Here is a 72,089-nt window from a genome sequence, read left to right as displayed (position 1 = left end):
CAGCTGCAGAGTCAGCATTGATTAGCAAATCACCACGCACACACACACACAGGCCTTGTAGTCAGAGTGAGCTTCCTGGAAGAGGAGGCATTTTACATTCTGATACTCATTAAGTTTACAGACTGACATGAGGTGCAATTTAGTACTAACATCTACATATCACCAAAAATCTGACAACCTTCATAATCAGCAATTACTTCTCATACCAGCCACATTTTGTGGTCACTTTTCCTCTAACAAGTTTATGTTTATAGGAGCATAAAATTAATAGATCACATAGAAGAGAAATGTCCAATCACTGGCCCAATGCCTATACAAGGGAATTCTTAATATCTTTCCTTCGATTACTTTTTTTTTCTGCTATGTAACTCTGTATTCAATGTAAGCTCATCAGGAAGGAACATCATTAGCGTTCTCCACGTGTTCACTTCTCTGCCAGCACCCACTCGCATTTCTTACTGAATTCCGTGTAAAATCAATACAACTCACTTCTTCATTTCCCCAGTAACTGATAAAGTCTCTACCGCCCTGCTCTGTGTTCTGAATCTGCTGCAGGGATCGTATGTACACGTGCAAGGAGCAAATAAAGGAGAGACTGAGGGATGGATGAGTTCACAGAAGTCAAGACACACTAATTGCAGGATTGGCCTGGACTCAAATCTCAAACTGAATATCACAAGAAATGAGAGAACGCTTTCATGGTGCTGGAGAGAGACAGGTTTTCTTAAACAGGACTCCAAAGTATGCAAAATATGTGGTCAACAAGAGATTGACTACAAAATTGAGGAACTCTGTTTAATCAAAGTGCTTTACACCAACTTTAGACAGAAGATAGATTAGCTCAGGATATTTGTGATAGGTAAAACTCACAAGAGATAAACACCTAAGAGACATAAATACATTCAAGTCAACAAGTAATTAATGACAATTACTATAATCTTAATTTTAATAATTTAATGTATATATCATTTTGTCTTTATTTGCTTTTATAATATATTTATAATAATGTGTTATAATAATATTTGTATTATGCATATTTGTATTTATAAGATTAATAAGTTATTATTAATATTAAATATAATCATAACTAACAAATTTCATTTGCCCAACACGGTCCTTACTGTTCTGCATGTTGTACATTATTAAATCTTCATGAACCTTTGAGGTAGCTGCTGATTTTCCTGTCTGCAGATGAGGAGCTGAGAAACAGCGGTAGGAGCACTGACTCCAGGGCTCACAGGCAGGACATGGGGGGCCCGGCAACAGCACAGGAGGCCTGGCTCTGCTGTGCGCTGTAGCCTCTGCGAGCCAGCCTCCCCTTTGCTGCACCTAAAGCACACGGAGAAGCTCGTCTCTGAGGGAGACACTTCATGGACACCCGGTGTAAACAGAGACCCTCAGCTTCCTCATCATCAGACAGGAGCCCAGAACCTCCTCAGACAACGTGATGCTGTGTGGGAGCCCTCAGGCTGGTAAAAACTTCGCTGTCAGATAACAGGATGGACGGCGGTTATGGAAAACGTGGATGTGTATTTCCCGGGACCAGCAACCCTGGGATGAGATTCCCGGGGAAATGCTTACTCCCAGCGTGCAGAGCTCCTGAGCTGTCGGTGACAGGCTTGTTGGTGAAGCCAGCCTGGGCAGCAGTACGAGTGTCTGTCACTGTCAGTGGATGAATTAACGCAGTGGCTATAGCCAGGGGCACCAGGAGCAGTACCGAGGAGCAGTGAACTGGGGGACAGACAGATGGACAGACACGGATTGACAGGAATGCTATGCCATTTATATAAACGTAAATATGCATTATTCACAAGCAAATCTCTGTAGTTTTCACAGGTACGTAAGAGACCAAACATATCAGTCGATCCTCTCATTTGAGGCTGGGAAATGGGGGTCATGCAAGGATGAGCCATTTTCCCAGATGTACCAAGCACACTGAGTACAGAGTTGGAAAAACGGGTTTCCTGGCTAGTATTTCTGGGCCCTTTCCCTCATTAAACTGATCTTTGCTGTAATAGACTACTTCACTTACCGGGCCTCCAATAGACTATAAGGTGTGTGTCATACCTACAATGGCCAGCAGGGGGAGATAGAAGTCAGTGTAAGGAACAAGCAAAATACTGTAGTTTCTAAGTGGGAAGCTCATTACTGAAAACAAATGGGAAGTCTAACAAGATCACATTTGCATTCAAAGCAACAGCTCAGTGAGGACAGAAATCAATCCCTGAATCACAAACATCTTAGCAGGTTACATAGGACACAGGCTTTGAGAGCCTGTGTGACTTGAAGTTCTTGGTGTGCTCGGTCTTAGCTGGACAATCTCAAGTAAGTTACCCAACCTACCTAATCCTCTGTCTCATCTGCAGAATAGGATGAATATCACCTGCATTATGCTTGCAGGGAAGGAATCAATATGCACAATGTTTCACATTCAATAAAGTATATTTGTTATTATTCAGTGATTTCTGTGATGACCTTTAAAAAGTTAGTCTGGTTTCTAGGCCCCGCCTTGACTCTTCTGGAAACTGTCCTGGGCCAGCCCTTCCACAACACTAGCAGGAGATGGGGTTGCTTTCTGGGAAGCTGCGGGGCGGCACCGAGGAGCACCGGGCCCGGGAGCAGGAACTGGGCCCTCGTCTGGCTTCGTCTCTCCTCCACCGTCAACCCCTATTTTAGTCCAGTGTGTTGAGTCGTGATTTGCATAAAGTCACGTTTCCTTCCAAGTCTCAGCCCAGACTGACTACATGAAAATCCTATTCACTGACAGTTTCTCCTCATCCTCTATGCAAGAAGCAGAGTGTGTAATTCAGTTTTATTAACACTCTTGTACGAAACTTCTAAAGCATACATTATTTCATACATATATATTAAACATAGCCTCTTCCAGGCATTTCTCCAAGTGCTCACCATACAGAGGTGTGTGCCCTCACAAAGCTCATTAAGAACACAATAGACCAGCCACCCTGTGGTCAGAAAACAATATATAGAGAGAGACCCATTTACAGGTCATGAAATCGTAGGACGGTCATGATAAACAGACTATTTCTCATACTGTTCCTAGGTAGCACATCGCAGCCAGCTGAGGTAGAATTATAAGCACTAGTGTGTATGTGATGACCTTGTCCCTGAGATAGTAATGTTGGTGACAGTTCTATCACCGCCATCATCATTCAGATGTCTTGACATATAATAGGTGTGATCATCAGGAGAAGCCAAAGGAAAAAATGTACATTTCTGAACTTGGACCCATCCCGCCACCATCCCGAGCATCCCACAGGCCCCAGGAGACCAGACAAGAGGACCAGAGAGAAGAAAGGGAGGATGGACAGAAGAGGCTCATATGAAGACAGTGCCGAGAGCAGCAGACTGTGGTCATCAGAGAGATGACACAGATGGAATGACATAGAATTTAAAGTAGCTACTGAGGCCACGGAAAGAGGGGTAGAGAGATAGAGATAGAATGTAAAATAGATAAGAGAGATGTCAATAGATGAAGGAACTAGGGAGTAGAGATGGGCAGACGTCGGGAGACAGAAGTACAAAGACAGATGAGAGACATAGAGAGAGACACAGAGAGAGAGAGATCAGGAGGAGATAGAGGAGAGATAAAGAGAAAGAAAGCAGGAGAAGGAGACCCAGCTAGAACAGGAGACGGAGAGAGAAAGACTCAGAGGGACGGAGAGCAACAGGACAGGAGACAAAGAAACAGTGTGGACACAGCCATGGGGACAGAGGGAGGTGAGGAGGGGGCAGCAGTGGGGGGAGGGACACAGAAGGGCAGCGGGAGCAGCCCCAGTGCCAGTGAGGGAGCTGGGGACTCCCTGGGACACTGGTCTGGTCCAGTGTCTCATTAGAGGGTGCCTGGGGGCGATTTCCTAATTCTCGAATTCTCTCTGATTCCTCCTGCACTTAGTGGTGGTAATAATTCCATAGAGAAGAGCTGTCATTCACAAGCTCTGTGTAGCCTGAAACATAGTCTGTATGGAAACGGGCAGGTAAGTGATTGATTCTTTTATGATTGTGTCATTTCTCAACTGAGGCCTGATACTTGTGGTAAGAAAGGGTATTTGATACCACAACATAGACGCTTGGAGTGCTCGTGTCTGGATTATTACTGCTTTCTTTTCTTTTTCTTTTTCTTTTTTTCCAGTGGTTAGCTAAAATGAGTATTTTTTAGAGGAAATAGATTCAAATTATAGACCATAGAGTTTTTACTAAACATGAAAAATTATATATTTGCATTTTTCCCTTACACTGAAATCTTTCTAATACTATCAACATGAATTTATAAAAATATACATATAAACAACATTATAATCACCACTAACAACATAAGGCCTGGAGGATGAAATTTAAGATTTTTCCACTCCCTCTCTCCCCACATCGTTTCTAGGGTCCCCTGGGCTCCACGAATAAAGTCTAGTGTCAACAGTGCACACTTTTCAGTGCTGTAGCCTATGACTTCTTTTAACAGTTTGGTGGAGGAGATTTCTCTTAGATCTTTTTTATTTTAAGAATTTTCCTTGAGGCACCTTGGTGGCTCAGTCGGTTAAGCATCCGACTCTTGGTTTACACTCGGGTCATGATCTCAGGGTCCTGGGATTGAGCCTTGCGTCAGGCTCCACCCGCCGTGCAGTCTGCTGGAGATTCTTTCTCCCTCCCTCTCCCTCTGCTCCTCCCCCTGTTTGTGGTCTCTCTCTCTCTGAAATTAATTTTTTTAAAAAAGAATTTTCTTCCTACTCTAGTGTGACAGCAGTTTTACTTTCTTAATTTTGGAACCATCAGACTTCCGTCCCAGCAAGGATTTTCCGGGACTGCAAGACACTGCGCTTGCCTGGGAACATCTGCTCTCAGAGCTGCTCCTGGGACAGCCTCCTGTCCCCCGCACATGGGGTCCCTGAGCAAAGGACGGTCACCCCGAGTCCCTGTGTCCCTCACCTCCCAGCTTCTGTGATGACACTTGGTATTTGTACTCTTTTTGACAATAGCCATTCAAACAGGTGTGAGTGATATCTCATTGTGGATTTGATTTCTTGTAACTTATGCCCCAAATATTGTATAACACATTGCACTTTTTCCCCATTAACTCTGGGAACCCTATGTGAGGCAAACTTTTGGCTTTAGAGGAACAGAAATCCTCTGTCAAACGGATTTGCTATGTGCTCACGTACACACACACACATTTAGCTTTGAGGAGAGCCAAAGTGGACCAACATAACTGATCCTAATTTCTTCTAATAAAGCAGGTTCAGTGATTATCAGAATTGATAATCTTTTTAGAGGAGTCCTTGGTGAAGAATGTCCAAAAGCCTGTCATTCTCTGTTGGCTGACAATACTCATGTGTGCTTCATAGATTTTATTATTTTCATGGTTACAAAATTGAAGTTAATGTTTGAAAGGGGCCTGGCCCCATGCCTGATGGGAGGTGGGTGCTCTGCATGTAGTGACTGAGTTTGAAATACCAGGTCCACTCAATGAGAGGTGCGCACAGTAGAGAGAAGGGGGTAGGAGTTCTAATCCCACCTCAGCCGCTCATGGTCCTGTCATATTGAATGAGTCTCCTGCTTTTTGGAAGCTGTTTTCTCATCTTTAAAGATGAGGAACAATGAGGCTTCTGGAGGGAAGGCTTTCCTTTTGTTGCGGAAAGACCTTCCTTCCCTTTTGGTCCTTCTAGCTGGACTTAGAATCAAATTGATATGAGACAGATTAACAGAAGAAAATCAAATTTAATAGAAATATGTATGGGGAGTTCACATAGGCATGGAAATTCTAAGACAATGAGGCAGTAGGAAGCTTATATGAGCTAAGGAGAGAGGCAGGGTCTGAGGACACAAAGTGGGGCCAGGAGCAGGAAGGTGAGAGGAGGTGTTTGGAAGAACAACATTGCCCAGTTATGCAGAAGAGTTCCAGTGTAAATTTCTAGTGTAAATTTCTGCAGTTCAGGGGGAGGCAGAAGCTTTTCCTGCATCTGCTGGGTTTTGTTGATTTTAACTAAGAATAATCTTTAATTCAGAATAATCTGAAGTAGTCCATCATGGGCAGCCTGCCCTGGGCCCCTACACTTTTCATCTTTAAGTTCTAAGTTTCTGTGATTCCATAGCAAAGTGTAATTCCCCAGGATGACACTAATGACTTGATTTTAAACATGAGGCTATTTGTCTAACAAAGAAAAATTATTTTTTAACTGTTTTTTCAACACATAGTGTTATAAAGGTATAAGTTGAAGATAAAAGAAAGAATATTTTACCCACAATCCTCTCATCAAAATATATCAATGACTTTCCTGTTTTGGATTTTCTGGCCTTGTCCCGTTCACTAGGTGTTGACAGCACACGTACATCTAATTTATTCCCTGTGACTAAGGGAAGAAGTCAAACTGGATGAGATCTCAGATTCTCCATGGTTAGAAGGGAGCTGTCCCAGGTCGGGGAAAGCATGCCAGCCTCTCAGAGGTTCAATGGAAAGGTCCAAGCTTCAGCACCTGGCTCTTTACACAGGGTCTGCCTGAGTCCACACCTGCTCTGACCCCCGTCTCTCCCCTGGGGCTGAGGTCTGGGGCCATCAGAGCAGTTTCATTCATGGCAGCAGCGGAATGACCTGGGGGGACAGGAAGTGCTGCTCCCTCAAGAGCCACCTGATTTCTTTCTTCCTGGAGACCATGGGGTCTTGCTCACAACTCTCCACTCTCACATTGGTGGAGGGGGGGACACTTGACAACTCTTTCTGTGTTGCTCAAGAGTTTTCTCCTTTTTAAACATGTGTCAATTTCAGAGAAATATAACCTTTTGGCACTACTTAGAGAAGAGCACAGAAGTACCACAGCAGGAAGAGAATGAGGACAGGAAGACAATTGTCACCTGTTGAAATGTATTTCCAGGCCCAGGATGGAGGCGATCCTGCCTGGGGTGCCAAGTCAGCAAACTGAACTTAACTGAACTTAACTTTCCTGTCCCTGTAAGTGCTGCCCTTGACCAGAAACACCGTATATCCCAGCCAGCCAGGTCCCAAACATGAGGAATCTGTCATGATTTCCCTGTTATAAATAAGATCAGATATGCAACCCCAGCCAATCAACCTAAGCCAAACACTATCTCCTTATTCCCTGATTGACCTGCTGGCCTTGTAAGGAAATCCCTGACCTTCCAGCTAATCCTGCCTGTTCCCTCTGACCCAAAATCCCTGGAGCAGAGTGTTCCCCTGCTTGTGAGACACTGAACTCCCCAATCCATGGATAGTTCTCCTTTGAATAAAGGACATCAAGGTCTACAGATTAAATTGTTTTACTTTTGTCATTTGACACACCCAAGAGAGTATTTGGCAGACTTCATTACACACTAAGGCTGGTCATGGCCAACAGGTGTTTGAATAAAAACAATAATTGAGAGAAACAGAGTTTTGAATGCTGACAATGTGACATAAAATTTATTTTCATTAAGCAATAGATGGTTGAGCATTATCCCCCCAAAAATAAGATTTTCATATTGGTAGATTTCTAAAAAAATAGAAAGAAAAGAGGTTACCCAGTTTCTCACCATGCACATTGCTCACCTTCTATCTTCAGACACTTCTCACCTGTCATTTTCCTGTGCAGATGTCACCACCCCCCAATCGTCACCCTCTTTTTCACTTAACATTGTAGCACAGCTGCCCTAGACATCTGCTGAGGGTCTGAATGATGGGCCTGGAATATTCTTTTAGCAGAGTAACCTAGTCAACACCTCACCAACTCAGCACAACCTCAAAGCTTACATTTTGGGACACCTGGGCCTCAAATCTTGATTTTAGCTCAGCATGTCTGCCTCTCAGTTTTTACCAAGAGGAGGAGCTCAGGAGCTGGGTCTGGTACTGAGTATGAAGGACTCAAACCTCCCTGCCCCAGCCACGTCCCCTTCCTGGCCATCCTCCCCTGCCTTCTCCCTCCAGGTTAATAGTCTATAATTACCATAACTAATGAACATCACAGTACCCATGAGGCCCTGGTATACTGGCACAAAAAAAAGAATGTTCATTTCAGGAAGGTCAATGCTACCTTGATTAAATTGAATTTTCATTTCAGATGCATTTCTCAGCTGACCCTTCCTGAGGCCCTACCTTTACCATTTCTGAGGATCTGACACTGGAACTGCAAGACCTGGTCCTGCCTCCTGGTCTGCACTGCCCCTGGCTCAATGCAGGTTTTTTCCTCTGGCCACACACATGCACACACACACACACTCACACACACCTGATTTTCCAAGACTGTAATATTTCCTGAAATTCTACACTAGAGGACCCAGAAATCATGTACTGCAACCAGTCCAGTTTCGATCCCCAATCCCCAACATTTCTTGAGCATTTTCTATGCATCCGGGACAGGCAACATGCATTGCTCACATTCCCTGCTTACTCTGCATGCAACCAAATGAGGTCCCTTTGACATATGAGCTTGTCCAAGACTACACAGCAGTCATGTCAGGGCATTTGAATCTTCTGAGGAGACCTCTGGGAGAAATGCCCCAGTGCTAGCTCAGGGGGCCTGCTGCCTTTTCAGCAGGGATCTCTGCTCTGTGCTTGTCCCTGCATCCCAAGCAGCCTGCACACCCATCGCTCTGTCAGTACTGAGTGGCCATTTGAGGCTTGAGATTTGTCTCCAGGGAGACCTGGCTCACATCCTCATTACCTAATTTGCCTTAAGCATGCTGCCTTGGAAGCGTTACTTAAAATACCAACCAGGCTTTCCCCATTTCTAAATTGAGGGTAGTAGCATTCATCCCACAGGGTGATTTTCAGGATGTGATCAAACAATGAGCAGAAAACAATTAGTGCTGTGCTCAGGTGTAGTTGATCTCCAATCAAAGATTGCTATTATTGGAGGAGCAAGATGGCAGAGGAGCAGGAGACCTGGATTTCGTCTGGTCTCGGGAATTCAGCTGGATAGGGATCAAACCATTCTGAACACCTACGAACTCAACAGGAGATCGAAGAAAAGAATAGCAACAACTCTCTGAACAGAAAAGTGACCACTTTCTGGAAGGTAGGACGTGCGGAGAAGTGAATCCGAGGCGATATTCGGGAGGATAGACGGTGGGGGAGGGGCCTCCATCGGCCACTTCTGGCAAGTGATAGAGCCGCGGAGCACAAAATCAGAACTTTTAGAAGTCGGCTCTGCTGAGGGACGTCACTCCAGTGGCTAAGCGGGGGGTGGAACCCTCATCGGACAGTGTGGTCTCAGGACCCTCGGGGTCACAGAAAGACCGGGGGTGCCTGAGTGCGGCAGAGCTCCCAGGTATCAGAGCAGGGAAGCCGGCTGTAGAGACAGAGCCAAGGCGCGGGCTCTCAGCTCGGGGTTGCCATAAACCATGATCCGCGGCACAGTCGGGCCACTGCTCCTCCAGCAGGGACCCAACAAGTGGCAGATCCGGGGAGACTCTCCTTCCTCCCCTGGGAGGAGAGGCGTGGGAGCGCACCGCAGGGATCTGCTGGGTTTGAAGACTCCACACAGGGTCGGGCGCCAGAGATAGAAATGCACGGTCACAAGCCGGGTGAGGCCGGAGACCAGGGAGTCAGGAGTGACTGACAGCTTTTCTCTGGGGGTTCACTGAGGAGTGGGGCCCCGAGTTCTGGGCTCCTCCGGGGCGGAGATTGGGAGGCCACCATTTCACTCCCATCCTCCAAAGCTGGACGGAAAGCTTGCAGGCAACAAAAGCACCCGAGAGCAAACCCGAGCAGATTACTTAGCCCGGACCCTGCAAGGGCGGGGCAATTCCGCCTCCGGCAAAGACATTTGGGAACCACGGCAACAGGCCCCTCCCCCAGAAGATCAGCAAGAACTGCCAGCCAAGACCAAGTTTACCGATCAATGAGAACGGCAGAACTCCAGCGCTAGGGGACTACTGCACATAGAATCCATGGCTTTTTCCCCATGATTCTTTAGTCTTTCAAAGTTAATTTCTTTAATTTTCTTTTTTTTTCGAATTTTTCTTTTTCCCTTTTTCAACCAACATCTTAACAATCTCTTTTTTTAAAAAATCTTTTTTATTTTTCATTTTTAGAGTCATATTCTATCCCTTCATAGTAGTTACCCTTATTTTTGGTATATATGTATATATAAGTTGTTCTCTCTTTAAAATTTTGGGATACAGTTTCTTCTAACAGACCAAAATATACCCTAAATCTTTAGTGTATGGCTTTGTTCTAGTCTACTCCCTGATCACATTCTCTCCCTTTATTTTTTAATCTTCTTCTTTCTTTTTTCAACCAACTTCTTATCAATTCCCTTTATGAAATCTTTTATAATTTTCATCTTTACAGTCATATTCCATCCCTTCATCGTATTTACCCTTATTTTTGTACATATATAAGCTTTTCTTTCTTTAAAATTTTGGGAGGCACTTTCTTCTAACAGACCAGAATATGCCCAAAATCTAATGTGTGGCACTGATCTATGCACCAGCCTGATCATATTTGTTCATATTCTGTTTTTGTTTGTTTTTTATCTTTTTCTTTTTTCTTTCTTTCCCTTTCTTTTCCCCTGGTTTCAGGTCTCTTCTGATTTGTTTAGTGTATATTTTCCTGGGGTCGTTGTTACCCTGTTAGCATTTTGTTCTCTCATTCATTTCTTCTCCTCTGGACAAAATGACAAGACAGAAAAAATCACCTCAAAAAAACAAACAAACAAACAAAAAAAACAAGAAGCAGTACCGACTGCCGGGGACCTAATCAATACGGACATTAGTAAGATGTTGGAACTAGAGTTCAGAATGACGATTTTAAAGATACTAACTGGGCTTAAGAAAAGCATGGAAGATATTAGAGAAACCCTTTCTGGAGAAATAAAAGAACTAAAATCTAACCAAGTTGAAATCAAAAAGGCTATTAATGAGGTGCAATAAAAAATGGGGGCTCTGACTGCTAGGACAAATGAGGCAGAAGAGAGAATTAGTCATATAGAAGACCAAATGATGGAAAATAAAGAAGCTGAGAAAAAGAGAAATAAACAACTACTGGATCACGAGGGCAGAATTCGAGAGATAAGTGATACCATTAGATGAAACAACATTAGAATAATTGGGATCCCAGAAGAAGAAGAAAGAGAGAGAGGGGCAGAAGGTATTGGAGCAAATTATAGCAGAGAACCTCCCTAATTTGGGGAAGGAAACAGGCATCAAAATCCAGGAAACACAGAGAACCCCCCTCAAAATCAATAAAAATAGGTCAACACCCCGACATCTAATAGTAAAACTTACGAGTCTCAGAGACAAAGAGAAAATCCTGAAAGCAGCTCAGGAGAAGAGATCTGTAACCTACAATGATAGAAACATTAGATTGGCAACAGACCTATCCACAGAGACCTGGCAGGCCAGAAAGGACTGGCATGATATATTCAGAGACTAAATGAGAAAAACATGCAGCCAAGAATACTATATCCAGCTAGGCTGTCATTGAAAATAGAAAGAGAGATAAAAAGCTTCCAGGACAAACAAAAACTAAAGGAATTTGCAAACACGAAACCAGCCCTACAAGAAATCTTGAAAGGGGTCCTCTAAGCAAAGAGAGAGCCTAAAAGTAACATAGACCAGAAAGGAACACAGACAATATACAGTAACAGTCACCTTACAGGCAATACAATGGCACTAAATTCATCTCTTTCAATAGTTACCCTGAATGTAAATGGGCTAAATGCCCCAATCAAAAGACACAGGCTATCAGATTGGATAAAAAAACAAGACCCATTGATATGCTGTCTGCAAGAGACTCATTTTACACCCAAAGACACCCCCAGATTGAGGGGATGGAAAACCATTTACCATGCTAATGGACACCAAAGCAAAGCTGGAGTGGCAATCCTTTTATCAAACATTTTAGATTTTAAACCAAAGACTGTAATAAGAGATGAGGAAGGACAGTATATCATACTTAAAGTGTCTACCCAACAAGAAGATCTAACAACTGTAAATATCTATGCCCCTAACATGGGAGCAGCCAATTATATAAGGCAATTAATAACAGAAGCAAAGAAACACATCGACAACAATACAATAATAGTGGGGGACTTTAACACTCCCCTCACTGAAATGGACAGATCATCTAAGCAAAAGATCGACAAGGAAATAAAGACTTTAAATGACACACTGGACCAAATGGACTTCACAGACATATTCAGAACATTCCATCCCAAAGCAACAGAATACACATTCTTCTCTAGTGCCCATGGAACATTCTCCAGAATAGATCACATCCTAGGTCACAAATCAGGTCTCAACCGGTACAAAAAGATTGGGATCATTCCCTGCATATTTTCAGACCACAATGCTTTGAAACTACAACTCAATCACAAGAGTAAAGTTGGAAAGAACTCAAATACATGGAAGCTAAAGAGCATCCTACTAAAGAATGAATGGGTCAACCAGGAAATTAAAGAAGAATTAAAAAAATTCATGGAAACAAATGAAAATGAAAACACAACTGTTCAAAATCATTGGGATGTAGCAAAGGCAGTCCTAAGAGGAAAGTATAGAGCAATACAAGCCTTTCTCAAGAAACAAGAAAGGACTCAAATACACAACCTAACCCTATACCTAAAGGATCTGGAGAAAGAACACCAAATAAAGCCTAAACCCAGCAGGAGAAGAGAAATAATAAAGATCAGAGCAGAAATCAATGAAATAGAAACTAAAAGAACAATAGAACAGATCCACAGAACTAGGAGCTGGTTCTTTGAATGAATTAACAAGATTGATAAACCCCTGGCCAGACTTATCAAAAAGAAAAGAGAAAGGACCCAAATAAATAAAATCATGAATGAAAGAGGAGAGATCACAACCAACACCAAAGAAATACAAATAATTATAAGAACATATTATGAGCAACTCTATGCCAGCAAATTAGATAATTTGGAAGAAATGGATGCATTCCTAGAGATGTATCAACTACCAAAACTGAACCAGGAAGAGATAGAAAACCTGAACAGACCTATAACCACTAAGGAAATTGAAGCAGTAATCAAAAATCTCCCAACGAACAAGAGCCCAGGGCTAGATGGCTTCCCAGGGAAATTCTACCAAACATTTCAAGGAGAATTAATATCTATTCTTCTGAAACTGTTCCAAAAAATAGAAATGGAAGGAAAACTTCCAAACTTGTTTTATGAGGCCACCATTACCTTGATCCCAAAACCAGACAAAGACCCCATCAAAAAGGAGAATTGCCAATATCCTTGATGAACATGGATGCAAAAATTCTCACCAAAATACTAGCCAATAGGATCCAACAGTACATTAAAAGGATTATTCACCACGACCAAGTGGGATTTATCCCTGGGCTGCAAGGTTGGTTCAACATCCGCAAATCAATCAATGTGATACAATACATTAATAAAAGAAAGAACAAGAACCATATGATCCTCTCAATAGATGCAGAAAAGGCATTTGACAAAGTACAGCATCCTTTCTTGATCAAAACTCTTCAGAGTATAGGGATAGAGGGTACATACCTCAATATCATAGAAGTCATCTATGAAAAACCCGCAGTGAATATCATTTTCGATGGGGAAAAACTGAGAGCTTTCCCCCTAAGGTCAGGAACATGGCAGGGATGTCCACTATCACCACTACTATTCAACATAGTATTAGAAGTCCTAGCCTCAGCAATCAGACAACAAAAAGAAATAAAGGGCATCCAAATTGGCAAAGAAGAAGTCAAACTCTCACTCTGTGCACATGATGTGATACTTTATGTGGAAAATCCAAAAGACTCCACCCCAAAACTGCTAGAACTCATACAGGAATTCAGTAAAATGGCAGGATATAAAATCAATGCACAGAAATCACTTGCATTCCTATACACCAACAACAAGACAGAAGAAAGAGAAATTAAGGAGTCGATCCCATTTCCAATTGCACCCAAAACCATTGGTTACCTAGGAATAAATCTAACCAAAGAGGCAAAGGATCTGTACTCAGAAAACTATGAAATACTCATGAAAGAAATTGAGGAAGACACAGAGAAATGGAAAAATGTTCCATGCTCATGGATTGGAAGAACAAATATTGTGAAGATGTCAATGCTACCTAGAGCAATCTACGCATTCAATGCAATCCCTATCAAAATACCATCCACTTTTTTCAAAGAAATGGAACAAATAATCCTAAAATTTGTATGGAACCAGAAAAGACCCCGAATAATCAGAGGAATATTGAAAAAGAAAAGCAAAGCTGGTGGCATCACAATTCCGGACTTCCAGCTCTATTACAAAGCTGTCATCATCAAGACAGTATGGTACTGGCACAAAAACAGACACATAGATCAATGGAACAGAATAGAGAGCCCAGAAATGGACCCTCAACTCTATGGTCAACTAATCTTTGACAAAGCAGGAAAGAACGTCCAATGGAAAAAAGACAGTCTCTTCAACAAATGATGTTGGGAAAATTGGACAGCCACCTGCAGAAGAATGAAGCTGGACCATTTCCTTACACCACACAGAAAAATACACTCAAAATGGTTGAAAGACCTAAATGAGACAGGAGTCCATCAAAATCCTAGAGCAGAACATAGGCAGCAACCTCTTCAACCTCAGCCGCAGCAACTTCTTCCTAGAAAAATCGCCAAAGGCAAGAGAAGCAAGGGCAAAAATGAAGTATTGGGACTTCATCAAGATAAAAGGCTTTTGCACAGCAAAAGAAACAGTCAACAAATCCAAAAAACAACCGACAGAATGGGAGAAGATATTTGCAACGTGAATGGAACTGGAGGGTATTATGCCAGCAAAATAAGGCAATCAGAAAAAGACATGAATCATATGTTCTCACTGATACGAAGAATTCTTAATCTCAGGAATCAAAGTGAGGGTTGCTGGAGTGGTTGGGGGTGGGAGGGATGGGGTGGTTGGGTGATAGACATTGGAGAGGGTATGTGCTATGGTAAGCGCTGTGAATTGTGTAAGACTGTTGAATCAGACCTGTACCTCTGAAACAAATAATATATGTTAAAAAAAAAAAAAAGAAGAAGATAGCAGGAAGGGAAAATGAAGGGGGAGGGGAATCAGAGGGGGAGATGAGCCATGAGAGACTATGGACTCTGAGAAACAAACTGAGGGTTCTAGAGGGGAGGGGGTCGGGGGAGGGGTTAGCCTGGTGATGGGTATTAAAGAGGGCCCTTACTGAATGGAGTACTGGGTGTTATATGCAAACAACGAATCAGGGAACACTACATCAAAAACTAACGATGTAATGTATGGTGATTAACATAACATAATAAAATTAAAAAAAAATAAAGCAAAAAGAAAAAAGAATTGCTATTATTGCTGGTGCTCTCGAGCACCAACATTCCTCAGTGTTTCTCGTGGCCCTGACCATTGATAGTCCGCCCCGCCCCCTTGTGGTCAGACTAGTCCCTGATTTCAGGCCCCTCCTTCCCTGCAGGGTCTGACTCACCAGTACCTGCAGGTGCCTCAGGAAGCAGAGGCTCAGACCCTTACCCGCCTTCTGCCACCACCCAGGTGGTCTCCTGCCAGCAGGAGCAGCTGTGAGGTCCCCCTAGGCTTTTCTCCCCCTGGTGGGAAGGAGAGTCATGCTGGGCCCCCTTGCTGTCCTTTGTGTCATCCTGTTTCCCGGTAAGTCCTGACTCCCTCCCTGGTGTAGGGTGCGTGGGGTGCCCTCAGGCTCCTGCCACCGCCTCACCGATGTCCCCCTTGCAGGTGGCCATGCAGAGACCAGGCTGGAGCAGCCAGCAGTAGTGGTGGCGCGTGAGGGTAGCTCAGCCACCCTGCTCTGTGCAGCGAACACTAAGGTCAGCTACATCCACTGGTACATCCACCAGGAGGGAAAGGCCCCACAGAGGCTCCTCCGCCTGGCCAGGTACCAATCGGATGTCCAGTGGGATTCGGTCGAGAAAGCGGATAAAGTCAACGCCATAGAGGCCAAGGATGGTTATAGCTGTACCCTGTTATTGCTGAAGCTGGAGAAACGTGACGAGGGCTTGTACTACTGCGCTGCCTGGGAAGCGCACAGCACTCCTGCTCCCCAGGTCCCTGAGCAAAAAGGTCTCTGTCTCCCAGGGTGCTCCATGCCTGGCACCTTCCACCGGCTCTGGGTCCCTGGAGTTGCCCTGGGGTCAGCCTCAGCACCCCGGACTCTCTCTAACACCCCCTCCGCAGGTCCACTGCACAGAACCCTGCAGGCTAAGGAGCCCTGGCGCGCAGGTTGGCGCAGACCCAGGGAGCTGTCCAGTCTGGAGAGACTTTTCTGAAGATCATCCAGCGCAGCGTTTCTGAAGCATTTGGAGCAGAATCTGTTCTGTTCAATGCAGTAGTCATGAGCCACTAGCCACATGTGGCTCCTGAGCATGTGAAATATACCTAGTCCACTAGTCCAAGCTGAGATGGGCTGCTTGTGTAACATACAAACCATTATTTCAAAGACTACAAAAAGAAGATTAAAAATCTCATTAATCTCTATATTAATTAGTTTTTTTAAAGATTTTATTTATTTATTTGAGAGACAGACAGACAAGAGCACAAGCAGGGGGAGCTGCAGGCAGAGAGAGAAGCAGGCTCTCCACTGAGCAGGGAGCCGGATGCGAGACTCGATCCCATGACCCTGAGATCATGACCTGAGAGGAAGGCAGATGCTTAACAACTGAGCCACCCAGGCGTCCCTGATTAAATGTTTCAAATGACTTCAGATATCTTGGATTACTAAATAAAAATGGTCCTAAAGTGAATTTTACTTCTTTTTACTTTTTTAATGTAGCAGTTATAGAATTTTTATTCTTGGCTCCAGTTGCTGACCCACATTTTTTTCTATTAAACAGCACTCTTATACACTGGTAATTTAAAAATCACTATGCCCTGAAGAATGTGCAAATAAAATATTGTGCAAATAATGTCAAGGGTGAAGGACTCTTTGGAGATTTACCATAAAAATGATTGAAAACTGAGATTGAAAGTCGCCTCCTGATTCCAGTTTCTAAGTTGCTGCCCCACCCACTGCTAGTTCCTTTACAGTGGAGCATCAGGGATCAAAAGCACAGAAAACAGTAGGGCTAACTTCTCAGCATCCTCATGCACTGGCATGCTTGGTGCTCAACTCCTGTGGGGGGACATGATCCTCAGGCAGGTTGATGGATCAGCCCTGGGTGAGACCAGGGGCCCTCCACCTTCCACTTCTCCTTGAATGCTACTCCATATGGGATTTTGGGACCAGATTCTCTGGACTTCTGTTCTCTCATCTGTAAAATGAGGACATTTAATGGTTAAAATTACGTGACTGATTTCTGTATATAGCAAAATTACATAAGTATCACTATGTTCACTACCTTCTCATAAAGGTAGTCAACTGATTCAAAAGACCAAAAAAAGAAAGAAAAGAAAACTGGTATTACTGATCCTCTAGCCCCAAACAGGAAAACTCCTGTGGCTATATGAGGGGAAGAAGAAAAAGCTCTCTGAAGAGGTCTAAGCTGAATCAAACAAATTTTCAACTGAAATTTCAAAGTCTAATATACCTTAGTTGCATTGCTAAACATGATTATTCAAAGTTTAGATGATCTCAAGGAAATTGGTCCCTAGGGTTCACTGACTCATCTATCTCCCTGAGCTTCTGTTTTTGTGGTAGGAGATTTTTAATTTAGACATGCCTTCTTTTGAAAGAGCCCAACTAACACCCTGACCCTCTACTGAAGGCTGGGTCAAGGTTAACACCTTCAGCATGTGCAGGAAAGGGTGGGTATGGAGGGGCAGAAATTTATCTTCATCCTGTTTTGGGGGATCTTCCTTCATCTGTCTTCCCCATTTCCTATTACAACCATACCCTTTCCTCTTGTTCCTCCCTCTCAGTGCCTGACTCCACAGATAAGTGACTCTGAGATGTGACTATTACAGTTTAGTTAGAGAGAAATTAGCTATGTATGAAGACACTTTCATGAGAAGTCATCCCAATCAATTAAAATCCAAGTTGTCAACATGATTCCATAGTGCTTTTGAGTTACACGTAACTAGAAGGACAGTGACCTTGTGCACAGAGCAAACAACCCTATGGTGGGGTGGGGGAAGTACAACTTTAGAGACATTTACTGCTCCTGCCCTTCTCCTTGTGGCTAAGGTGAGCTTTACCAAGGACACTTTGGCCACACACAGCAAAGGCAAACCAGCCAGAGGCCAACCAGCCCTCCTGTCCTAAGTAAACATTTGTTAATTAAATGGTCGTTTAAATGTCTGATTCATAAAAACACTGAAAGCTTCTTATTTGAGTAGAGTGGTGACTCCATTAATATCTGTTGAAGTGAGATTGGTATTTTGACTATTAGAGAGGGGCTCACATTACCTCATGGGTGGGGGGTTTTGCATAGATGGATGTTCAAAATCTCCTGATAATTTGGGTTCAACTCATTTTCTTTCATTCCTGAGGTGGGTGAGACACAATGAGTTTGAATAATTTGACCAACATTATGTTATATTAAAGCTGATTAAGTTTAAGAACATCTTAAATATCATGATTTCATAGTTACATTATCCTTTACCAACTGACCATACAGAGTAGTACTGTGTAAAAATTGATGTCTGTTACCTCAGAGTCACTTTGTAAAAATCACAATTCTAAAAATAGCCTGGCACACCTGGAAATTCACGTTGACTCTTTTGTGTTGGGTGCTCTTTATGTTCAGGTTCAGGGATGCAGCCTGGGACAGAGGAAAGGGCACAACTTTGGAGAGGTCACTTCTAAACATTTGGGATCAGGATAGTTTTTTCTGTCACTTCCACATTCCCTGAATTGTCACATAGAAACCTTGTATTGCTTTTGAATTTTACTTTAAAATTTAATTTTAAAAAGAATTCACATGGCCCCCGGCCTCAGTCCCTAGGCGGTGGTGGATTATATAGTCATGGTCAAGATTAAGGCTCCAGACCTTCCTGGCAAAAAGAAGGAGGAGCTGCTTAAACAGCAGGAAGACTTGAAGGTGGAGCTGTCCAGCTATGCCTCAATAAAGTGACAGGAGGCGCTGTTGCCAAGCTCTCCAAGAACAGAGTTGTTCACAAATCCATCACCTGTGTTCTCACCATCATCAATCAGACTCAGAAAGAGAACATCAGGAAATTACAAGGGTAAGAAGTACAAGCCCAAGATATGGATCTGCAGCCCAAGAAGACAGGTGCCTGGGCCGCTGGCTGAACAAGCAGGAGGAAAACCTGAGGACCAAGAAGCAGCTGTGGAAGGAGCAGCTGTCCTGGCTGAAGAAGTACGTGGTCAAGACCTGAGCACTAGCATCAGTAAAACACAAACAAACTTGAAAAAAAAAATTCACCAGGTTCATAATACTAAACATCGCTGCATATTATTGAGCACTTAGACACAACATGTGAAATCTGATGGTTAGAAAGGCCTGTAACTGGCTCTGTCCTGATCACTTTTCTCCCCTCTTCTCAAACAACCTTGGCTTCTTTTATAAAACAAAATCTTATTTTCTCTCCTGATTCCCATTGATTGTCTGCCAAGTTAGAGACAAAGTTCACACTTAGGAGAGCTCGGAGTAACTTCTGGGAACAGAAGGTCTTTTCCTCTGTGTAGGACAGTTGCCAGGTACTACAGAGAGGGGCACAAATACTCAGTCTTCTTATTAACACTGTACTGTAACTTCATTCTTTCTTTACATATCTTTTGTCCGCATGCAGATGCAGGAATGAGATCCTCTCAAGCAGAATTGCAGGCGGTTTGCACACAACCATAGTTTCCTTCAGCAAAGTTGTTTGGCACTTTTATTGCCTGAACACATGATCTCCTAATTTCAGGGAATGTTGCTAGAAAATCATTTTTACGTAATCTTCACCTGGAGACTGAGAAAAGATAAAATTTCAATTAGGACTCTGTGTCCCCTTTTTTGGGGACACGGATTTCTCTCCCAGTCAAAAGACAAGCATGGATGCCGAGGGGCATAAAGGGAGGATTCTCCAAAACCTTGTTTCCCACCCAGGATCGACATTCCATGTTTCTCCACCCTGCTCTGTGCTCCAGGAGGCTAACCCCTATGGATTCCACTAATGGGCACCTTTGCTCTGATTTCTATCAAATGTTGACCAATCGAGGTTGAAGTTCAAAGAACCATTACCATGTCACCTGACATAAGCATTCCTTCTTGGGCATTAGATTTCCAAGCCTGTGGAGCCAGGGCCCTAGGAGAAAAGAAACAAATTCCTCCAGTAGGTTAACTGGTATGAAAGGAAATGGCCACTCCACCTGCACCTCTTGGTTCCTGAGCATAAACCTCTGGCTCTGGGGTAGATGGCACCATATGTTGCAACCAGGGAAGATGCAGCCAACCTAAAGCCACTTGTCATAGAGGGAACCCTGAGCTCACTCTGTTCCCACTTCCCAGTCTCCTGCTATTGCTCCCACTGACTGCTTCCAACAGCAACCAGAAGATAACGAAGACCACAGATGCAGCTCAGGAAGGTCTGCTCATAATGCCCAGGGCAAGGTAAAGAGAGGTGGACAGTCCATCTGCAGGAGCAAAAAGAAAAAATCAAGCAGATGGTCAGATAAGTGATTATGTTTGTCCCCAGATTAGTAAAACAATTTGGGGGAATAGGGGAAAGATTATATCCAAATTGATTCATTTCACTTTCCACAAAGCCACCAAGATCCCATGTCTAACAGAACAAGATGTGCCCTGTTCCTTCAGTAACAAAACAGGAAACAGGACAAGTGTTGAGAGATTATCATTAAATTCTATGCTTTTCTATTTGATGAACTAAGAAAAGAGCATGTAGATTATTTGCAATGCTTTTGTTCTTTGGTTAAATAATGGATTCTCTGGTATTTGTTGACTTGTTAAGTAAGTCATCAACACATAAGTCAAATAAAATAAATAACATAAAAGAGATCCATGTGTAGATAAATGACTATAGTGCCTTATGAACCAATATTATGATGAATCCAATTTTGTGTTCTTGATGTTCTTTAATACAATAAACGAGTGTATAGCAGTGAAACAATCCCAACTCTTATTAAATAATTGAGACTAGAGAAATACCTGCCACTTTCATAATGTCAACAAAATTCAGCCTCTCACATTTGTTGTAATTGATTTATCCTTTCTGATCTTCCTCAATCTACTCTTGTGCCATCTATGAGCCAATTTTTAATTGGTTCAATCCCAAGCTGATCATTCCTAGCCACTATAGTTCTGTTGTCTTTATTTTTGAACTTCTAAATTGAGGTTACAAAATAATTACCAAAAATCTGCAGTTATATTCTGGAAGTGCATATATTCTGGAACTGCAATTAGCATTTGCAGTTCATGGGTCAACAAATTTCTTTGACTTTACTCCTTTTCTTTGTTCAGCCAAATCAAAACAAAGAATTCAATGGTTTCTGTGTGTAGCGGTGAATGTGCAGTCAGTCTCTCAAGGGGCTTAGTTTCATATGAAAATGAATAAATATAATGTAATGTTCTGATAAGATTAGCTCTATCACTAATTGAGTATTCCTTGTTGACTAGGCACTGTATTAAGTACTTCATATACTTTCTGTTACATAATCCTGATAACAATACTTTGAGATAGCCATTATTATCATCATCTCAATTTTATAGATATTTTATAGATAGAAATTTAAACTTCGATAAATTAAGTGCCCTGATAGTAAATTGGAATCTAAATCCAGATCTGATTACAAAATCTGAGCTCGTGATCCAGGGTGATGAGCAAAACAAAACTTCTTGAAGAAGACATTTTGGGGGAAATGTAGAATTTAACCATCCATTGTTTGAATAGTTTTTTTTTTTAATCTGTAACATATTTCATTCCCCAGAGCCACACAAAGTTATTTCAATTGATCCCTCTGATGTGAACTTAGAGACAATCTGCAGACAATTTTCAGCAGAGAATTTTATTATGAAATCAATTTTTTTCTGACTTCTGGATTCCAAGATTTTTTCTCCAAGAAAATATAGGCATAACAAAAGCTGTTTATTGAGCAAAAGAAAACATCAAGATGGAACACAAGGTTGTGCTCCTTGATTACCGCCTTTGATGCTGCCCTCTCCCACTCTCAGCCTGCTGAGGAGTACAGAAATACTCTCCAGAGTTGGATGGACAAGAGAGTAAAGGACCTCCAGGTCAATCATGGTGACTGAATTGAGAAGTTGTTTTGACTACTTTGTTTGCTGAATTTGAAATGCCCCTGGACATACTCCCAGCCCCACCGGTCACAGCCTGATTGCTGCTCAGAAATGGAATAACGCTGGTGATGAAAACATGAGCATTAGGCCTTATGGTGGAACGGAGGTCATTGTGCCCAAATTTGGAGAGAAGAGGTTCATGAAGGACATAACCACTGTTGTAAAAATTCAAAAGTGAACCAATAATGTTTGGAGACCTCTATACAGAGCATTAATTGAGTTCAGACATTGTGATGGAGTGTGTCCCTTTCCAACTTTGATGACCCTGTTCCCTAGTGTATATAGGTGCCCACACAGAACATAGTTAACCAGCTCAACATTCTGAGATCCAGTCTCTCCAGCATTTAAAAGGGTATAATAAGTCCTACCTCAGAGAGTTGTTGAAAGACATACAGAGTTAATACATGCAAAGCACTAGGATCCATGCCTGTCAAACAGTAAGAGTTCAATAACCATAGCACATGTCATTATTATTTGTGACCTGGGCCCCATTTAAAGAGGATGTAGATAAGACACAGACAGGAGTCCACTCTGATGAGGGTTCCTCCCAGGAGCTTGTTGGAGCTCAGATGTTTGAAAGACAAAACAGCAACCCTGGCTAAAATGGTCAAGTTATGCTCACTTCCTCTACGGCTGCCAGGGAGGACCTGACATGGGGAGAGGTGCAAGTAGATGTCAGACCCTGAACTCTTATTGCATTTATAGTTGAGGACGCTGAGTGTTAGATAACCAATAAATCATGCCAATAACATGCAGAATTAGATTTAAAAGCAGTGGGGGCTCTTAACCATAGGAAACAAACTGAGGGTTGCTGGAGGGGAGTTGGGTGGGGAGATGGGGTAACTAGGTGATGGGCATTAAGGAGGGCACTTGTGATGACTACTGGGTGTTACATGCAACTGATGAATCACTAAATTCTACCCCTGAAACTAATAATACACTCTATGTTAACTAAACTGATATATATATATATATATATATATATATATATATATATATATATATATGTATGTATAAATGTATATATATATATTTTAAAGCAGTGCACTCAGGGTTATAAAAAACAATGAATCATGGAACACTACATCAAAAACTAATGATGCTCTCAGGGAAATCCAAATCAAAACCTCAATGAGATACCACCTCACACCAGTCAGAATGGCTAAAATTAACAAGTCAGGAAATGACAGATGTTGGCGGGGATGCGGAGAAAGGGGAACCCTCCTACACTGTTGGTGGGAATGCAAGCTGGTGCAGCCACTCTGGAAAACAGTATGGAGGTTCCTCAAAAAGTTGAAAATAGAGCTACCATATGATCCAGCAGTTGCACTCCTGGGTATTTACCCCAAAGATACAAAAGTAGGGACCCGAAAGGGTACGTGCACCCCGATGTTTATAGCAGCAATGTCCACAATAGCCAAACTGTGGAAAGAGCCAAGATGTCCATCAACAGATGAATGGATAAAGAAGAGGTGGTATATATACACAATGGAATATTATGCATCCATCAAAAGGCATGAGATCTTGCCATTTGCAACGACGTGGATGGAACTGGAGGGTATTATGCTGAGCGAAATAAGTCAAACAGAGAAAGACATGTATCATATGATCTCACTGATATGAGGAATTCTTAATCTCAGGAAACAAACTGAGGGTTGCTGGAGTGGGGGGTGGGGTGGGAAGGATGGGGTGACTGGGTGATGGACACTGGGGAGGGTATGTGTTCTGGTAAGCGCTGTGAATTGTGCAAGACTGTTGAATCTCAGATCTGTACCTCTGAAACAAATAATGCAATATATGTTAAGAAAGAAAAAAAGAAGAAGAAGAATGTAGCAGGAGGGGAAGAATGAAGGGGGGGAATTGGAGGGGGAGAAGAACCATGAGACACAATGGACTCTGAAAAACAAACTGAGGGTTCTAGAGGGGAGGGGGGTGGGAGGATGGGTTAGCCTGGTGATGGGTATTGAGGAGGGCACGTTCTGCATGGAGCACTGGGTGTTATGCACAAACAATGAATCATGGAACACTATATCTAAAACTAATGATGTAATGTATGGGGATTAACATAACAATAAAAAAATTTAAAAAAAATTAATGATTTAGTTAGTATGGTGACTAACGTAACATAATAAAAAAATAAAATTAAAAAAATAAAATTAAAAAAATAAAAACTGTGCAGAATGCCTTTGGGCTCTCTTCTATAGTACAATGTGTGGACTTGGTGTTAAAGAAATAAGTTTGACTTTCAGCTCCACCATTCACTACCTGAGAAGCCTAACATTACATCCTCATTCCTCTGGAAATCACTGTTTGCCTCAAAATATCATCATCTAGATAAAATGAACTAAAGAATATAGATGTTTTGGATATTGTAAATACCATATTAAAGATTTATAGTTTTATTTTAACATCTTTCATTTGTTCTAATAAGATCTACAATATGAATTATCATTTAATGATAACCAATATCTAAGGAGCTCTCACCAAAGGGAAGGCACCATGCTTGATGCAGTAGGGAAATTTAACAATGACAAAACATATAGCTGATGTAGCAAAAGTGATATTTAGCACAGGTTTTATGAAAGTAACAGAAAGAACTGGTCAAACAAGGCAGAACCTATATGCTAACAAAGTGACAGGGTCATTTGCTGTTACACTCACCCAGATAAGGGAGAGAAATCACCCAAGACGGAGAACATACTAAAGAATTAATGACATTGTTCATGAGTGAATAGAACTTTTGTGTGCTGGATGTTTAATGGTAGCTTCATTTTGTCCCATTCTTGGCTGGCTGAAGCTCAACCTCAAGCTCAAGACAAGAGTAAGAACATATGCCTGTATCCTACAGGAAGGGGCCTAGACCAGTGATTCTTAACTGGGTGCAATCCCCCCTCCAGAGGATATCCAAGAGGATATTGGCAGTGTCTGAAAACATTTCTGGTCATCACAAAAGGTTGGGGGTGCTGTAGATATCTCGTGAGTAGAGGCCAGAAATGCTGCTAAACATCCTACTGGGCACAAGACAGCCCCACCCCCATGTCAAACAAATATTGAGCCCAAAATATCAATAATGCTGAGGTTGAGAAACCCTGGACTAGCTACCTTAGGAGATGGACAAAATTGATAACTCCAATCTTGGGTTCCTGAGCTACATCCAGCCCAGATACAAGGAGAGCCTAAATCCTTGGGGACATTGATTCCATGGAGTCTTTCTCTAAAGAGAACAATTGGGAGTGTCATGGCAACCTCTCTCTTCTTCCAATGAGGAGTTGGGGAGACAGCACACCCACTTCCATACCAAACAAGGGGACTCCCAGGCCCTGGGGCCACCGTAGATTCAGAGCCGAGGTCTGTATAAAGGGTCTTGGAAGTGTTTGACCTGTGTCCTGTGGGTTAGATGGGCAGAGAGACCAGTGATGACTCTCACCTAAGAAGTCAAAAGGTGATGTCAGGTCATCTTGGTAACTTGTGGGCCAACTTTCCTACTGAAATCAACTAAATAATCTTGAAATAATAATCTACCCAAGAATTATCCTAGGGGTAACTTTTACCTTAGTAAATGGACTACTTGTTGCTCATTTGGTATCAGATAGATATGGGTAAAGCTGACCATAAGAGCAATCTCAGAAATGACTGATCTGGGCACCAGGCCCTGAGACACCCATTTCCACTGTTAACACTCTGGCAGACTCCCTCTTTTTCATGTTCCAGGTTCTCTATCTCTTCCTCATCTTCTTCTTGGGCAAACAGCCTGAGCAGACAGGATGTTATGGCTACAAATATTCATTTGCTCTTCCCTCTTGGAATGTGAATGTGTTCCCCTACTTCTCAGATTGGTTGAAGGATTTTTAAAAAATTAATGTTTTATTCTTTGACAACTTTGGCTTTTTTTTTTTTTTTTGGAAACGCTATTCTTTTGTTTATAGTTGCACATGCACAGCTATAATTGAAGCAATTGAAAAAATTTATTTCAATAGGAGAAATGACATTTTCATTGCAGAGTATCCGGATTTAACTCTTCATACACACAGGTACTGACAAACACCAAATCAGGTTTTTGCGGATCAGATAATTCCTTGGGAAAAAAATCTTGCTCAATATCAGTTACAGACAAAGAACTACAACCATGAGGCACATAAAATTCTGTCTGTTCCTCTTTGATCCTTAATGTAAAATGCACAGAAGAAGAGGACATGATTTTGACCTAATATAAAGGCCCCTAGACATACAGTATCATTACAGCCAAGTTAATAAGCACACCCTTCCCCCACTTATGATTGTGACCACATCCTTCCCAACGCTGAGCAACACTGGTCCCAAGCCCAGACCTCAGCCCTGACTGGGCCTCAGCCTCAGCCTGCACTACTTCCTGAGCCTCTCTGGTCAATGCCTTGGTAGCAGAGGAAAGAGGAAAGGGAGTCTGATGGCTATCTGTTGTACCCCCACAGATGTCACTAACCATGCACCCAAATGTCTGGTGTTGACTTGGGTTCCTATTTAGAGACTGTGTATGTTGAAATGGTCTGATTATCTCAGAGAGAAGCAAGGTGCAGTATTTCACTCCCCAGAGATTTTCAGTAAGTGTGAAAGCTCAGCCTGAACGTGCTGGCAATGAACAAAATGGAATTGATATCCATTTAGCTCCATTGTCTGCCAGATAATGAGCTAAATGTTGTGTCTGTCCAGGAAATCATGTGATCATGATAAAAATCTGTAAATAAACTTATTTCATGGAAGAAAGAATTGATGCTTAGAGAGGAACAGATATGTTTCCAAATACATAGTCCATGCTGTTTTGATTGCACTATTCGGTCACTTCGAATTCCCTTAGTGTTTGTAACTTTACAAGAATATACTCTGGCATTTGTGGATAAACACAGGTGGTCCCACTCCTGCTGCCCAGCCCAGCAGAGCTTGGTCAGGACAGAATGACCGGTCATTCAAGAAGCCAGGGTGAAAGGGGCACAGCGGGCAGACATCTGGAAGAGTTCCCATTGTGGACAGTCTTCCCCAGAACCCTACCTGCTAGTGGAGGGGGAAAGGCTAAGAAAAATCATGTATCTTCTCTGTATTGTGAACTTGCTTTAGCAGAAAATATCATGGATCAACAACATGGAGAGTGGTCAAAACCTTGTACGTGGACCAAAGTAAGAAATCAAAATGTTCAATAAGGATGATGTTTTGGAAATTTGTAGCTGGCATAGTTTTATTCTCCCACAGAGGTCATGTCACCTGGAGCCCTTCCTCTGCTTATGCTAAACCATGACAAATAGCACCCATGAAAGGAGATGTTGGTGGTGCCTAGAACAAAGCAGACTCCATGCTCAGCACAGAGCCTGATGCAGGGCTCAATCTCAGGACCTTGAGATCATGACTCTGAGATCAGGACCTGAGCTGAATCAAAAATTGGACACATAACCGACTGAGCCCCCCAGGCACCCCTGGAATATCTGAGTTTTAAGATAGCCTTTTTCCCTTAAAGGTGGCTGGGTTACTTCCTCCCTTATTCTTTTACTGATTTTGTACATTTTCAAGAAAGGGACTACAAGAATTTTTACAATTAAAATATTATTTTTCTTTTTTAAGAGAGAGAGCTAGTGTGTGAGTTGGGGGGAGGGGCAGAAAGAGAGGGAGAGAGAGAATCTTAAGCAGGCTCAGTGTGGAGCCCAACGGGGATGGATCTCACAACCCTGAGATCATGACCTGAGCCGAAATCAAGAGTTGGACGCTTAACCTACTGAGCCACCCAGGCACCCCACAATTAAAATATTATTTAACAAAGTCTTTTTCCTGTTTTTCAGTAATAATAAAAATATAACTTGAAAACACAAAAAGCACATATTATTGTCAGGCACAGAATGTACATTATGTTCATTATCATTTTTAGAGTGATAACATAATTAAATTTCTGAAAGATATTTATTGTGACAATTACAGATATAGACACTCAGATATGAAATAATTAAATAACTCAGCCACCATCCAAAGGAGTAAGTAGTATAGGAGGGTACCTATTTTTATAGGTCATTAAAAACATACACAATAACATTTTAAGGACCTGATAAATTTTCAAAACACAAAGTTAACTAAATGGGTTAAGTGGTAGAGGAGAGTGTTTAATTAACTCTGGCACTTAAAAATAATATTCTCATACATAATTTAAAAGAATTGTAATATTGCTCACAATAATAAGTTAACCAAATAAAGAAAATACAAAGCCAAATATGCAAATCTCACTTTAAAACGTACATGTATATATAAAATTCCAAGCAAGCTTGCTTCTATTTGTAAATATGTAAAAAAAATTCAAAGTAATGGTAAATGATGGGTGCCTGGTATTGTTATTTTTATATCTCATTTTTTCTCATATTTTCTTCAAGGAACAACTCTTATATGTGTTCTCATATTTACTGGTTCTGTATCTTTGCATGAGTCACTTTTCTTTTCCACTGTCCTCTTTTGTGAAGTGGAGATTAATCATAACAGCTATCACATGTGGCTGTGGAGAGGATTAAATAAAATAGTACAAGAAAATGTTTTAAAACAATGCCTGACAAACTGCAAGTCCACAATGGATATTAGATGTATATTAATTATAAAGCTTATCATTAGATATTAAACACAACATTTCTTTGAAAATGATCATGCCTGTGACATCATGCTCATGAGACAGTTGCAAGGCCCAGGGCGAATAGAAGCTGATTTCCAGAGACTGCTCTGACCCCTGTATCCCCAACAATTGCATCCTAGTCCCTTCTTGGAAGCACCCCAGTTATAAATGAAATTTGATTTCTCTGAGTCCTAATATGACTGGTCACTACTCAATTAACTTCAGAAAACACAAAATACTCCGGTGCTTGTGCACATGGCATATTCAGTAACGTCAGTGAGATATTTCAGTGTCTGGTTATTGTTTTGTTGTGCTGTATTACAAAGAGTAAAGGTCAGGTATCCTATCTGAGTCTCAGATCAACAGCAAATCAGAGACAGACAGACATAGGGGCTGAACACAGGAGGTCTGTCCTTATGTTTCTGAGCAATGTTTCTGCAGTATGGATTCCAGGGGGAAATGGCTGAGTGGGTGTGAGAACCATCCTGCCAAACTCAGATGGAAACATTCAAACCGGGAATTTCTTTCTGGATTGGGAGCCCTCTTACCCCATCTGCCCAGCACTTATGGGGCACAGAAAGCCCCAGATCTGCTCATATCTGTGGCTGATCATGAAGAACCACAGGGAACTACTGAGAAACCTGAACCAGCCCCGCCCTCCAGCGACTGACATGACAATTCCTGCTAATAGGGACCTCACTTCTTACCTTGTCATTGGGGACCCAGCCAGGCCAACGGGATGCTACTGCTAGAAGCAGTCATCTTCTCCTGCCTCTGGGCTTGTGAGCTGTCCCCCAGTCACTTCAGTCTGCAGGAGAGATTCAAGAAATTTTTTCCATATCATTTGTTCATGGGAATTTCTCTTCTTTGCTTGCAGTTGGCCTTGGGCAGGCAACGTTGGAGCAACCTGAAATATCAATTTCCAGAGAAAAAGATAAGAGTGCCCACATATTATGCAAGGTGTCTGCTAAGGACTTTAACATGAAACCATATACTTCTACCGGCAGAAACCAGATCAGGAGATAGAACATCTAACAAATGTCATAACAAACCATGTTCAAGTTTCTTTAGGTGGGAATAACAACAAACTTGAGGCAAGTAAAAATGCTGGCACTTCCACTGCAACGTTGAAAATACATTTTCTAGAGAAAGAAGACGAGGCCATGTACCACTGTAGCAGCTGGAATAGGATCCACAGCATCAGCGTTGCCAAGAGAAGCTGCACAAGAACCATCTTCAGGTCTGACCCACCCCATCCTTCTCAATATGGGCAACCACAGAGGCTGCACAGCTGGGCGCCCAGTCTGACCTGCTCGCTCTGCAGTATTTCCTGAAGTTTGCAGGAAGACATTGTAGCTTCAGCTCACACAGTGAGCTCCATGTAATATCAGCACTTGTGGTCCAAATTATAGCAATTTGACACCATTTCCCACCAAATTCACCTGCCCGGAAACTATGAAGATACAGGGCAGATGGTTCAGAGAAAAATCCATGTTTCTGTTATTTCACTGCAGAGGCAAGGAAGGCTAGTATTTGAATGGTTCAGAATGAAGACAGGAAGGGGTATACATTTTACATAAATATTTCTGGTTGTTATTACTTACTGATTTTATTCACTGCCATTACAGTTCTTCAGAGGTGCAATGATCTGTCAGATGTAAAAATTGTATGTCTTTTATTAGTGTCTGTGGCCATCCTGAAGGAATCCAGTGACCATTAAATCCTGAAGTAAACATCAGGTATTTGGGGTATAGGAGAAACCAAGGTATAAATCCTGTATCCTAGAGGTAGAAGCGGCACCTCACTCCACATTCAGGGATCAATGCTGGGAGAAGACCAGCACTGTTCCATTGGAAGAGACCCCTGAGCACATCAGGTGCCTCCAACATGGTGGATATGCCTCTGACTTTGTTCTCCAGGGTTCTACAAAGAAACCAAAGATCCTGAATAAGGATCAGATGGTTAAAAAGAAAGATAATACACTCTTCCTACATCTCTAAAGAAAAGAAAGGCAATGTCCCTCACAAATTAATAAAATGAAAGATAATTCTTGAGAATTGAGTTTTGTGATTAGTAACTGGATGGTTGTGAGTTTTCAAGAAATAAGGAAACACACAGTGTAATGTGTGAAAATATAAAAATCCCCTCCCATCACTTAGGAGTCTACTTTCAAAGGATGAGGAAAAACCTTTACTTCACAAAAATTTGTTGCCTCTGGTAACACAGATATCTGATCACATAATTGTCATGCCTACAATTTACCTCTAGTTCCTGAGATCATGACATTCATTGTTTCTCCTTCTAGCAATCAGGTGGTGCTATCAAGTGCAGAGATGCTATGGAAGCAGAATGAATTCCTGTGACAGCAGTGTCAGAACCTTCCCAGGGGCAAACTCAGGATCTTGTGTCCCACGCCCTGTCCATCATGATTCCTGACTGGGATGGGTCCCCAAAAGGAGGAACCTGAGGGCCTGAATCTCAACAGGGCCTCACCTATCCCCTAAGGTGTCTACAGAAACAAAGTAAGAAGACCCCTGAATGGAATATAGAGTCAGAGAACATGAACCCTTTCCAGAAAGAAGTGAATGAAAAGAAGGATTAGGCTTCTCACACTATCTGTGCTAAATACGGATTACTTCATTTGATACTCAAAAGAACAGTGCAGAATTCGATTAACGTGGCTACCTGGAGATGGATCTCAAGAGATGGAGCCACCCTGACTTTTCAACACTCAACAACAGGGAAACACTCCAGTGATGAACAGGAGGGAAGAGGGCACCTTAACTATGAGGCTTTGAAGTGACAAAATATTATGGAGCCATTAAAAACATGTTTTTTGATCAATTATGAGTAAACTTGAACATATTCACCACATATTAGCATGGAAAATGTCAAATACAGAACCGGTTTATATATAGTAAGCTCTCAAATACATAAAAAGAACAAATGCAAAGGAATTCTTTAAAGTTTAAAGAGTGGACGTTCCTGGAAGGATAGGTGTTTTTAATTCTTCTTGGTACATGTACAGATATTGTACATTTTATCAAAAAGCTTCTACTACGTATACATAACAGTCAATATTTTATTGATTTATACATTTAATAATGAGATTGTTCATATAACAATATAAACTATATCTATACATATAAGAGATACTTAATATTGTTATATATTTATAATTTTCTGTGGAATAATATTACCACACTGTATCTCCCAGGAAAAATAAAAACTTAAACACTACAATTTATCATAATGGTTACCATGGAACAGGAAGTCAGGAAACTATGTCCATACCTAGCAACCCCCAGTTTTGTAAATAAAGTTTTACTGAAAGACAACCTTGTCCATATGTTTACAAATTGTCTGTAGCTACTTTTGCACTACAATGGCAGAGTTGAGTAGTTGTGGCAGAGACCCACAAAGCCTAAAATGTCACCATTTGGCCCTCTACAGAAAACATTTCTCAATCACCACTCTAGAATGATACACTGAGAGTGACATTTATTGTTGTTTTAGGTTTCCCTATTTCTCAGTGTTTCTTCAATGACCCTTTATTATATATCCAACCTCCCCATATTTGCTGTCTTACTCTGGATAAATTGCATAACATATCTCTGATTCATTTTCTTTATTTTAAAATAGAAAACATATTAACCCGAAGGAGGTGTTGAGAAGAGTAATGTCAATAATACATATAAAGCTCTTACAAGTGCTTGGAGCAAGGCTAATGCTCGATATATTGAGGCATCACTGCTTATATGGGTTATTATTGCATATTTGAAAATGGAATTATTTAGATAAGTACTCCAAGTCCTTGGTACTCAAAGTTTGATTCATGGATCAGCAGCATCCACTTCACCTAGGAGCTTGTTACAAATGCAGAAAATCAAACCTCAACTAGTCCTACTGAATGACAATCTCATTTTACAAGGTTCCCACAGGATTCTTGTGCACTTTACAGTCTGAGAAGTCTGGATCTAAAGGTAGAGAATCACCTGTGAGTAACGCAAAACGCCATGCGGTGGAAGCCACATCAGCTACCGGTAGGAAAATGGTGAAGCTAATTAATGTTGCATTCAAAGTTGGGAACACTAGATGTCTACTGAAAATAGTGACTTCAAGGAATAAGCTTGAAAATACTAACTTCAAAATATTGAAAAAAATAAAAGAACAGAATATTGCATATGTGGTCAGCTCTCAGATATGTGAATCTATATATTTATAAAATCAAGGTAAGTTTAAAAGTTTTAAGAGTGGTAAAGCCTGTGATGGGCAGTTTTTATTTCCTTGCACTTTTTCTGATTTTTAAAATCTTTAAAATGATTTCGTATAAATTTATTATGAAAAATACACACTATAAGATGTTAAATTTATACTTATTTATAAATTTCAGTTATAAAAGTATTTATTCATAAGTTTATAATAAAACTAAAAGTATAAACAAGTCTATATGTAAATGACCACTTGTTATATATATAATTTAAAATTATGTATGTATATAATTTAGTTTTTGCATTTAATCACATAATTTTATGTATATCTGTACATGTATACTCTGTAGAGGAAAAACTATAAATAAATTTACCACAGTGAAAATGGTGTTTGCCCTACAGTGCTATAATAATGAGAGACTTTTATTGTTATCTTTATATATTCCCCTTTTCCACAGAATTTTTTCACTGAGCTCCCATTACTTATCCAGGCTCCCACATGTACCAGCTGTGTGACTCTGGATAAGTGAATTAACATCTGTTTGTTGCACTTTTCTCATCTGTACAACAGTGACTATAATAGTATCTACATCTTAAGACTGTTAAGAGGAGAAAATGAAATAATATATATAAAGTACAGTGCCTAAAAGATAGCAAATGCTCAAAAAATAGTAACATTAATGGTTGCTATTCCATACCAAAATTACTTTTAGAAGATCTTCTAAGTGTTGAGATATACATGAGACAGGCAACGAGGTTTAGGCAGGTTTCAAGCCACTACCCATCCTACACCCTAGTCTATCTGGTATTGTCTGAAACAAGTGAAAGAGATGAAATTGAAATTTGGATTTTGTGAAATTGCATCTGTATTGTGAGGTCCAAATTAAGTTTTTAAATGTATTCTACTGTTTATAAATTTGGGCTTTAATTTGGTATCCAAACAATATCAGTAGAAATCTCAGTAATGGATATAAGCATTGAAAAATACTGTAATGTTTCAAGTCCCTCTGTCCTGAATCCACAAAGTGAAAGGTTTTAACTGAACAAAAAGGCCTCTTTTCATAGGTACTGTATGAACAACTGGGAGGGACATGGGGTGTGTAAAGGAAAATTAAGGCACTCTCTGCATCATCCCCAAACCCATACACAATCAAGGCTGTCTCTCTTGATCTTCTGGGCACCCATGGGTGTCCTACCTGGTCTGCAGCCAGCAAAGAAGGGCCTTAGGGAACCATGTGACCCACCCAAGTCAGGCCACACCCTCCTCCCCCTGACCCAAACCAGCTGATCATCAAGTTCTTATTTTCCTGCCTTCTCAGCAAGATGTCATTGCTGGAAGCATTCATCTTCTCCTCCCTCTGAGCTCATAGCTGCTCCTCAATCCTTTCAACCTTTGATGAGAACAAAGAAATTATTTAATGGTGCATCTTTATAGATCAAGTGTCCAGATTTTCTGTTTTTGATAACAGTTTTTTTGACAGTTTAAATTGGAACAACCTGAAATGTTAATTTTTCAGAGAAATATATAAAAAGTCCAAATACTGTGTAAGATATCTAGCCACTTGTACTGGTTGAAACATACCCTGACATATTTTTAGCAACAATGTCATGTGCTCAAGTTCAATTAGGTTCTGTAACAAAAAACAATGCTCCCAGTCTCATTTTGACCTTAAAATAAATTCTCAGGAAAAGGAAATGTGGGTATTTACTACTGTGCCTGCTAGAAACATGGGATGAGAAGTGCCCATAATGAGGGATAGTCCAAAGAAAGGCAGGCAGGGACAAGGAGTCCCGCCTTGAGAGGAAACCACGCTTAAGAGGATTTTACACCACCCTGGAAGGAGCCCTCCACCCTTTTCCACATGAACAACTACCTGGTATGTAGATGAGTGAGTGGACAAAAACCTGATTGGGTGACAGGAGCATGGAGGGTTAATCAGATTAAAACAGCCCACCAAGACCATAAAAACCCTTGGACTTAGAAAATTCTGGGGGCAGGGGGACAACCCTCTCAGGTCCCCTCCCTTTTGGGGAGCTTTGTACTATCTCTCAATAAACTTTGCTTTGCTGCCCACCACTCTTCTTCCATCTGGTTTACCTCCTCATTCTTCAAAGCAGCATGACCAAGAACTGTGGGCACTAAAGGAAAAGAAATCTTGCAACACCGAGACAACCCACACAGATCCTCTTCTCAGGTTTGTGTCAACCTGAATCCTTCCCTACATGAGCACCAGGAGCAGCTCCTTCACTTGTTCTCAGGGCTGGCCTCCACTTCCCAGGACTGCTTCCTCAACCTCTGAAAACTCAGATTATGTTCACACATTAGGACCTACAGAAACCTAGTCATGTGCTCTTTTTTTCTTAACTGTCTAGAGATTAATTGCTCAGATCCAAAGAGGAAATCACTGAGTGCCAGGAAACACATAGCTGATATTACATATGTATATAATCGTCACAACATTTTTGCAATGTAATATTCCTTTTTTCCAATGTAATATGAATAACTTGAGACTTAGATGAAATAACTTTCAAATCCTTCATCCCATCCTTCTTCATCTTCATCAGGCCATCTGAGGAAGCTCAGTATTTATTTGCTCTGTACACACTGGGGGAGAATGTGGACAGGAGCTCACACCCTCTCCTACAGTGAGAATTATAGATCATTCCACACTGTAAGACCAAGCAGCACACTTCCTTCTGCACAAGCCTCAGATCCTCCCAGGCAGGGAGGGGAGCATTAGTGATCACACAGTAAGGTGGAAAATCCTATCAGGACCCTTTTCCCCGGGGTTCTCCTGTGAGCCTAGGGAAGATTGCAGGGGCCATTTAATCAGAGCTGCTGCTCTTTCTTAGGCACTGTGCTAAATCCCTTAGATACAACCTCTCTCATCCTGTGGCAATACTGTGACACTGGCACTATCATGATTCACATTTTACAGATGAGGAAACAATGGCATAAGGACATTATTTACTTTGTGGTCACAGAGTCACCAAATGGGATAGAGGGCTGGTTTCTGGCTTCAGTGTCTGTCCTTGTACCAGGTACTGTCCTGCCTCTGAAACACAAGCAGTAGAAATGGCATTTACTCTGTGGTTCCTACAGCCAAAGAGAAAACAAACTGTTAGTCACAAAATAAGTACTGACACAAATAGACGTCTATTCTCTGTTGAGTCTGAATTTAAGTGTTGGCTTCCTAGAATAAGTATAAACATGTTGGCTGATTGGACTTTCAAATTATAAAACAACAACAAAATATAATATCCAAAAATAAAACAGTATAAGAAATAAAATATAAAACAAAACCCATAACATAGTATTTTCTTTCCTTTAAAAAAAAAAAATAGAAATAAATAAAAAAATAAAACTTTTTCTTTTGGACATTTATTTTTTTTATTATGTTATGTTAATCACCATACATTACATCATTAGTTTTTGATGTAGTGTTCCATGATTCATTGTTTGCGTATAACACCCAGTGCTCCATGCAGAACATGCCCTCTTTAATACCCATCACCAGGCTTTTGGACATTTATAATAGGACGCCTGCTCCTGACACTCTTGGAACACAACTATGCCTATTCATTTCGTAACTGTCTATGACTGCTTTTGAGCTACATGGCAGAGGTGACAAATCACAACAAAGACCTTCAAGCAAAAAAGTCTAAATAAAATATTTGTTATCTGACCCTCTACTATATATATATATTTACCAGCCTCTGCTATACAACATAAAATTAGGGAATGAGTTTGTAAGTATAACTAAATCTCAAGATGCAATAGGAAAAAATATTGATAAATTGTACTACATGGAAATTTAAAAAAAGCTCGCATGACAAAAAGCAGCAGAAGTTAAACCAAAGGACAAATGACAAATCACTAGGAAATAGGTGCAATCTGTAGAGCGCATAAAGGCCAACTATCCCCAATATAAAAAATACATTTCTAAAAATAGAGATAAAACATTTTAAATATCCTGTAGGAAAGTGGCAAAAGACATGAAAAGCCAACTTATGAAGAGAAATATGAAAATAGCTCTTAAACATATAAGAAAATGCTCAGCTTCACTTATAAGATAAAGATCAATTAAAACTACATTGGGGTATCATTTCTCACCCATGAGATTGGCAAGAATTTAAAAGTTTGACAACACATTCCATTGGTGAAGCTGTGGGGGGAAATAGGCATTCATATATTGATGGTAAGGATGTAAAATACAATCATTTTGTGGGGGAATTTGAAAATATCTAACAAAAGTTCATATGCATTTACCTTTCAACCTCATAAAAGCACTTTTAAAAATTTAATCTAAAGGCACAGCTTTCAAAAATGTGAAAATATATATGGACATGGACCTTCATTGTGTAACTGCAAAATTTTGGAAGTGACATAAATATCCAAACATAGCGAGACTGGTTGAATAAATGATGGCACATGCATGTAATGGAGGACTATATACAATAAAATAGAATGTGAGATGTAAAATCAATTGTAATTATATTGGCAATTCACAACTGGAAAGTGAAATTTAAAAAATAGTATCATTTACAATAGGAACAGCAACAATATAAAAAAAATTCTATAATACTTATAGGTGAAATTTAACCAAAAATGGGAAGGATTTGTATGCTGAAAACAATAAAACTTTATTGACAGAAGGCAAAGAAGAACTAAATAAATCTAGAGATATGCCATGTTCATAGATTGGAAGACTCAATATTTAAGATGTCAAACATTCTCCAAACTGTTAAATACATTCAATGTAATCCCAATCAAAATCCCAGGAAAACTCTTCATAGAAATCAGTAAGCTGGTTACAAAATTTATATGGGAAGACAAAGAACATAGCATTGCCAAAATAATTTTGAAGAGTTTAAACACTTACTATTAAGCTACAATGGTCAGGACAGTATGGTATCAGTGAAAACATAGATACATAGATAAGAACAAAATGCAGAAATAGGGCAACACATAAGTGGTTAACTAATTCTTAACAAAAATGCCACGGAATCCAAAGACAAAGAATAGGCTTTTCTACAACTGGCTATGAAACAATTGTTTATGTATGTAAAAAAATAATAAACCACAATCCATACCAAACATCACATGCACAGATTAACTAAAAATGGATTCTAGGTCTAAATGTAAAAACTAAACAATAACACTTCTAGATGAAAATACAGGAGAAAATCTTTGTGACCTTGGGTTAGCTAAACATTTCTCATATAGGACACAGAAAGCAAGAATCATAAAAGAAATCTTTGATAAATTGCACTTCCTCAAAATTAACAGTTTTGTTCTTCTCAAGACTGAAAATGGAAGGAAAATAGAAAATTTCAAGAAAATGGATAGAGAAGACACAGATTCAAATAAAATATTCTCCAAAAACATATCAGAGAAAAGACTGATGTCCAGAATACAGAGAGAAGTCCCAAGACTCAGTAATGAGAAAAGAAATCCAGCTAAAAAATGGAAGGGGATATAATGGGACTTTGGGCAGAAGTCAACTGAAATTTACTTCTCTTCTCTTTAATGTAAATAATAATTTACATTAAAGAAAAACAAATAAACACAAACAAAAACAAAATGGGAAAAGGGACCTGCATGTGCTCAGAGATGTAGAGAGCTGGAAATAGCAGGGCTCCCATCTTACAATAACATCCAAAAAAGCAGGACACACTGAAATTTGATACTTTGCTTGAAGCCATCAGAGAACTAGGGTTGCAGGGTTAATGACTTACACAAAAACTGGAGACAGACAGGCATTTGCAGGGAGAAACAGGATGCTCACCTCAGACAGATGTTGTCAAACACATTCAGCTGGTCACAAGATTAAAGAGGAGATTTCTGGGGCGCCTGGGTGGCTCAGTTGGTTAAGCGACTGCCTTCGGCTCAGGTCATGATCCTGGAGTCCTGGGATCGAGTCCCGCATCAGGCTACCTGCTCAGCAGGGAGTCTGCTTCTCCCTCTCCCACTCCCCCCTCTTGTGCTCTTTCTCTCTCTCACTCTCTCTCTCAAATAAATAAAATCTTTAAAAAAATAAATAAATAAAAAATAAAGAGGAGATTTCTAATGAAACAATAAGAGCCGAATATAGACAAGTGGAAGAGTGTGAACCCTGGAGGACCAATATATTAGGTACTTCCCATCACTTTTTAAGCTTCTCCAGGAACTCCATAAAATTCTTGCAGGGAAGATCAGGGCCAATCCAGAGAGAGCTTCCGTTGGTGCTGCAGGATGGGAAAAACAGCTACTGATAAATCCCCCCAGATCTAATCTACCCCATCACCACTGTAGAAAAAAGTGACTTCACCTGCAGGGGAAGGTGCTGGTGGAATCCCACTGCAGATGAAGGAATAGAAAGGAGGCGATCACCACGACTTTGCCCAAAACATCTCCCTTATGTCCAAAAGTAACACGTTTTCATCTGCAGAAGGATGGGCATCAAAACCATGGCCTGAAGTAGGTGGGTACCTCCTGCAGCTGGGGGAGGGGACAAGGATTGAAAATGTTCTATCTCTGGGGGCACCTGGGTGGCTCAGGGTTGGTTGAGCATTGGATTCTTGACTTTGCCCAGGTCGTGATCTCGGGATCCAGCCCTGTGTCTGGCTCCATGCTCAGCAGGTAGGCTGCTTCAGATTCTTTCTCTTTCTCCCTCTGCCCCTCCCCCTGCTCATGCTTTTTCTCTCTCTAAATAAATAAACAAAATTTTTAAAAAGTGAAATAAAATGTTCTACCTCTGGAAAAGAAGCAGGAATACTTGTGAAGGCCACATGCTTAAGACCCAGTTTCACTGTATCTGGTTAAAATTGAGACTAAATAAAAATATCAGAAAATGTCCTCCTTCCTGAATGTTGACCCACATGCTAGCAAACCTTGAGTAAAAGTCACAGTGCAATACAACTGAGAGAGCTTCAAGAGACCTTTCTTTGGGGAGCAGAAAAAAGACTCAAAGACAAGAGACAAAGACAAAGTACAACTAGGGGGGAGGAGCAAGATGGCAGAGGGGTAGGAAGCTTGGATTTCATCTGGTCCCAGGAATACAGCTAGATAGGGATCAAACCATTCTGGACACCTACGAACTCAAAAGGAGATGGAAGAAAAGAATAGTAACAACTCTCTGAACAGAAAAACGACCACTTTCTGGAAGGTAGGATGTGCGGAGAAGTGAATCCGGTGATATTCGGGAGGATAGACGGCGGGGGAGGGGGCCTCCGTTGGCCGCTTCTGGCAAGTGATAGAGCCACAGAGCACAAAATCGGAACTTTTAGAAGTCGGCTCCGCTGAGGGACGTCGCTCCAGTGACTAAGTGGGGGGTGGAACCCTCGCGGGACAGCGTGGTCTCAGGACCCTCGGGTCACAGAAAGACCGGGGGTGCCTGAGTGCGGCAGAGCTCCCAGGTATTGGAGCGGGGAAGCCGGCTGCAGAGATGGAGCCGAGGCGCGGGCTCTCAGCTCAGGGTTGCCATAAACCGTGATCCGCGGCACAGTCGGGCCACTGCTCCTCCAGCAGGGACCCAACAAGCGGCAGATCCAGGGAGACTCCCCTTCCTCCCCCGGGAGGAGTGGTGCGGGAGTGCACCGCAGGGATCTGCGGGGTTTGGAGACTCCACACAGGGTCGGGTGCCAGAGATAGAAACGTGTGGTCACAGGCCGGGTGAGCATGGAGTGCGGCGGGAGACCAGGGAGACGGGAGTGACTGACGGCTTTTCTCTGGGGGTGCACTGAGGAGCGGGGCCCTGAGTTCTCGGCTCCTCCGGGGCGGAGATTGGGAGGCCACCATTTTCACTCTCGTCCTCCAAAGCTGTACGGAAAGCTTGCAGGCAACAAAAGCACCCCAGAGCAAACCCGAGCAGATTACTTAGGCCTGACCGGGCAAGGGGGCAATTCCGCCTCCGGCAAAGACATTTGGGAACCACGGCAACAGGGCCCTCCCCAGAAGATCAGCGAGAACAGCCAGCCAAGACCAAGTTTACCGATCAATGAGAGCGGCAGAACTCCAGCGCTAGGGGAATACTGCACATAGAATCCATGGCTTTTTTACCATGATTCTGTAGTCTTTCAAAGTTAATTTTTTTAACTTCTTTTTTTTGAATTTTTCTTTTTTCCTTTTTCAACCAATTCATCTTATCAATTCCTTTTTAAAAAAATCTTATTTTTCATTTTTTGAGTCATATTCTATCCCTTCATAGTAGTTACCCTTATTTGTGGTATATATATATAAGTTGTTCTCTCTTTAAAATTTTGGGATACAGTTTCTTCTAAAAGACCAAAATATACCCTAAATCTCTAGTATATGGCTTTGTTCTAGTCTCCTGCCTGATCACATTCTCTTCCTTTTTTTTTTTAAATCCTCTTCTTTCTTTTTCCATTCAACTTCTTATCAATTCCTTTTATAAAATCATTTATAATTTTCATCTTTACAGTCATATTCCATCCCTTTATCATATTAACCCTTATTTTTGTACATATATAAGTTTTTCTTTCTTTAAAATTTTGGGAGGCACTTTCTTCTAACAGACCAAAATATGCCCAAAATCTAGTGTGTGACATGGATCTATGCACCAGCCTGATCATATTTGATCATATTCGGTTTTTGTTTTTTGTTTGTTTGTTTTTTATCTTTTCCCTTTTTTCTTTTTTCTTTCTTTCCCTTTCCCTTTCCCTTTATTTTACCCCGGTTTCAGGTCTCTTCTGATTTGTTTATTTTCCTGGGGTCATTGTTACCCTGTTAGCATTTTGTTCTCTCATTCGTCTCTTCTCCTCTGGACAAAATGACAAGATGGAAAAAATCACCTCAAAAAAAAGAATAAGAAGCAGTACCAACTGCCAGGGACCTAAACAATACGGACATTAGTAAGATGTCGGAACTAGAGTTCAGAATGACGATTTTAAAGATACTAGCTGGGCTTGAAAAAAGCATGGAAGATATTAGAGAAACCCTTTCTGGAGAAATAAAAGAACTAAAATCTAACCAAGTCGAAACAAAAAGGCTATTAATGAGGTGCAATAAAAAATGGGGGCTCTAACTGCTAGGATAAATGAGGCAGAAGAGAGAATCAGTGAGATAGAAGACCAAATGATGGAAAATAAAGAAGTTGAGAAAAAGAGAGATAAACAACTACTGGATCATGAGGGCAGAATTTGAGAGATAAGTGATACCATAACACAAAACAATATTAGAATAATTGGGATCCCAGAAGAAGAAAGAGAGAGGGGGGCAGAAGGTATATTGGAGCAAATTATAGCAGAGAACCTCCCTAATTTGGGGAAGGAAACAGGCATCAAAATCCAGGAGGCACAGAGAACCCCCTCAAAATCAATAAAAATAGGTCAACACCTCGACATCTAAAAGTAAACTTACGAGTCTCAGAGACAAAGAGAAAATCCTGAAAGCAGCTCAGGACAAGAGATCTGTAACCTACAATGGTAGAAACATTAGATTGGCAAAAGACCTATCCACAGAGACCTGGCAGGCCAGAAAGGACTGGCATGATATATTCAGGCATTAAATGAGAAAAATATGCAGCCAAGAATACTATACCCAGCTAGGCTGTCATTGAAAATAGGAGCGATAAAAATCTTCCAAGACATAATTCATTGCTTGGGTACAACTACATAAAAAACTAATGATGTAATGTATGGTGATTAACATAACATAATAAAATAAAATTAAGAAAAAAAAAAGCTTCCAGGACAAACAAAAACTAAAGGAATTTGCAAACACGAAACCGGTGCTACAAGAAATATTGAAAGGGGTCCTCTAAACAAAGAGAGAGCCTAAAAGTAACATAGACCAGAAAGGAACACAGACAATATACAGTAACAGTCACCTTATAGGCAATACAACGGCACTAAATTCATCTCTTTCAATAGTTACCCTGAATGTAAATGGGCTAAATGCCCCAATCAAAAGACAAAGAGAGAGATGGAGCCGAGGCGCGGGCTCTCAGCTCAGGGTTGCCATAAACCATGATCTGCGGCACAGTCGGGCCACTGTCCGATTGGCTATCAGATTGGATAAAAAAACAAGACCCATCGACATGCTGTCTGCAAGAGACTCATTTTAGACCCAAAGACACCCCCAGATTGAAAGTAAAGGGGTGGAAAACCATTTACCATGCTAATGGACACCAAAAGAAAGCTGGGGTGGCAATCCTTATATCAGACAAATTAGATTTTAAACCTAAGACTGTAATAAGAGATGAGGAAGGACACTATACCCTGCTTAAAGGGTCTATTCAACAAGAAGATCTAACAATTATAAATATATATGCCCCTAACATGGGAGCAGCCAATTATATAAGGCAATTAATAACAAAAGCAAAGAAACACATGGACAACAATACAATAATAGTGGGGGACTTTAACGCCCCCCTCACTGAAATGGACAGATCATCTAAGCAAAGATCAACAAGGAAATAAAGACTTTAAATGACACACTGGACCAAATGGACTTCACAGATGTATTCAGAACATTCCATCCCAAAGCAACAGAATACACATTCTTCTCTAGTGCCCATGGAACATTCTCCAGAATAGATCACATCCTAAGTCACAAATCAGGTCTCAACCGGTACAAAAAGATTGGGATCATTCCCTGCATATTTTCAGACCACAATGCTTTGAAACTACAACTCAATCACAAGAGGAAAGTCAGAAACAACTCAAAAACATGGAAGCTAAAGAGCATCCTACTAAAGAATGAATGGGTCAACCAGGAAATTAAAGAAGAATTAAAAAAATTCATGGAAACAAATGAAAATGAAAACACAACTGTTCAAAATCTTTGGGATGCAGCAGAGCAGTCCCAAAGGAAAGTATATAGCAATACAAGCCTTTCTCAAGAAACAAGAAAGGTCTCAAATACACAACCTAACCCTACACCTAAAGGATCTGGAGAAAGAACAGCAAATAAAGCCTAAACCCAGCAGGAGAAGAGAAATAATAAAGATCAGAGCAGAAATCAATGAAATAGAAACCAAAAGAACAGTAGAACAGATCAACGAAACTAGGAGCTGGTTCTTTGAAAGAATTCAAGGATTGATAAACCCCTGGCCAGACTTATCAAAAAGAAAAGAGAAATGACCCAAATCAACAAAATCATGAATGAAAGAGGAGAGATCACAACCAACACCAAAGAAATACAAACAATTATAAGAACATATTATGAGCAACTCTATGCCAGCAAATTAGATAATCTGGAAGAAATGGATGCATTCCTAGAGATGTAGCCACTACCAAAACTGAACCAGGAAGAAATAGAAAACCTGAACAGACCTATAACCGCTAAGGAAATTGAAGCAGTAATCAAAAATCTCCCAACGAACAAGAGCCCAGGGCCAGATGGCTTCCCAGGGGAATTCTACCAAACATTTTAAGAAGAATTAATACCTAGTCTTTTGAAACTGTTCCAAAAAATAGAAATGGAAGGAAAACTTCCAAACTGGTTTTATGAGGCCGCCAATACCTTGATCCCAAAACCAGACAAGGACCCCATCAAAAAGGAAATTACAGACCAATATCTTTGATGAACATGGATGCAAAAATTCTCACCAAAATATAGCCAATAGGATCCAACAGTACATTAATAGGATTATTCACCCTGACCAAGTGGATTTTATCCCTGGGCTTCAAGGTTGGTTCAACATCTGCAAATCAATCAATGTGATACAATACATTAATAAAAGAAAGAACCAAGAACTATATGATCCTCTCAATAGATGCAGAAAAAGCATTTGACAAAGTGCAGCATCCTTTCCTGATCAAAACGCTTCAGAGTATATGGATAGAGGGTACATACTTCAATATCATAAAAGCCATCTATGAAAAACCCACAGTGAATATCGTTCTCAATAGGGAAAGACTAAGAGCTTTCCCCCTAAGGTCAGGAATGCGGCAGGGATGTCCACTATCACCACTGCTATTCAACATAGTATTAGAAGTCCTAGCACAGCAATCAGACAACAAAAAGAAATAAAGGGCATCCAAATTGGCAAAGAAAAAGTCAAACTCTCACTCTTTGCAGATGATATGATACTTTATGTGGAAAACCCAAAAGATTCCACCCCAAAACTGCTAGAACTCATACAGGAATTCAGTAAAATGGCAGGATATAAAATCAATGCACAGAAATCACTTGCATTCCTATACACCAACAACAAGACAGAAGAAAGAGAAATTAAGGAGTCGATACCATTTACAATTGTACCCAAAACCATAAGATACCTAAGAATAAATTTAACAAAAGAGGCAAAGAATCTGTACTCAGAAAATTATAAAATACTCATGAAAGAAATTGAGGAAGACACAAAGAAATGGAAAAACGTTCCATGCTCATGGATTGGAAGAACAAATATTGTGAAGATGTCAATGCTACCAAGAGCAATCTCCACATTCAATGCAATCCCTATCAAAATACCATCCACTTTTTTCAAAGAAATGGAGCAAATAATCCTAAAATTTTTATGGAACCAGAAAAGACCCCAGATAGCCAGAGGAATGTTGAAAAAGGAAAGCAAAGCTGGTGGCATCACAATTCTGGACTTCCAGCTCTATTACAAAGCTGTCATCATCAAGACAGTATGGTACTGGCACAAAAATAGACACATAGATCAATGGAACAGAATAGAGCCCAGAAATGGACCCTCAACTCTATGGTCAACTAATCTTTGACAAAGCAGGAAAGAATGTCCAAGGAAAAAAGACAGTCTCTTCAACAAATGGTGTTGGGAAAATTGGACAGCCACATGCAGAAGAATGAAGCTGGACCATTTCCTTACACCACACACAAAAATAGACTCAAAATGGTTGAAAGACCTAAATGTGAGACAGGAGTCCATCAAAATCCTAAAGGAGAACACAGGCAGCAACCTCTTCAGCCTTAGCTGCAGCAACTTGTTCCTAGAAACATCGCCAAAGGCAAGGGAAGCAGGGCAAAAATGAACTATTGGGACTTCAACAAGATAAAAAGGTTTTGCACAGCAAAGGAGACAGTCAACAAAACCAAAAGACAACTGACAGGATGGGAGAAGATATTTGCAAATGACATATCAGATAAAGGGCTAGTATCCAAAATCTATAAAGAACTGATCAAACTCAACAGTCAAAGAACAAATGATCCAATCAAGAAATGGGCAGAAGACACGAACAGACATTTTTCCAACATCCAAATGGCCAACAGACATGAAAAAGTGCTCAACATCGCTCGGCATCAGAGAAATCCAAATGAAAACCTCAATGAGATAGCACCTCACACCAGTCAGAATGGCTAAAATTAACAAGTCAGGAAATGATAGATGTTGGCAGGGATGCAGAGAAAGGGGAACCCTCCTACACTGTTGGTGGGAATGCAAGCTGGTGCAGCCACCCTGGAAAACAGTATGGAGGTTCCTCAAAAAGTTTAAAATAGAGCTGCCCTATGACCCAGCAATTGCACAACTGGGTATTTACCCCAAAGATACAAATGTAGAGATCTGAAAGGGTACATGCACCCCGATGTTTATAGCAGCAATGTCCACAATAGCCAAACTAAGGAAAGAGCCAAGATGTCCATCGACAGATGAATGGATAAAGAAGAAGTGGTATATGTACACAATGGAATATTATGCAGCCATCAACAGGAATGAAATCTTGCCTTTTGCAACGACGTGGATGGAACTGTAAGGTATTATGCTGAGCGAAATAAGCCAATCAGAGAAAGACATGTATCATATGACCTCAGTGATATGAGGAATTCTTAATCTCAGGAAACAAACTGAGGGTTGCTGGAGTGGTGGAGGGTGGGAGGGATGGGTTGACTGGGTGATAGATATTGGGGAGGGTATGTGCTATGGTGAGCGCTGTGAATTGTGTAAGACTGTTGAATCACAGACCTGTACCTCTGAAACAAATAATACATTATATATTAAGAAAAAGAAGAAGAAGATAGCAGGAAAGGAAGAATGAAGAGGGTGAAATCAGAGGGGGAGACGAACCATGAGAGCCTATGGATTCTGAGAGACAAACTGAGGGTTCTAGAGGGGAGGGGGTTCAGGGGATGGGTTAGCCTTGTGATGGGTATTAAATAGGGCAAGTACTGCATGGAGCACTTGGTGTTATATGCAAACAACGAATCATGGAACACTACATCAAAAACTAACGATGTAATGTATGGTGATAAATATAACATTAAAAAAAAGTCTTAAAATCCAGAAAAAAAAACAAAAACAAAGTAGAACTAGAGAATTTTTAAGTCCCTGAACTCTGACAACAACAAATTTCAACTCTGATAACTTACCAACAACAAACTTCAAATCCAGTCGAACTCCTGACTAGTAACCCAAACCCCCACATAATGGCCTAGCCGAAGGAAAGATGTGCTCATTATCTTCTTTTTTTGCATTTTTTTATTTTATTATGTTAAAGGCTTTAATCTAATAGAAAGGTAAGTAGTATACAAAATCAGACAGATAATTTCAGTATAGAGATTTAAAGAGCCAAAGGAAATGAAAGAAATACAAAACAGTAACAGATGAAGAATGCCCTGAAAGGCTCACCAGTGGATTTAAGAGATATAAGGAAAGAATTAGTTAACATAAAGATAGGCCACTAGAAATTACATAAACTGCAATGGAAGGACGAGAGAGAGAGAGAGAGACAGAGTCAGAGAGAGAGAGGGGATGTTAGAGAGAGAGAAGCAGATAATCATAACTACTAGAAGAAGAAAACTGTAAGAACTCTCCTCCTCTCTCCTTCTCCCACTCTCTGATTTTAACCAATAAAGGACTATAGTCCTTTAATAAGAAATGGCTTCTTTACACTAATTTTCGATCCATGGTAACAATCACACAGTAATGAGAGAGATGTACTGATAAATTGAGTTAGTAGTCCTGTTTTGCAGGATGATTTGTGGTAAATACTGTGGGTCTCTTTCTCTGCAGTCTATGAGTCATAGCTGTGTGTGCAGAGCAGAACTTCCTGTACTAAATCATCCCTCAGATTTGCTCTGCGATCAGCCCAGTATTCAACCACCTCTCCTGACAGTGCTGGCAGGATGCTGCTCCTGCCACAGGTCATCCTGGTGGCCTCCCTGTGGAGTTGTAAGTGGCTTTACCCTTGGGAGATTTCACTCAGTGAAGAAAGGAGAGAGAAAACATGGACAATCAAGTCAGCCATTATGGGCAGAAGAAAGCCCAAAAGGTCATTCAATCCAGGCTGATAAATTCCACGATGATTTTGAATTCTTCAGGAAGAAAATATAAACCCCAGACCTCAAGCATTTCATTGATAGAAAACAAATGCGTACTATTTTAAGGAATGTCAAAATTTTGCTAATTGTTGTTTTTGTTTTCCTTTCAGATACAAACGCAGACATTTTAATAATGCAACTCATACCATCCATTACCAAGAAACAAGGAAAGACAGCATTTTTAGAATGCCAAATAAAAACAAGTGGCTTAAGGAATAATGTATATATTCACTGGTACCGACAGAAGTCAGACCAGCCTCTAAAACGAGTTCTGTATATCTCCTCAAATGAAAATGTGGTCCACGAACAAGGTGTTAGTGAGGAAAGATATGAAGCCAGGAAATGGCAGAGCGATTTGCCAGCGAGTCTCAGGATACACCAAGTTAATGAGGAAGATGCTGGGCTGTATTACTGTGCCTGCTGGGATACACTGTATGGAAATGCTCCACAGCCACTGAACAAAAACCCTCCCACAACTCCACACCCGTGCAAACACATACATGCTCCTTTGTACCTCCCTGAGGAACCTGGCTACTGTCTCTACAGGACTTTTCTCCTGCATCTATGTCCTCAGCAAGATCTGAGCTAGGAGCCCAAGCACCCAATCTATGTTGTTTCTTTTAGTTAGGTCACTTTATCATCTATTTACCTCTCTGGGGCCTAGGTTGGCTTTTGTTAGTGACCTCACTGGTGTCCTAGTTAGTGTCCTGCTTCTCCATCTATGATAAGTTTCCCGGGGAAGGAAGCTAAATCCAATGTGCCAAATGGTGTGCTGACTTGAATGAATGAATGAATGAATGACAGAAGATATAAGGCCTTTGAAATAACATGGCCCTGGGGTTTAATTCCTGCTCAGCCTCTTAACTGACAGCACGATCCAGAAAGTTACTCCATCTTTCTCATAGGGTTGCTGGGGACTGAAGGAGGCTCCACACAGTACAGGTCTAGCACAGGGTCAACACATCACAGTGTCCTTTCCCGTTACAACTAAACTGTTTCACTGAGCCATCTCAGCTAACATAGGAACTCAGGTATTTTTTTAAAGGCACACTTTACATTGTCCTCCCAGCAATAGTAGAGTTTGCTTCATTTTGAAAAGCTGAGAATTATGAATAGGAAAAGAGTTGAGGGTAATAAACCAAAAGATATTTTTTCTCCAAGAATTTTCTTCGCTCATAGCAGAGTATAGAAACATCCTAGCATCTAAAGCAACAGCTACAGCAATTGTTAATATTCACCAAGCCTTGGGAACTTTCTACAAACTACTGATCTATAGAATGTACATACTTCTGAATAAAGTTGTGGGATTATTGTCTCATTTGTTATTACATAAAGTAATAAGACTTTTCTTCCATTTTTCACAAGAGCCATATAGCTCCACACACTCTCCCAAAATATGGTGGAAAATCTCTGAGAGTGAAAAAGAGCTCAAGGATAGGTGTGTTTGAAGCAAAACCTAAAGGAAAAATGTGAGGATGTTGCTCCCAAGGGGAATATAACAATGAATTATTATAACATGGGGTTTAGGTGAGATCTTCTGGGATCAGATAGTTCTTTATACCAGGAACATAATCAATAACACTGAGACAGATCTTACTGAGAAGGTCTTTCACTGGTTTTAAAACAAACCTTCCTCCCCCATCCTTGCCTCTGAAGAATATAGGCTGCCACTGCCTCCCCAGTCCCGATGCATGCCCCCCTCTTGGAGAAAATTCTGACTGGTTACTTGCATTGCCAACCCCATGGATATATGGGTCTTTGGCTTGGGTTTGTAGGTTGAATATATTCTTTTCTTGTATCTTCACTGTTTTTATGTCCACTGTCAACTTGTTCAGGTACCTCTGATCTCACCCCCTTGCATTTCAAATGGAGACATCAAAATAAGAATCTTATATGAAAACAATGGATTGTGGATCACCACATCAAAAACCAATGATGTATTGTATGGTGACTAACAAAACATAATAAAATAAAAAAAAAAAAGCAAAAACAAAATAAGAACCTTTCAGAATCAACTTTCCTTTACCCCAACACCAGACAGAACATTGCACATACATTGCAAGCTGTCTGGGGTTTCCTTGGAGAAGGCTATCATGCATGGTACCAACTAAAAGAAGAAGAGCCCCTGAAATGAATCCCATATGGCTCAGCCAATATTACCTGTAAGACTAGCCCAATTCCGGCTTAGATACAGATAAGAAAAACAACAGAGTCTTTTACCTGATAGTCAATAAAGTCCTCACGTCCCATGAAGCCACCTGATATTGTGCTTACAGGGATCTCACAGTATCACAGAATCAGAAGGGACCTGTAAGAAATCCTTCTCTATTACTAACCCTAAACTCCTTTCTCACTTGAGCAACCACAGAAGACCCTTTCCTGCTCTTAATCACGGGTTCACAAGCTGTTGGCACAGGAAGGGCCCTTTGGACATTCATAGCCCAATGCCCACACAGCAAATGGGATGTGGGAACCCAGGGATGGCAAATGTCTTGTCCAAAGCTAGTTAACCACAGAAGTAGGGCTACACATGCATTTCTGAAGATCACAGAATAGCTTCCAAGAGGCTTCTTCTTTCAACACTTCAGAGAAATGGATTGTGTTTTCAAATTTTGGTTTAAATCGAAATCTATTATCTCATGGGAGATAGACTTCTCTACAAATTTCTTTTTTATTCCAGGAAAAATAATGTTGTTACACAAATTATTTTCTCATTTTGCATGGTGTGGTAAAGAATCATGTTGCCAAGTCGTAAAAGTAGACGATGACAAAATGGAGACCATTGTTCACATTTCTCAAGTATATCTCTGTTGGTACGTTGCATTTGGGGGTTACTAAAGTTTCCTCCTTTAGAAATACAATCCCAAATTGCTAACAGAGCTGGTCTGGTGTTTGTGAGAACAGAAGGGCTTTTCCTTTGATGCATCTCTGAGCAGTTTCACACAGTTGAACACCTGAAAATCAAAACCTCTTAATTCACTGAATACTTTTCCTGATAATGTAGATAAATAGTTGGTTGACCCGTTACTCCCAATCTCTCTCTTTTTTTTCTTTTGCTTTTATTGTTTCTGTTTTCTATCAGCACTTCTCAGTGATTACTGCCTCCTTTGAAAACAGACATTTGGGTCAACTAATCTCAGGAAAACATAAAATATCAGATGCTATGAGCCTGTATTCAAGGACTTCCAAGGGAACCCAGAAGATCAAGTTGCCAGTACAAGGTTTCTACCTGCTGGTCCTGCCGTGAAGCTCAGGAGAAGGCTGATGTTTTTGTAGAACCTCTAACCAGTGTGATAACGCAGGCTGGATCAAGATATTTGGACAAGGAACTAAGCTCATAGTAACTCCCCCAGGTAAGTAACTTCGTTTTGTTTTGATACTGTGAATGAAAAATTGATAGATGCTTTTTAGAAAAAACAATATAGGATCACCTCAGCATATGGACAGCTAGTTACTATGGCAAAGAATGGAATCCAATAGAGACTTGTCTATTCCAAAAATGTGGTCTAGACCATTATGTGATATTAGAAACATTAGGCCATATTTTTTTAAGATTTTATTTATTTATTTATTTATTTATTTATTTATTTATTTGAGAGAGAGAGATGGAGAGAAAGTGCATGTGGGAAGAGGAGCAGAAAGGGAGGGAGAGTTATACTACATGCAGGACTCAATTGCATAACTCAGAGCTGCCTTTGCACTCCTGCTGGGACAGCTGCAGAAAGACCAAAACAAACAGGATCCTCTGATAGAGCAACTCAGAATTTTAAATCAATTCCCTGGAAACTGTTAGGGTAATTTCAAGCTCAAAGGAGCAGTCCTTCAGGAATAACTAGGTTAAGAGATGATCATTATGATTTCAAACTCTGTAACAACTCATCGGGTCTAGTATCAGTGGGAATTAGATTCTGGAAAGAACTTACTTTACAATTAAACCAGATATCCCCACCCCTCAATATATGGAAATAAAATAATCCTGTAAAAATACTGAACACTCATTTATTAAATACTCATATATATTATTTCTATTTTTTTCTTCTTTGAAAATTAAAGAAATAATAACTGTAAATTACACTCTAGTAAAAGAAGTGCTATCATAGAAGAAAACCCTTTAAGGGAAGAGATTAGAACTTTCAGGAAAATGGTGAGAAAAGGTAAAATCATATTCTCCAACCCCTGTGAGTGAGATGGGAAAGACAGAACCAAGCTGACCAGGCAGAGAGGGGTCAGTTCATCAATTCATATCTAATGTGATTTTGCTTCAGGTTCATCTTTGTTTAATGTTAGCAGGGTTTGGGGCTCCTGCATGGTTCAGTTGGTTAAGGATCCAGCTTGATGTAGGCTCAGGTCATGATCACAGAGTTGTGAGATAATTTACTTCCCTGCCTGCTGGTCATGCCTCTCCCCTCTCTCCCTCTCCCTGTGTCCTAACCCCCTGCTCGCACCCTCTTTCTCTCTCAAAAAAAAATATTAGCAGGGTCCATTTTTATATATTTATATAAATATTGAAAAAATATGGGCACTATTTTAAAAGAGGCACAAAGGGGGTTTTTTGTAAAAGCTTTTCAGATAGTGGGATTGGTATGGCTGGAGCAGCAACAAAGTGTTTGGTCCTGGCACACAGCTAAGGATTACAGGTAAATTTTCTTTACATACTTCCGTATAAGGTAGGGAAGGAAGGCAGGTGATGCAGGGGCTGAAGGCTAGGTGCTGGTGCTGGCTCAGAATTCTAGGATTTGGTCCCAGTTTGGTCACAAGTAGCAGCATGATCCTTGGAGAGGTTGGTGACTCCATCCCAGTCCTTGGAGGTAGTTGCTGCCTGAGCTAGCGTGGAGGACATTAACAAGGAGCTAACTAGCTGCAGCAACTGCAGGTCCCTAAGAGGAGGAAATGTTAGGTCCATTTGGGATTTCTGTGTTGAAAGTTTTGTAAAGAAGACTGTACATCTTATTTATGTGATTCCAAAAATAACCAATGGAAAAGAATGAACAAAAATTGCTAAACTTTCATTTGGTCAGAGGATGATTAATATCAACTATCAAAATATTTAACTATGCAATATACTTAAGAATGTCATAAGCTAGGTTCCCCCCCCCCAATATCAGTCTGGTAAATTTGTTCATTCTTCATTAGCCTTAAAGATGAAATTTTGCCTGAATGAGGGAGAATATCTCAGAAGGATGTTTCTAGAGTACTAGGTCGAGTCAAATAAAAGTTTTCAAAGAATTTTCAAAAAGGTGATAAAACATTGAAAAAATGAAAGAAATATATTTAGTTTTCCTTAATGGTTGTGATCATAGGTACAAATGAATTCATAAATTGCAAAGCAAGTTTCTGGTGCTCTTTTTTCCAACTGACTACATAATCAATGTAAATTCTAGCAATCAAGTTTAATAATGGTGACACAGACATAATAATTCATGAGTTCCTGAAAAGATGTTTTTGAGAAGAGTGTGGTGTAAAGAGGAATATGGACTATGAATCTGGGTCTATCACTTTCTGTATAATCTGGTTATTGCTTTCTTAAAATTTTAAAAATAATACATGTTCATTATGGAAAAAATTGGAAAAGAGAAAAAATAAAGAAAAAAATTAAAATTTTATAGTGACACTTGTTACTGTTTTAACATTTTGGATTTTCATCCATTCTTATTATTGATGTAACAACAATCTCAAGTGGAAGGTGCTAAGGTATATGAAATTAAATATGGAAATAGCTAACATAAAAATTGGGACATGGTCAGTGATAAAGAATTTTTATTCTCTAGAATTCAAAGACCACCCACTGGAGATCTTTATGAAACAGGAATGCAGAAAAATATATTAATAATTACCATCTAGTCTACAGATCAGTTCAGAACCAATGGTCTAATTTGTGGGATACTTCAATTTCTAAGACTCATTGTTACCTGCTTTTTAAAATTTTTTTTTTTATTTTGTTACCTGCTTTTATAAATTAAGAGAATCTAGGGGTCCCTGGCTCATCAGGGAGTCTACTTATCTCCCTCTCTCTCTCCCTCTACGCCTGCCCCTGCTAATACTCTCTCTCTCTGTCTCTAAAATAAATAAATCAATCTTTAAAAAAAAACTTAAAAAAATGATGAGAATGTAATAAGCATTGTCTCAAGTATTGTTAGCCTGAATATAAGGTGGTCTCTCATTTATCAGTGGAAATATCCAGACATAAAAAGGGAGGAGGTTTTGCAATTTGAATATATAAACTTACAGTGATATGGATAAAAGTCAAATATTCACTTGTATATTTAATATCTTAATTGAATTATACTTACAAAGTTAAAAATTATATCAATACAAATATCAGTTGAGAAATACTGCTTTTTTTGCCCTCAATTTTGTTAAAAAATTTTGTTCAGACACTTCACACGCATCTAAAACATCCACTTTAGAGCAAATTTCTGAGTCATCTCAGGGTCTGAGTGTCTGTTTTGGGATCCCCTTATGATGATGTCACTGGATAGTTTATCTGAAGAGAAAATTACCCACTTATAAAATAAAAGCATTTTTTTATTTACTCTGGTATTCTATATTTTGCAATGTAAACATAACATGTGGAGACTTTTGTTCCAGGTAATATTTACCAAATCCATATTAAACTTCTTTACTGTCTTTTACCAGCTCTACCTCTAAAACTAATTTGAGTTCATTTCAGGTTGATATCCAAGTAGTATTGTTTGATCAAAGTAGAGCATTAGAAGAGCCTCTTTTAATATGAGAGGCTGACACATAAGGCAAGCCCTGTTTTGTGAGGGATAATGTTGGGAACGAAAGCTCCACCTTATGCTCTGGCATTTCAATGTGTTTGAATTCTACGTGTTTTGTGTCTGTATCTCAGAGCAGGATTTGCAAACATCTCCCGTTTTTCATGTCATCTTTGAGTTAGACCTTACCAAACTATCAAGTTCTGGGGCAGAAAAAGAAACAAGCTCTAATGCACAAACTATTTCTCACTTAGTTATACTACCTATTTCCAAAATCTATTTGAGAAGAAATCAAATAAACAAGTAGAGTTAAATCATGAAATAAAAATAGAAGATCAAAAGCACTAAGGAAAGCAGAAGAAAAAAGGCCTGTGATTATCTATCAAGAAACACAGGGTCAAATTTTATGTTCAAAGGTAGGGGAAAAATGTGATGAAGTACATAGTTTATATTATCTGAAAAAATTAAGCACACTAAATTTTCAAATTTGTTATGCTTTTCTCACCATAAAATGAGAAAAGGACTTCAGTGCATGAGTCCTTTAGGAGGCATGTGAAGTGAAAGAGTGGGCATTGCCTTCCACTTCCACTTTATAAAATGGAAGAAATGGTCTTTAAACAAGCACATTTCATGCTCCCACTGCATCATTACTGTGGGCACCATGACACTTAATGTCATTCACAGATGGTGACCTTCGGCAGACATGGTCAGACACCAACAAGTTTGGCCTTCATGCTCGCATTTATTAGGAAAAAGTTTAAACTTTTTAAATACAGTTAGTATTTTAAATAAAGTTAGAAATGCCATAAATTTGAAATTCATATTCAAATATGAAATAGCTTTATGTATTTAATAAAAGAAAAATAACAGAAAAAATAGAGAACAATTAAATCAACATCAATATGCAGGTTTGAAATATCACACTTGCACTTGAAAATGTAGTTGACATTTGGTAAATTTATATAGAATTCACACTGCTGCATCTTCATAAAATATAAATAACTCCGACAATTTAACTCCAATGTATTTTGTGATTATGCAAACGAATGTATATAAGTGTATTAGACAGGTTTATTTTTCTTGGAATCTGGTTTCTAATTTATGCATCATAAAAATGATTTTGGCCATAAAAATCACTGTTAGTTAGTTTTAAAAAGAATGTTGAAGGAAAAACTATGTAATATTATTACCCAAAATATAGGCACTAACCATATTTAATCAAGTACACTATTTTAATGCACAGCGAATATTCCACTGAGAAAATTGTGGAAGTTCAAGATTCATTTAATGCTGAAAAGAATAAAACATCAAGAGTCTAGCTAAGGAAAAGGGACAGGAGGTAAAACCAGTGTGTTACCATCCAGAAATTTTTCAAGTTCATCAATTGATTTTCAATTTCTTTACTATAATGAATCAGAAGTATTCCTATAAAACACACACACAAAGCTTCTAAGATGAAAATTAGATTCCTTAATATATTGACTAGAAGCTAAAATTATGTAAATATCACATAATTGAAAAATTAATATACAATTGAAAAATTAATCTTTATCTAACATGTTTTTAAAATTAAAAACAAAGTATATCATTGGAGAAATATACAGTGTCTTAATATTATAATCAATAAAATACTATTTACACCACGATCAAGATATATAAACTTAAAATAAGTACATTATGACCTAATTCTATTTATATCATGAATAAAAGCTCATGGTTTGTTACTGATTTAGTATGAAAATAAGAGCTTTGCTACACAGGAAGAAATTCTCAAGAATTTTTTTCCTAAAAAAAAAAAAAAAAAAGAGTACTATGAGCCATCCAGAAAAGATTTTTTTCCTTTTCTTCTCAAATGAGAAATCCAATTTCTCATAGAATTCTAAAGAAATTTCCCATTGAATTACTAAACTAACTCCAAAGTAGCCCTAAGAGAATATCAGTAAAGCACTTGCATTTCAGGTGGAAATAAATTTTAAAAGGATTCTAACTTTTATAATTTTAATCACTAACAGTAAATGTATAATCAAGTAACATACCAGTGTTCAAGTGACATGCCCTTTAAAATCAATGATGTTTTGTTATATATTTTGACATTATGTCTGCGAGAAACTCTGGAACCATAATTCTAACATTACCCCAATTATATATATACTTTATTCAACAGGTGAAATCACAGATATTGTGGGGTTCTAAAAACCATTTAGCAGCTTTCTAGGGCAGATTCAACTTTAAAGGGAGACTTTGAGAGTCAAAATATGGTGTCATCTTAGTCATATATAAACCTCAAATGAAATTCCAATACAAAATGTGCTTTCAGTGAACATTTTCCAAAGCAAAACAAAATTCTGATGTGTGTTACTTGATAAGGTTAATACAAAAGCATTTCTGAAAAAAAATGTTTTCTAATAGCAGTTTTGGAAATACTGCCCCATTGCTTCTAAATTCAAGGCATTGTAAATATTTGGGAGGTGCAGTTTTAAACATTGTCCTACTTAAAATCCTGGAGTTGTTCAGATGTGAGATTGAGATGTTTTATAAAATCAGGAATCAAGCAGGAGAACTCCATTACTTCAGAAGTGAATTTGGGATCCAATTTGAAGATTTAAAGTTCAACTTGATAGATTGTCAAGGACACATGGAAGTGAATTCTCATTCAAACAAGTGATTATGTATTGTTTCAAAAAATTCCACATTTTAATCCAGACTCCGCCACTTAAGTGTTGTGACTTTGAGCAAGTTACATGACTTCTTGTACCTGTTTTCCCACTGAAAATAAGGACAATCAGTCCCTCATAACCCACTGTGGATGAAAGGTCTGAGATAAGCACTAATTCTATGGCAAATTTCCTCATTTCACTGTGCTGGGTGGTTCCAACCACACAAAATTTGTGTTTCTCTAATAATGTTCTAATTGCTGTTCCACCCCCCACAGATGGAAGCCTTGATGCAGACATTGCTCCCAAGCCCACAATTTTCCTTCCTTCAATTGCTGAAAGAAGACTCCATAAGGCTGGAACATACCTTTGTCTTCTTGAGGACTTTTTCCCTGATGTTATTAAGATAGATTGGAAAGAAAAGGATGACGAAACAATTCTCAAATCGCAGCAGGGAGACACCATGAAGACTAATGACACATACATGAAATTCAGCTGGCTGACCGTGAGTGGAGCGTCAATGGATAAAGAACACAAATGTATCGTCAAACACGAGTGGAATAAAGGAGGAGTTGATCAAGAGATTCTATTTCCTTCACAGAAAAATGGTATGTACATGTATATATGAATGCAACTTTCCAGTACCTTTTTCTTCCAAAGGAAATATTCCACCTTTTCTGTCAAATACTAATGAAAAGAAACAAATAGAAACCTTTCATTGATGTTGTTACCTTTAACGGTAGCATAAATGTCCTGCTATTTTCCCATAGAATTGAAGTAAAATGGACTTTGGAACATAAAGAGAAAAAGAAAAAGACAAATTCACTTAGTCTTTCTTGCCTCAGTTTCATTATCCAAAATATGAAGGTCACAGTGATGTTTTTTGGGGATCATTGTACAAATTAAATGAAACAATACACATGAAAGCACCTAGCAACCTCGCACATCATAAATGCTCAAGAACCACCTTTGATGATCTTACTTTATCAGGAAATAAGAACAATTATACATCTTTCAGGAATGTTCTATTCAGTGGTCAAAGTCCTTCTCACTTCAGTCTTGCTCTACACAAAGTATAACCCATAAACAATGAGATAGAGGCTACAATAATTTGATCACTATGGTTTTAGTATGGTCTTAGATGTCTCAGATTTGAATTTTATATACCACTCTAAGGTGAAGTTTGGTAAATAAAGATTGGGTGAAGCTAATGTGTACAATCATTCTTCCATTCAACATAATGGATATATTCCTTACCATTGGTAAAGCTGCTCAGCAAACATTATTGCAGTCCTAGTGTGTGCCAGGCCTGGTAGAGATGCAGAACGAACTACTGCCCCAAGGAGGATCACTACAGTAGAGAGAATATACTTTTCCTAATCACTCAGGGTCACTTGTGATTCAGGCATGATTCAGGCATTGTGTCCCAAATTAACCTCATCGGGGCTTATGCTAGACATATTTAGACAGTGTGGCAGACAGCTGAAGGTGCCCTGGCCCGGCTGTGGTCCAGTAACTCACTAGATTCAGTCAAGTCCTGGCTTTAACATCACAGACCAAGACCCCAGAGGGACCATGAGAAGGAACCAGTCTGTACTTTCCCTGTGGTTCACAAGCCCTTGGGAAGCAGCGGGAAACAAACACATGACAAAACATGCAAAGACCTTTGCAGTGTACCACTCTGAATTGCTGAAGTAAATCTTTATCCTCTTGGATCCTTAGTGTTTCCAGTGATCAAATTTAGAGTCAAAACTTACTTACCTTTCCTTTCTCCTGGCATGTGGTGAAGAGAAATTGTAATAATGCCAGTGAAAATGCTTGTTTCTGAAAACATGAGATGGACACATTTATTCATCTGTTTATTGTATTTATGTATATTTTCCTAATAACTGGTGTAAGATTACAGACAGCCCTAATTTCTTATTTCTACCACTAAGAAACAGAGAGGAGGCAAATGAGAAAAACACAAGTTTAATGTAACTACTGGGCTGAAGTCCTTTAGGTATTGATTTCTATAATGATCAAAGTAAAAATATATTATATTACATTCTATGGTGATGATAATAGAAAAGAGAGATGTTTTTATTCATGATGTATTTTACCTGGGAATTAATTTCTGAAAGGAATGTCTCCCAAGATCTTCTCATAGCAACAAAACTATTGAGGGCATTTCTGTTAATGCCTTTCCACAACAAATTTCTAATGCTGTTTCTTGTAAGTTTTTTGTTTGTTCTTTTTGTTTTTGATGAAAGCTAAAAATATATAGAACATGGAAGCCCAAATCCATGAAGTGATTTTGAAGAGATAAAACTATTCTGGTCCAAGTTTTCAACCAACCTGATTGAGAAAAAGAACCTAGGGTACACCCACAGATTTTAATTTGAGAGATTGTTACCTTAATGTTTTTCAATCAATCAATGCGTGGTGATTAGAGATTTTTATTTCTCTTTTAATGAGTAAAACCACTATAGAAAAGAAAGGGAATTTTAAGACACTTTAAGTCAGTTCTTGAGAATATTTTAACACCAAACATGATTATATATACTTTTTTATTCTTGGGATTTACTCCAAAGCCTACAGCTCAGATTTATTTGTTAAGAGTGTACCAAAATAAGATTGTGTGGAGTGAACAATTTGCATAACAGAACCACATATGTATGGACAAGGACACATCAAGCAGAGAAAGGATAAACCAAAACATGTTGGGACTCTTCCTCTATCCAACAGTCAATGATCTTTTTAAGGATTTTTGTCTTTGTATGCATGTTGGGTTTTGTTTTTGTTGTTGTTTTTTACATTGTAAAGAAGTACAACCCTCACCTCAGTTTTATATATTCAGAAAACTATGATTATTACTTGGCCCATCTTTTTATCCCTTGAAAGAAGTGGACTGAACTGTGAAAATTCTGTAACAGAAAGGTCATTTGTTAAGAGTAAGATACTGGAAGAGATGATGTCTGAGAGTCCACAATGGTGGACTTATTATCCATTTCTATGGATTGTTTTACAAGGTATTTTCCACATGCTCTAGCTCATCTAAACCCTCACAATGGTCCTTTGAGTGCTGGCTCTGCCAATCACTGGTATGACTCCCAGCAAGTTACTTAGACTCTCTAAACCTTATTTCTTCATGTCTAACATGAATACAGCACACTTCAGTGTCACTGGGGGATCAGATGACCTAATACATGTGAACATTTCACATAGTGCCTAGCACAGTAATAATCACTCAATAGGTATTGGCTTTCATTAATATTGTTCTCATGTCCACAAACACCACCACTCCAGAAAATCGTGTGCAAGAGTTGGGGATATTGGGAACATGTGTGCTTTGGAAAGGTAGGACCTCTTTCTATTGCTTAGATGGGGAATTTACCTATTCCAGACTCCTTCCAAAATTTAAGATTCTGCTGTGCACTCTAGGGTTGGATGAATTCATTTTGGTAGCAACCCTCCCTTCATGTCAGCAGTGGGTGCTGAGGACTGTACAGCAGCCAATGTTGCTAGTTATTTTTCCATTCAACAAGTATTTATAGAACACCTACTGTGCGGCAGGCACTATGCTGGGAGCTATGAGCACAGAAGGAAAACAAGATAGTCTTAGACATTACCCTCCAGTGGTGAGAAAACAAGAAAAAAATGTATCATTCATGAACTTCAACATCTTCATGTGCAGAAATACAATATATGAATTGATCTACTGAATTACACACTCAGAACAATCAATTCTGGAATTGTGGGCTCATATTAGTAATGACTCTCTCCTCTTGGTTGACAAATTCTATCTATCTGTCTATCTACCCATCCATCTCTCCACAACACAGACACCTGTCAAATAATGGATATGAATAATTGAATACTTGTCCTCATTTCTTTTAGAGCTTGCTGCTATAAACTCCACAAAACCTTCTGTGAGATATAAAGATGGTAAGATTTTGTCTATGTTTGCCTTTATGTTATGCTATAGCACTTTTTCCTGCAGATCAATTTAACCTTTGAACTTCCCGGGCTTCAAGGAGAAACCTCAGAATGGCTGGATCTTGCAAAATAGACTGAGTGATATTTAAGTCAATCCATCATTTCTCAGGAGTCATCTTCACACAGTAAATGCAGGTTTGGGTGTGAGAGGACTATAAATTAGGGTTGCAGTGATGTGCTCTGAATTCTTTCAACAATGGACTTCATTTTTTCTGTAGCTTTTGTTTCTACTGACTGAGGAAAACATGATATCAAATTGCTTCTCCTTGTTCTTGCTGGTGGTTCATAACATGAACCGACACTGAGAGCTTCTTGTACAGAAGGCGTTGTGCTGCACAGTGAGTGCATTCTGTTTAATTCCCTTAATACTCACTGTGAAGGAGTTTATTCCCATTTCACACATGAGGCAATGAGCTAAAATTAATTAAGTCCCTTGCACCACCACACAGTGAGATCAGGGGCTTCAACCCAGACCATCTGAATTAACAATTCATGCACTTTACTCAGTTTTCTATTCTTCTATGTTTTTGTCATAAAGCAAGATATCCCAAAGCTAAGACCCTGAGACAGGTGCACACTTGGGGAGGGGGTGTAAGTGCAGGATTTCAAATGCCACAGACTGGACATTAACCCCAGTCTTTTAATTATTAGCTACATGAATATGGGTACAGTAGTTACATTTTCTGAGCCAAGCAGAAATAACACAAATAATGCCTCATTCAGTAATTGAAGACATAAGGTCACATATGTCTAACATAGGATATTTCACTTAGCTGACACATAAGTACTAGCTTCAGGACCTTTATTCCAACATATGTAACAAGAAAGTACAAAGACCATTGGCTCTAGCCCTGCTGATCTGCCCTCCATGTCCAATATCAAGGGGCCTCTAGACTTTAGCTAACATGTTACTTGACCAAGGGCCCTTTGTCAAGGAATTACGAGCACAGCATCACTTGATGTCCTTTTCCACACCAAGGGCTAATGATTCTGGAGTTCTGACTCTTTGGAGATAAACACGTAAAAGAAATTTCCATAAGAACAGACTCAACCTGATGGTTCATTGAGTAGCCGATCTGGCCCGCTATCATTGGCATTAATTATTTCTTGATATCATGTATTTCCTGCAAAACCTCAAAGGATAATAAATGCAATTATCCTATAACATCATAACTACAATAAAAGTATTCAAGAAAGACAAGGGAGCGAGTTTGACCTCCTAAAATTGCAGAGAATTTGGATTTGCCCCTTTCTTTCACTTTTTTATTTTATTATTTTTTTAAGTTTTTATTTAAATTCCAGTTAGTTAACATATAGTGTGATATTAGTTTCAGGTATACAATATGGTGATTTAAACTTCCACTCATCACCACTAATGCCCTCTTTACTAAAACCTCCCACCCACCCTACCTTGAACACAAGCAAATTTCCATTGATTGTACCCTTAATAGGAATCTCAGCAATGCACAAGATATAATGGCTAAGATGCTTCTAAATCAGCAATTCATCTTTATATTTATGCTTAACTCTTTGTTGTCAGGAGTATTTATTACACGTGAGGTACAGAAATACAGAGTAGGTAAGAATGTGTTCTTGAACATTATGTTGCTGGGATTAAAATCTTGCTGGTGGTATTTACTAACTGTATGGTATCAGGCAAATCAATTCTCTGTCCTCAATTTATTTGTAAAATGGCAATGAAAATAATAATCTCCTAGGTTATTGAAAAATTAAGATTAAAGCTTTGCACACAAACCTCTCAAATTAAATGTCTGCCATTTAGTTAGTGATTAAAGCATATTAGATATATTATTACTTACAGATGTAGTGGGGGTGAAGAAATGGTAAAAGCTATTTTTAACCAATGCTTTTTCAGGTTGATTCATCAGCCTTACTTTTTAATACTTTAGAATGTTCTAAGTGAATTTCCCAGAGGTTGTTGATGGACTTGACCTGCAAGCTGGATTCTGAGTTATTTGGTGATGGTGGTGGTGGTAGTGTTGGTGGTATAGACGTTTATTGTCAGGTTGTGCTGGTGTGGGGGCATCACTTCAACCTAGATCATCAGAAATGTGTAATGTGACCCCTTTCCCATTAATAAGTCCTAGCCCTTCAAAAGAATAGAAGGTGAAACTAATAAATGACTTCTTTTAGACACCCTGCAGCTGCAGCTCATGAACACCTCTGCCTACTACACCTACCTCCTACTTCTCCTCAAGAGCCTGATCTACTCCAGCATCATCATCATCTGTCTGCTTGGGAGACCAGCATTCTGTGGCAACAGGAAGAGTTCCTAACACATGGTGGCACCAAGGGTCCACTTGTCTCTATTGTCTATTGTCCCTAAAATTGTCTGCTGTGCATCTAGTGGGACTTTCTCTCTGAGTTTGGTATATTTCAGTTCAAATGTGTTTTTTTCTCTTGTGTCATTATTGCAGAACTGGTTAACAAACCACTGGGTAAACAGAAACTTTCACTCCACAACAAGAACAAATTCTGCCATGACTCAGGGGTGGGGCCAGGGGACCATTCACAGGGGCTTCAGCACCACTCCCTCCTTAATGTCCACCAGCTCCTCAGCCACCTGGTACTCATGTCTCTGAGCACAGCCAACACACAACTTCCAGTTGCATCTCTTGGGGCTCTTTAACCAGATAATTGCTTCAAAGCCATTTATTTTACACATCTGGACTCCCATCTTTGCTACCTGAGTATTGTACTGCTTCATCATAATAGGCACAATAAAAACAATCAAAAGTCTACTTTTGCCTCTGTGTTCTTTCATTTGGTACAATCTAACTGAGAGTCCAAGGTAAGGGACAGCATGACAACTGAGCCTTCAAATTCAACACTGGTTGTAATATTGGTCAATTCCACATTTCTAATTCTTTCCCTGAGATAGTCCTTATGACGCCTTCTTTGGGGCACCAGCCTCAGGGCAGCCACAGCCAATGAAGGTGTCCAAGTTATTTCTCTTTCAAAGAGTTCAGATTCTGATTCATTTGGTTTAAGATGCTCTGGTGGCGACAGTATAACATGTCGCATGACTTGCAGGTGTGTTCAGACCTATCCCAGTGTTTCACAGACACCATGTTCCTGACCTCACAAGAACCCCATGAGAGCCCCACTAACACCAGAAAGGTGGGGTGATGGAGGGGTTAAGTGCTTGAACTCTGAATCCCAAGGGCTTGAATCTATAGCTATATGAACTCTCTGTGCCATTATTTTATCATCTGTAAAATGAAGATACAGTGTGCTCTGTCTCCTGGAGTTGTGTAGATGTGATGATTTAATTTTGTTGGGTACATGCGAGTCCTCAACAGCATTAGCATTTGCTGTTGGCAGCTCTACCTAGAAATATTAGATAACACACTTGCTCACACACACTCACACACACCCTCAAGGTATGTAGTAAGATTTACATGCAACACCATAGCACCATTTACCACAGTCCCAAATTAAGCCCAACACCTAAGAAGAAATTAAAAAAATAAAATAAATGATGTTGCATGATGGACTAGTATGCATTTACACAAAAATGTAGATTGTTGAAGAAATGGAAATTAATCAGAAAGTGATATTGAGGTGGCAGCTGCCTGACTCAGTGGAAGGAACGAAGTGTAAGTTGTAAGGTGGTGCCCCACAGTGAGTGTAGAGATTACATAAATAAATAAAAACTTTTTTTTAAAAAAAGAAGGTGTTGTTGAAGAAATATCCATGGCAGGACCCTACTAAAATTGTTAGATTATACATTCACGTGGTACCAAAATCAAAACACTCTAAAAATTGAAACACAAAATCTTGCTCCAACAACTGTCTCTACCTGCCCAAAACTTACAGGTCACACTTTTGTTTCTTGCCCATCCTTCCAGTTTTTATTTAGGCAAATATGAATTTAGTTATAAAAAAAATAAGTAAATACATATAGATCTAATTTCCTTCCTTCTAACACACAGGTAATAATGACATACATTATTCTGCACTTCTCACTTATATAACCTTGTGCTGTTTTTATGTCATTATAAAAGAACACTTAGATAGCTGCAGAGCATTTCATTGGTGATTATATATTTATAAGATACATTATAAGATCAGCTTCCTGTGGTAGACCAGTGGATTATTTCCAAGCTTTTACTATTATAAAATATGCTGAAATATAATATTGTTTTATATCACTTCAGATGTGGTTACTGGTCATTTTAACAGGTATTGCCAACTTACCCCACTAGAGATAGTACCATTGTACACTTCTTCCATGATGTAGGTGAGTGTCAGGAAAGTGCTGTCAAACATCACTGATTTTCCTAATCTGACAGGTTAAAAATAGTATCTCATCATGGTCTAAATTTACTTTGATGAGGATAATCATCTTTTCATATACTGAGTCCAGTTCTATTTCTCTTTTTGTGTGTGCAATATTTGTCCAGTCCTTTGACCATGATTTCTACAAGTAGTAATACTAACAAGTATGACACTCATTTATATATGTGTGTATATTTTTACAAACGTGAGTATAAAACAAAATGTTCAATGCATGGTTGGTGGGTAAAGAAATAAATGATTATTTTTCCCCTTTTCTAATGAATCCGTCTACAGTAGAAGTTTTTATATTTTAGCATAAAACAATGTCTCATTTAAGATGCAGAAGGATCTCAGCCGCAGCAACTTCTTCCTAGAAACATCACCAAAGGCAAGGGAACAGGGCAAAAATGAGCTATTGGGACTTCATCAAGATAAAAAGCTTTTGCACAGCAAAAGAAACAGTCAACAAAACCAAAAGACAACCAATGGAATGGGAGAAGATATTTGCAAATGACATATCAGATAAAGGGCTAGTATCCAAAATCTATAAAGAACTGATCAAACTCAACACCCAAAGAACAAAGAATCCAATCAAGAAATGGGCAGAAGACATGAACAGACGTTTTTCCAAAGAAGACATCCAAATGGCCAACAGACACATGAAAAAGTGCTCAACATCGCTAGGCATCAGGGAAATCCAAATCAAAACCTCAATGAGATAGCACCTCACACCAGTCAGAATTGCTAAAATTAACAAGTCAGGAAATGACAGATGTTGGCGGGGATGCGGAGAAAGGGGAACCCTCCTACACTGTTGGTGGGAATGCAAGCTGGTGCAGCCACTCTGGAAAACAGTATGGAGGTTCCTCAAAAAGTTTAAAATACAGATACCCTATGACCCAGCAATTGCACTACTGGGTATTTACCCCAAAGATACAAATGTAGGCATCCGAAGGGATACGTGCAGCCCAATGTTTATAGCAGCAATGTCCACAATAGCCAAACTATGGAATGAGCCAAGATGTCCATCGACAGATGAATGGATAAAGAAGAAGTGGTATATATACACAATGGAATATTATGCAGCCATCAAAGGAATGAGATCTTGCCATTTGCAATGATGTGGATGGAACTGGAGGGTATTATGTTGAGCAAAATAAGTCAATCAGAGAAAGACATGTATCATATGACCTCAGTGATATGAGGAATTCTTAATCTCAGGAAACAAACTGAGGGTTGCTGGAGTGGTGGAGGGTGAGAGGGATGGGGTGGCTGGTGATAGACATTGGAGAGGGTATGTGCTATGGTGAGCACCGTGAATTGTGTAAGACTGTTGAATCACAGACCTGTACCTCTGAAACAAATAATACATTATATGTTTAAAAAAAAAAAAAAAGAAGAAGATAACAGGAAGGGAAAAATGAAGGGGGGGAGATCGGAGGGGGAGATGAACAATGAGAGACTATGGTGTCTGAGAAACAAACTGAGGGTTCTAGAGGGGAAGGGGTGGGGGGATGCGTTAGCCTGGTGATGGGTATTAAAGAGGGCATGTATTGAATGGAACACTGGGTGTTATGCACAAACAATGAGTCATGGAACACTACACCAAAAACTAATGATGTAATGTATGGTGACTAACATAACATAATAAAATTTAAAAAAAGGAAAAAAATAAAATGCAGAAGGATCTTTTTTTATTTACAATCAGCCTAAGTTTCTGTGAAACAGGTGCTTTTGGAAACCAAGTAGAGGTTCCCATGTGGAAACAACATAAGACCCACCAGATACAAGAAAGAGGAAACAATTTTGATCTACTCCTTGATTCTCAAGAATGTGATCAGACCTCTTAGGACAAATGTCTGAGCCTCTACTTAGAGATCTGGACCTGTTTCTGTATGTGGAAAGCACGGAGGCACAGAGGGGGGAAACTAACAAATGATGGAAAGCTGTGTGGGGCTGATGTCACGGCTGGGGCTCCTAGGCAGTGTCTCCTGTAGCACCTTCCTTCCCCAACTGGATCTGGGCTGCCCTGGACTGGGAGGTAAAGAGAGGGGGGGGTGGTGGTGCAGGAGACAGTGTGGGGGGCAGGAGGGTGCTGGTGTGGTGATGGTGCTTTATTTTCTCAGGCTTGTTTTGTCAATGTGCTCTGTCAAATGTGGTTGATTTGTGGAAAATGCTTGAAGTCAAACCGGCCCCTGCTGGTTGGGGCTGTGCAAGCGGTGGCTCGGGTGTTGGAAGATGAAATAAGGACAGTTAAACCACAGCTGACTTTGCTCACTTCCAAAAGGCCACAGCTAATGGAAAGAACATATCCATCTGCACATGCTCATGCTGCCAAACATACTGTGAGGCTGTGGGTGGGGTGTCCCCCTATTTTATACCACGTTCATTCCAGCACCTGCTACATGAGTTGGGATCGTATGACCAGGACTGTTGAGACGCTGCTCCCTCAGTCCACTCTGATGACACTGCTCTGAAGGAAACAGCACACAGACTTCTTGTAGCACTAGGTGATCCTCCACATTCCACAAGGATCTGTGCTTTTCCATGGCAGGTGATTTACTGAGGCTCCTATTTTCAGTCTCATTTTGTCAGTGTAGGCAGGGTGACATGAGACCCGTGCCCATGAAGCTACTAGCACAGGTAGACTATAGACGTCACAACAGCAGGTGCTTCTTCCCTCACAAGAACACAGCTTTATGGAGGCCCTGAGTTCAACTGTGTCATTGAATGTCATAGACTGAGTCATCTCAGTCCCTCTAAAGGGACAAATGACAGTAGAGTCAAACTTAATTAAAGCAAGTCTCCATAGAAGTCATGCACATCAGATAAGTGTGCTGGGGGTGGAGCAGAGGAGAGCTGTTCAGCAATGTGAGCACAAAGAGAAAGTTTTCCCACCCCCACCCAACCCAAGCACACAACAGAGAGGGGGCCCAGTCCCAGGATCCAATCTGTCCAGTCTCTGGCAAAGTATAACTCTATTGCTAAGATCAGCACCCTAGGTTTTCACAGTCTGACCTCACAGCACATTCTCACCATAGATTTCACTCCTCTTGTCTGTGCTTGAGATCCAACTTCTGGGTGAGCCTTGATCCCATGAGCATGGGCCCCATGCCATAGGTTCTGTCTAGCATGTGTAGGTGAGGGCACATTCTTAGGGTAAATTATATGCTCACATCCATCTTAGGCATCATCTGTGGGTCTGGTATGAATGTGGCTCCCTTCCTGAGATAGGATATTCTAACTGTGGCCACACCTCTTACTTCTTGAGATTTGGGTCCCAAGGCCAAACCCTACAGAGCCTCCTTCACCCCTTTCTCCACCATAAGGAGCTCTTTCTGGTTAGGCTTCAGCCTCCCACAGCCCCTCCCGGTGACACTTCTGTCATTTGGTCCATTCTCACAACAAGCACAGATGGATGATCTGACCTGCACAAATCAATGGTCTGTTTCCACCTAGACTAGCACCATTGCCACTACACACAAGTGAGTTTTTCTTGAAGGACACAATGAATAAAGAAGGAAAACTGATAGACACACAACTTTCCTATGAAGCATTAAGGTAAATATTCATGTTTGAATGAAGGAGCTCACAAGATAATTTAGTTCATTTTAATTCAAATTTGTGAAACACACCACTTAAAAAAAAAATTTAAAAGTCGCTGTACCCAGTGAATGAGAGTCGTGAGGACTTCCCAATGCCAAGGGCAATCCCAGGTGGTCACTATTACATGCTCTACCCATTGTGGGTCATGCTTCATGAGCCTTATGTTAATCATACATTTAATCCTGCTATTTCACTGGTATTATTTCTCTAGGAAATATCTCTAATGAAATAATACTTGATTTCAATTATGCACACTTTCCTCCTAAAAATCATAACAAAGTCTAAATGTGTGAGAAGAGAGGAAAAGTTAAATAAATATTATATTTCCAGAAGATATTTAATATCTGCTTAAAATTATATTTATATAGTTTAAAACAGCATGGAAAATGCTAATGTTATAAATAAAGGCAAATATGTAACGAAAAAAGTGTATATATCACAGGATCATATTTATAATAATAAAAAAAGTAAAGATATATACACAAATCAGAAAGACAAGATGAAAATAACCAGGTGACTTAAATCATTTCTGGATATTCCATAATATGTACAACATTACATATTATGACTGAGTTTATAATTTCTTTTTTTTTTTTTTTTAAAGATTTTATTTATTTATTTGAGAGAGAAAGACTGAGAGAGAGAGCATGAGAGGGGGGAGGGTCGGGAGGGTCAGAGGGAGAAGCAGACTCCCTGCCGAGCAGGGAGCCTGATGCGGGACTTGATCCAGGGACTCCAGGATCATGACCTGAGCCGAAGGCAGTCGCTTAACCAACTGAGCCACCCAGGCGCCCCTGAGTTTATAATTTCTTTAAATTAAAACAGGGTATAAATAATATCAGCAGTGTGGCCACGATTATGTGGAATTACAAATACAAAATGAGCAGGAGACAAAGTGAACTGCCAGCACTGATGTGGCCGCAGAGTTTGAAGGACAGGTTCTGTGATTGCTGTTCTGTGCACATTTTTATAAAAGGCAAGTGTTACTCTCGCAATCAGGGAAGGGACATAAAACAGGATCTGTGGGAAGACGAGGTAGCAGGTGAGGGATAGAGCCTACTCACACACAAAGGAAGAAGCCTGCCTCACAGTTGCTTTCCTCTTGTCAAATAATACACCTTAGATAGGACATTTTCTTCTGAGAATGTCTACGTGCATTACAGCCAAGAACAAGTGTGGTACAGCTAATGAATAGCAGACACTATTAGGAAAAGATTATGTCCCACTTTTTAACTTACAATTGTCACACAGTTCAGGTGAAATTTGTGGTAAAATAAATAGACAAGGACATCACTATTGGAAGGCTTCATTGCCAGCCTATTAAACTGTTATAAATCTTAGAGATGCTGGGATAGATTAAATACCTTCTTAATTTGAAACGAGTCTGAGGAAGGTGGTTGTACCAAGTCTTCCTGTTTCTGGGCTTCCTTTCCACATGTCAGGCTAATGGTATTTGAGCCACAACAAGCTGACATGTCTCGGAATTATGTCAGCGTCCTAACTGAAGACAAACTTTTAATTATAATATGTATGCTTTGCCTAATTTAACAGTGAAATCTAGCAAGGACTTTTGGCTATGGTCAAGTGAGGTTAACAAATTTTCTCCTTGAAAATCATATGTAAAACTGGACTAAAACAACAAAACTAGCCATTTCAACCCTCAGGAAATGTCCACAGGCATACAGTAATCTAAGAAGTGTTTGTGCTTGAAAAACTGCTGAATTCAGGGAACAACATCGGTGCTCTTGCCTGGAGCTGATCCCATTCCTCACCCACCTCCCAATACCCAGCTCCATGGGCATGAAGGTTCTTCTAAGATAGAATGGCCTATGAGGACTAGCAGTAATATTACACAGTGTAAGGAGCTGAGTTAATTTGGGGTGGGAAGTGATATGAATGCGACCTGACAAGCTGTGTGGTGTGCAAGCAGGAAGGCCAGGGGCTCTGCTGGTCTGCGGTTGGGGTTATGGTTGCAGCAAGCATGTGCTGGGCTGAAGCTGTGTGCATGCTTAGCAGAGACCTAAAAGAGCCCAAGCCAGCCAAACACTGCTAGTCAACCCTGAGGCCATACTCATAAGCAGAGCAAACATGAAGGGCCTCACAAAATGTATAAGCTGGGTAAGACTCAAAATTGCCTAAAATATGAATGTGCTACCCAATACATACAACATAATGATTTGGCAGAGGATGGAAGTCTTAATCAAAGCGCTTGACCACAATCCCTATCTAATCGTGGCTACCACTAAACTATGTAGACATGGGGTGATACCCAGGAAGCTAGGCTGAAAAATAAATAATTAAAAAAGAAAACAGGAGAGTCACGAGCAGGCACATACCATAGAGGAGATAATATCACACATTCAACCCAAGCAACATTCTCAGCACACAAACAGCAATTGGGGACAATTCACAATCTAGCGTTGCTGCAATATATTTGCCACAAAATATTTTTTCAATAGTAAATTAGCAAGACTGGTAAAGAATCACAAAAGTATGTCTATTATAAGGGGAGAACTCCCACAACTCAATTCAAGCTGTCCTTGAGTGTGACCAGACATTTTCTGTAGCAGACAAAGACTTCAGTGCAGCTATTACAAATATGTTCAAAAAACCACACAAAACCAGGT

At 39.9% G+C, this 72,089-nt stretch overlaps 1 gene segment (V, D, J or C); it reads left to right on the top strand.

Annotated features, from left to right (window-relative positions):
• Window positions 1-15,550: 15,550 nt before the first annotated feature.
• Window positions 15,551-63,851, top strand: LOC116628967. The segment is given in 6 exon segments: window positions 15,551-15,593; window positions 15,678-16,006; window positions 52,777-52,840; window positions 57,855-58,184; window positions 61,456-61,503; window positions 63,709-63,851. Coding segments are annotated over 6 exon segments (957 nt in total).
• Window positions 63,852-72,089: the final 8,238 nt, after the last annotated feature.

Source organism: Phoca vitulina, unplaced genomic scaffold (assembly GCF_004348235.1).
Source record: "Phoca vitulina isolate PV1807 unplaced genomic scaffold, GSC_HSeal_1.0 scaffold159, whole genome shotgun sequence".
NCBI classification, from domain to species: Eukaryota; Metazoa; Chordata; class Mammalia; order Carnivora; family Phocidae; genus Phoca; species Phoca vitulina.
The sequence above is the reverse complement of the archived record's forward strand: the minus strand, read 5'-3'. Positions and strand labels throughout refer to the sequence as shown.